Genomic DNA, 72089 nt, shown 5'->3' with positions numbered 1-72089 from the left:
GTGATCTGGTCTAGTTCTGAACGTCACCGGAGTCACCGGAGGACGTTATCATAACGTCATCATGACGTCATTTGGCTTGCAGGGATATAAACACATTGTAACTTCAGCCTCCATTTTAAACATGATAGATTCATCGGGGGGATGAATCTATCATGGGCATGGCTTCAAAAATGAAAGAAGTCAAAAAGTAAAAAACATGTCCCCCTCACGTATTAGGAGGGCAGTATGACTCACCAGAACCAAGGACGTGTTTTTTCAATGAATCTAACATAGTTAAAATGGAGTTTGAAGTTACAATGGATTTGTATTGGAAGGTCTGATAAAATGGACATTAAATATCTAAATATTGAATCGAGCAACTTAAAAAACTGTCTGGGGTGCTCCCAAAAGCCTCAGTAGACGATAAAATTACCCTTTTTTATTATTATTATTTTTAAGTGCAATATCCCTTTAAACTTGAAAATGTTTGCCTAAATTGCATGCCCAAATAGGAGACACCAGGTTCACAGTGGTTTAAAGTCTGTGTTTTATAAATATTGAACCAATGAAAGGTATATATCAAGTTAAGAACTACATTGGATCAATTCAACATAGGCCTACGTTATTTTTTCCATTTCCTGAAAAGTAATGGTTTTAGACATACAAGGTTTACACCTGGCAGCGATATGAATTGTACGATTCCAAGTCATTGCTCCTTTTGTGTATCAATATGTGCTGTATCCAGGCTACCAATGGCCAAACAATTATGTTCGGAGGAAGTAGGGATATTGGAATTTGAAATATAATGTCAAGAGTTCTGACCTTTGTGATCACCACGCAGTTAATTTAATGTGTTAATTCGATTCTGAGAGTACAAATGGAACCAAATGGACCCGTAAGTGTGCACACTCAAAGTTAAATTAACACTGAGGATTGTACTGTGTAAGTCAATATTTTCCAAACTTGAAGCTTAAAGACGGGTTGCCCCCCCCCCCCCCCCCCAAAAAGACATGATCATCAGGTATTGTGATTATAATAGGAAGATTTTTTTCAAAAATGTGTACAGGAAGTGTTAGAATTATGTCTTCATGTGGCCACACGCACCAGTTCATTAAGTATGCCTGGTTTTCTCCACCCACCTGAAGTTAACCATGCCCACAGCTATTGTCGTATGATAATAAAGGGAGGGGATGATTTTATTGTGTCAGAAAAGCAGTGCATTTCGATTGGGCCTTTTGAATCAGAGGCTTTCAGGAAGAAGCTTTCAGGAAGAAACCAAAAATACACAGGGTCTATTAGAGTAATGTTAACTCCATAGACACATACAAAACAGAAGAAAAGTACAAAACTATGGCACCACTTCTTTGAGGATTGAAATCAGACCACAATGAATAAGTTGTAAATACAGATGTCTCCCTATTATGTGGATGATGTGATGTCTTACGAACACAAATGTTTAAGAGTATAGGCCAAATCAGTCGATGTCTATATCACAGTGTCCTGCCAAATATGTAAATGTAATGTCTTTGAGTGCTGTCAAATGCCTTTATGACAACTCTTTCCTTTGGGCTGGTGGCTTCCAAATAACTTGACATTTTGCCTTTGCATGGTGCCACAGATTGATTACAGGTCTTTGAAGCCATAGTACCCAGGGACATTGTTGTGTCACGAGGGGAAATTATGCCAGAAATCTTACATAATTACAGCAGTTCCTTTGAATCAAAGCTGCAGTAAAAATCCTGCATAAGCATTGTGTCCTCTGGACTGGCCTTGACAGAGTTTAGCTGTATGTGTACTGTACGTGTGTGTGTGTGTGTGTGTGTGTGTGTGTGTGTGTGTGTGTGTGTGTGTGTGTGTGTGTGTGTGTGTGTGTGTGTGTGTGTGTGTGTGTGCGCGCGCATGCGTGTGTTCATGCATTTGTGTGTGCACATCTTTGTATGTGAACACCTTGAATCACTTGTTTGTACATAAATCCAACTACAGTATGACACGGTGTGTGTGTGTGTGTGTGTGTGTGTGTGTGTGTGTGTGTGTGTGTGTGTGCCTCTCTTCTACCAGGGTGTAACACTTTTTTGTCTTTTATTAAAGATTCCATGTAAACGTGTGTCGATATTTATTTGCATTTCTTTTGAACCACTTAAATCCACGCCAGCCAAGAAAGAATAGATCAGCTGAATTAATTTACACATGGTGGTTTAACGAAACTATGACTTGTAGAGCAACCGTTTGAGTAATTACAGCAAAGGTCATTATGATGATGTACAGTGTAGTAGCCTACAGTGCCAGTGGTGGTACTGTTTTTTGAGGATCTGTAGGCTACTTGAGTACTGACTGATTATGTGTTATTGTCTCTGCCAGGCCGGACAGCCAAAGGCCGAAGACTATATTTTTGCCCCTGTCCGTCCGTGTGTCCGTCCGTTCATACAGCCTTCTGTTTGTGAACAGATTATCTCTGGCACTGGACCGATTGGGGTGAAACTTTGCATGCATGCTTCCTGGAGGCCTGTTATAGTTCTACCAGGAGGCCAATTTTTGCACAAAAAAAAGGTTATATTACCCCTACAGATTTTGACCAAACCTCAAGCAATTTGGTACTCATTAACCTCTGTAGTCATGATATTAAGACATATATTTCTTCCAATGTTTGCAGAGGCCCATTTTGAACGAAATACCACAAATCATAAACAAAGTGTCCAAAGTCTCTACACCAGAATGTTGCATGCAGTACTCAATATCAACAATGTTACCAACAAGTATCTGTAAGTTGGAAGTCTAGAGAGAGTCTGAGTGCCATGAAACTTTGCACACACAGTGTCAGTCCCACTAGGCAAAGGAAGAAATATCATATATATGAACAATGTGGCTTCAAATCAGCCAAATCGTTCCTTGAAGGTGGTCCAAATGAACCATTACAGGTGTGTAACTCTGAGAGTTGTGGGGGTCCTTGAAAATAAAATGTACGAGAAACGCTGTACTGGCCGACTCCTAATGTGCCATAAAAATCAGAGAACTTGGAGACTGACATTCAGTAATTGAGTCCTGTGAACAAAATAAGAACACCATAATGTTATGCAAAAACTAAATGTAATAAGTCTTGCCACAGACATAATTATTTGTCAGGGTATGGACATATTGATGACCCCTGCCCTTGAGCGATAAAAATCAACATTCTTTCGGCCCCTGGATGTCTTGGATCCATAGCCTAATGAAGGTCATAAGACGCTCCATGACATGACATTTTGAAAACCCTATAGGGTAGCCTAGAACACTGGTTCCCAAACACTGGGTTCAGGACCCATCTGTGGGTCACAGACCAATTTTTATGGGTCACCGCTTGAGTAAAAAAAAGGTTTTTTCAAAAAATGTTCTCCTCCCCAGAAATCATTTTATTTTTAGAAATAAAAAAACATTGTGAATTTTATGAATTTTCAAAGATAGAAACAAAGACATCTAAGAGATGCCATAAATAAAGTAATTATTAAGAAGTAGTGAAAATAGCCGATCTACAAGCTCTCAACGCGGCGCGAAGCGTTGTGAGCTTGTCGATCTGCTATTTTCACTAGCTTGGGTCGTGGGCAAATGTGTAATTTCCGTTTTTGGTCACGGTCTAAAAGGTTTGCGAACAACTGCACTGGCCTAGAAGAGTGAATTTCCCTCGTTCACTCACTAACTCCAGTCCACATTGAAAACACTGATGAGATTGGCCGCCGGGTCAATGATCCCTCTGGTGCCAAAAAAGTGTTTTATTGTGACCGTTAGGTCGCAGTTACTATCAAAACCTCCACCGCCTGTCTGTCCGTCAGTCTGTCTGTCTGTCACGTCACACTTTTGCCCTACTCATATCTCCGCCATCGTTGCCCCTATCCATGTGAAGTTTTCCACACACAATTATTGTCTGCCAATCCACAACCTCCACCCTTTCAGGGACCCCCACAGCTCCAGGGACCCCCAGGGACCCCCGCCAAAAAGCAAAAAAACGACCAAATGACGCCCCCAAATCGTCTGCTCACCGCGTTGCTCTGACACAGACAAAGAGACGTACGTCTACACACATCTCATCAACATGGATCTCCTCTTTTCTCACATGCCCCTCTTCTACCGCCACCATGAGGCCGGTTCTTGCAAAACACATTTACGGACACAGCTCCTACAATTTGTGCCCTAAAATCACGCAAATCGGTACACGGTATGTCTACACTCATGTCTTCAACATGGATCTGTCCCATATACGGTCGCCTATCTCCCGATTAGGGAGTCTTACTGGTATTTAATTATCTTTTTAATGGCTGGTTGGGGTAAGTATTAGATGTTATGAAACATGGGAAATTACAGTAAAATGCACAGCCATTTCCTCACTTTCATTTGAGTGACCAAGCTGTCTACCATATTATCTAAATAACGTATTTAGCATCTGCAAGCAAACTGCATACGCCTATCTAAATGGCATTTAACAAAAAACAAAGTGTCCGGGTGTTATATAATGCCTGTACACAGTACTATCATCCTCACAGTCTCTCTCAACACTTCTCATTGTTATTCCACACTGTAGAGATAGCAGAACACGTGGAAACTGGAGACATCTAGTGACGACTGGCTGTTAATAATTTAGATGAAGAGCTTATAGATACTTGTGCAGCTGAGAATGGAAACTTTTCACGCCTATGAAATTATGTCCCAGTGTGCCTCTGATACACAGGGGAATGTCCTGTCCTAAGTAACCGCAAACATTCTCTAAAAATGGGGTACAGAGTCCTTTGTAAGACACTTGAAGAGATAGAGAACAGATGGAATATCAACATGTTTCTTCAGTTCACCCCCAGAGTGTAGGCTGCTCAACCTCACTGTAGATGTGCAGCATTTGACCTCAAAAGCATCGAGTTGTAAAAAAGGGAATTTAATGAAAAAGAATTGGTTCAGCATTAAAGATATTAATTATTTTAAAAATGTATATTTGACGCCAGATGGCACCTATAATGCGCCTTACATTCACCCATTCACACACATTCATACACCGATGACGGAGGAAACCATGCAAGGCACCAACCTGCTCACCGGGAGCAACTAGGGGTTCAGAGTCTTGCTCAAGGACTCTTCGACACCAACTCTGGGGGAGCCCGGGATCGAACTGGGAACCCTCTGTTCCTAAAAAGTACTATAACATGCTTTATGCATTTGATGTCGACACCCACAGATGGTTCAAGCCAGAGGTTTCTGGAACTGTTCCAGAGGAGAGGTCTCACTATTCAGCCTGTGTCTGTGTCTTCACAATCCTATAACAAGGACTCCAACCAGCAAAACTAACCAAAATCTTAGATTTTGGTCTTCTCCAAGCTAGAAGAGTGGTGGCACTATGTTGGAAAAGCGTTGATGCCTAGCTTGCATAACGTTTTAAGACTAGGACTTCAGTCTAACATGAACAGGTTTTCAGATCTGTTGAATTCTCCAAAGAAGATGATATGATCTCCCACAATACAACAGCACATACTATACATTCCACACGGTCCTTTACCTATGGGCTCAATATTATGCTTAACATAATACAAAAAATACAAAAAATTATAATAATAATGGTAATAATAATAATAATAATAATATCAAATAACATTGTTTACATCATTTTCTTTCCCATTAGTTTTTTCTTTTTTTTTCTTCCTTTTCTCTTCAACCACATATTGTTCTTGTGAATATGAACATCATCCCTAAGTGTTTGTTTCCGTAGCATTCATATATATTTCCCAAAGCTGGTCATACACGTTCTGTATTCCCCTAACTACATAAGTTAGTCTCTCCAGTCCAATAGAGTTCATGAGTTCTCGATGCCAGAGCAGTATGAACTCACACCCAACATTATGTGGGAACTGGCAGCCATGACTGAAAACAGCACAGCAACACAGGTTCCAAGAAGGGGTACAGTCTAATGTGGATATTAGACTATTAGACTTGGTCACTTGATGTGACCAATCAGTGCCATCAGACCTATGATGACCAGTCACTCAATACAGTGTGTGTCTGGATGCTGAAGACATGTTTACAATTCCAGAGCCAGATTGAAGAGTTGCATCAATGAGGGCTCAGAAACAACACGTCTGTGGGACTAGACTAGAGAATTTTTGGCCATCTGGCCAGTGATTTATATCGGACCAGTTACCCATATATGGAGATTAGGGATGTCCGATATTATCGGCCGATATTGCATTTTTTATTTTATTTAACAGGACTTAAATCTCAAGGAAAGATGTATTAACATTGATATTTTGTTAAAACTGTTGTGTAATAATAGTTCATGTACACTCCTGAAGCACCTCTCTAACCTAACGCGGACAGTTTAGTGTAGGCAGATGGGCGGGCGCTGCGAGTCTCTCCGCAAGTCTCCAGCCAATAGCATGTGTTCTCCTCCCCCAATCCCCTCTGCTCCTCTGCTCAGCGCATAGAACGCTGCTGCGTCATGACGTCAACACATTTGGTGCGATGCTCTCTGCACTCTGATTGGTTATGAAATTTTACACTTCCTACAACAGTGATCATAACACGATCGCCCAGGCTTCTTTTTCTTCCGATCGCCAAAAGAAGTCTGGGTTTCCGAGGCTACTGAAGCACTGGTTCAAGCCAATTCCAGCAGGGGGCAGTGGACAACAGAGACCATGACAGACAACAAAGACCATACAGGAAACAAAGAACAGCACACATATAAAAAGCTAGATACCTCCTCCGCCGCTGCAGTTCATTGGCGCGACTGGTAAAACAGGACCCCCGGAAGTGCGGAACTGGAACTGTTCTGATTGGCCCCCCGAGCGTCCCATTCTGTGACGCCCAAGGAAGCGGCCTTCAGAATTCTGGAAGCTTGCCAGTCCTCTTTTACCAAAGCCCCAAGCCGGAGGAGGCGTCTACCTTTATATAAAGAACAGTCCATCAGAAATGCTAAACACAAAGCATGATGGGATAGATGGCTTTGCAGGAGAACAGAATAATTAGTATCTCTGAATGTGTGGAATTAAAATGGTGATTTCTCTGCTTACGGTTTTTAACTTGACTTCAGATCTATGAGCTGTTGTTTCAAAACTATTCATTTTCAATTTAATTAAACAATATCTCATTCTTTTGATGTGATTTTCTGCTTTCATATGAAATGAAAATAATAATAATAATAATAATAACCTAAAAAATATATGTATTAGTGTGGTTGCCCGAAGGGCAACACACTGTAGTTCTGGGGAAACTTTATTTTCACTAGATAAACTCACTAGATAAACATTTACGCTGCCATTGGAAATTGATGGAAACCAAATAAACAAAAAAAAAAAAAACATTTGAGGAGTGGTGCTAGCTCAAGTATTGGTTGAGCTTCACATGACAGTTAACTTGCTGCAGAAAATATAGTCAAGGCAACGACACTTGCAATTTCCAATTGCATTTTTTCTAGTTGGATATTATATTGATACTAATATTGATTGATACTAAAATAATAATATTTTATATTAATAGATATGTGATGTTACCTGACAATTAGTTTACTTTTGGTGAAAAAGCCAGCATATATCGATATCGGTTAATATCGGTATCGGAAATTAAGAGTTGGACAATATTGGTTAATATCATTATTGGAAATTAAGAGTTGGAGAATATCGGTTATCAGTAAAAAAGTCAATATCGGACATCCACAATGGAGATCCATGTACTGTCTGTATCTGTCTGTGTATAACTCCATATACAGTACTTGGATCTCCATATATGGCTGTAAGAGCCCAAACATGCTTACTCAGTTATTCGTTATGTGAAACAGACATCTGAAATCATACCCTTTTATGCCCATACATGGAGATTGTTCTGTCCTCACTAAACGTTGTCCTCATGGACGTATGTTTGGTTAGACAGGCAGCTAAACAACCTCCTAGTCGAGCTCCAAAGAACAGGCGGGTGTGTTGGATTTAGTAGCTTTACTGGAGTAATTGTGAAACTGTGAACAAAATGACAGAAAAATGCACAATGAGAATGATGCTTACAGTATTAAGAAAATGAAATTCCACTGCACACATCCCTACACAAAAGCACAGAAACATAGTAAAACGCCTACTACATGACAAAACAGAGGCATATGGTAGCTGCCACAGACATAACTTTTGCCTACATGTCCATCACTTTACAGTGTCTGCATTCAAAGTACAAAACAATGAAATAAAAATAAACGATAACTTGGGGTAACATGTTCAGTAAGCATAGCCAGCTAGCATTTAGCATAGTTAACATGAGTAGTTAGCAATTATTATGACCAAACAAACATTACATTTCAAACAAGTAATGAAAATCCAGTATGGAGCTAACAGATACACACTTTATGCTAATGAACAAAGGAACTTGCAGATGATGCCAAGTGTAAGACAGCCAACAGTGACATACAACTGCTGCCTCTGGCAAGGTCATGAGAAGAATGAGTTGCACTTCCTGATTGTGGAGCTTTCAAAATAAAATGCATGTGTACAAATAAAGGGAAATACACAGAACAACCACTAGGGGTGTCACAAGTAATACAAACACTAGCAGTTACATGACAGAGATCCCTGTCTGTAGAACCAGCCACACAGATATGGGCTGTCTTGGTAATCTGTCTTGGCCATGTATGGATTCTGTTAGTGTGGTATGTGGCCGATGTGGCCTCCATATATGGGCATTCCCATATGAAGTCCTGTTAGATATGGGCTTAACATTGATGACATCAGGGAACTCCATATATGAGCATAAAAGGATCACCTGTGATGTCACAGTGATATGTCAGTATATAAGGGCCATCAAAGGGGCTGTCTATGCCCGTAGCATAGCATATGCCGGATGATATAGATGCATAGATGGGCATAAACAGGCATATGTCCGAAGGGATCCAATGGGAAAACCCTTGAAAAAACACAGATTGACGTCATCAATCAGGTGATGACGTCATCATGAGGTCATAATCGGGCATATGTCCGATAAGCTTGAGGATTGGTGGATTGATGAGCTTCACATGACACTTTGACCAGACTATAAGTGGGCCAATTTCCATGATTGGTCAGGTTTCACTTCACTATGAAACTGGCGAAGCGGGCACAAACCTATTGTAGTGTGGTTGCCCAACAGGGCAACACACTGTAGTCCTGGGGAAATTTTATTCTAGATACACTTTTTTTGTGAGTGGGTTTTTACATTATAGAGTAAGTCCATTGAGTTCATTAGGGGAGTGGTGCAAGCTTGAGGATTGGTCAAGCACATGACAATAAACAGGCAACCACACTTGCAATTCCCAATTGCATCTTTCTAGTTTTAGTAAATTGTCGATGACCCATGGCTCCATAGCTAATACAGCCCTGCGGACAGACACGTACAAACCCAGGCTTTGCAGACTGAACATCTAGGTGTAATCAACTTTGCTTTCTTGCGATGGCTTATTTTTGACAAACTGCAAAGGAAGCTGCACAACTTGGCATGGTTATGGATTTATGACATCAGAGATATGGTCAGACTATAAAAGGAGTATGTATGACATCAGAGCTATCTTCAGACTACAAAGGTCTGAGTCCCAAGATACAAGTGCAATAGAAGACAGATTGAGTGAGAGGAGAGAGAGAGGCTGAGATATCAAGACCGTTATCACCTTTATCATTTATCATCTACACAGCCCATCGCAGGTCATGCATAGCAGAGAAGTCGAACAAGTGAAGGTCTTCGGTTGTACCGAATGTACATATGCCTTCAATTCTCAGGCCTACCTTGATAACCACATAAAGAGGAGCCACAATAACCTCTACACCGAAAGGCTCAGGGACTCTTTTGCCAGTCAAAAACAACGAGAAGGAAGCATTGGCGATGAACCTCCACTTCTGCAAGGCGAAAGGTTCCAAACCTCCCAGACGAGTTTCTCAGCAGCCAGCCATCAGATCAAGAGCCCTGTAACCAGCCAGAAACATGGAAAAAAACAACAAGAAGGAAGCGTTGGCGATAAACTTCCGCTTCTACAAGGCAAAAGGTCCCAAACCTCCCAGACTGAGAGTTTCTCAGCAGCCAGCCATCACAAGAGTCCTGTATCCAACCAAAAACATGGAAAACCAGACGTATCAAGACAAATCAAGGTCTCAGGATCAAATGAAGATAAACAGATCTCAGCAGCCAGCCAACAAATCAAGAGCCCTGTATGCAGCAAGAAACATGGAGAAACAGACAAATCAAAACTCCACATTCATCAACCACTGACCAACGCTTTGACGCGACTAGAAGTAAAGGCGCACGAGCTGACTCCAAAAGGAAAGAAAACCCACGTCTGTAAGCAGTGTAACAAGAGTTTCCATCGGTTAGGTAAACATCGTTTCAAGCAATTACACAACATGAGCGGAAACCAGCGCCTCGTCCGCGGGGACAAATCCTTCCACTGTACACAGCCCTGTGAGAGTTTCGACCAGCCCGATGAGAGTTTCGACCAGCCCGGTGAGAGTTTCGACCAGCCCAGTGAGAGTTTCGACCAGCCTGGTGAGAGTTTCGACCAGCCCGGTGAGAGTTTCGACCAGCCCGGTGAGAGTTTCGATCAGCCCGCTGATCCGAAGCCTCGCGAGCGTGTTCCCATTGGCGAAAACCCTTTCATGAGCAAACAGTGTGTTGAGAGTTCCAATCAGTTGAGTAACCTGAGGACACGTGATGACCGTGTGCACAGTGGAGAGAAATTGTATCGTTGTCAACAGTGTAACGAGGGTTTCAATTACTTACACAAATGTGTAAGTACAGGGGGAATTCTTCCCCCTGTACATCCCTTAACCCCCAATGACAACCCCCAATCCAGGGCCGGTGATATCTCTAGACCTTATTCAAGCACGTGCTCTAAACCCGGGGGGAAAAGAAAATGGCAAGATGAGGAGGAGGAGGGGAGCAGAGCTTTGGGGGCCTCTGGCTCTGAACGAGAGCCATGCGCTAGTACGGGGAAGGCGGTGCATAGTAAAATACAAGGCAAAACACAAGCCACGGTACAAGTTGAAGGCGGTGAAGCTGTGAGAAAGTGTGACAAGGCACAGTTGAAAAAGAGGAGCGCTCCGGTGAAGGAACAGGTCAGCCACGAGCCACTGCCAGAGAATGACGCTAGCAGATGTGAGCAGCCTCTGACACGGTCCGGAGTAGAAATTCAACAGCGTGCTGAAGAGATCAAATGGAATGGTGAGGAAGAGGCATGTGTGACCCAGCCGGGAACAGGAATTGAGCGGCCTGATCAAGTAGATATCGAATGGGATGATGAGGACGAGAAATGTGTGGTGCTTATTAGAGTGGGGAGCGTGACATATCAGCCTGTGACGAAAGAATCGCCAATGCCACCGTCTCCATCCCCTCACTGTGCACCAATAGAATCTTCACTCCCTCCTTCCCCTATTGGCTGAGCTGTCCTTTCTGCAGATTCCCGAATGCTGGACCCCGTTTGCCAAATACTAACTGATGGTTGAAGTTGACAATGATGTATGAGATAGTTACAGTACATTAACGACATTGAAGAGATGATACTTTGCAATAACAAATTCTTAAAATGAGGAATGCACCTACCAACCATCTTACTACATATAGCTTGGTTGAATCTCTCTAGGTCGTCTTCAGACGAGCCTTCCATCGTTGCTTCCAGTCATCCCGGTTCTCCATACATCCGGCCAGTTCGTTGGTGCTTTGCGCTCCTGCGTCTTTCTTGAGTACATCCACATATGTTAGTATGGGACGTCATCATGACCGGTGTCCATTTGTTGAATCCTTGATTCTGATTGATCAATCATCTCATTCTGCGATCTGTTATTTCTCTATAGAGAACCAAAGTCGGACATGACTGCTGCCAGAGGGCGCTATAACCCTAGGACACAGGGTTATTCTTGAGCGATGCTAACCAAAAGATGTTTAATATACCAAGATAATGCAACCTGATTGGAGCCACTAGAGTGCGACATGGTACGCAAAGCCTACTAAGTGGGCACCGGTGTCTGACGGCAAATCTCGCAAACGTCCTGTTTACTGGTTCTAGATCCCGCGAGAGTGTGTTGCTGGGACAGAGAAAGGGCGATAATAAAGTTGATTGGTATGATTTTCTGTGGCTCTGAATTTTTTATTTTTATTTAGTATGAATATTTTGGGAATATTATGTGGCTTGTAAAAATCGTAAAAGAATTGAGAGAAATAGTGGATCAGAAGCTGTGTTCACGTAGCTCTCCCATTGGAAATGAATTGACTCCAATCTACGTCCGCCTCCTAAAAAGGTATCCGCCTATGTCACGCAAATACGGGAAGTAAACCGGAATTGTCATGTCTTGCTATTTCCCTCTTGGGTGCTAACTGCTTTAAGTCTGTCTTTTCCTCTTTGTACGTATGTCCCAGACTTTGCTCATTGGCCAAGCTTTGCGGTACGCTTAATGAAATTAATTAATAAAAAGCACTGCACTTTTTTTCATTTTTGAAGCGGTGAAAGCCGCTTCCAAGGAGTGGCTTTGTGTGTCCCACGTCCATATATGGTCATTTCAGTCCAGAATGAACAGGTTTTATCAAAAACAAAATGTGTGTCCCATGTCCATATATGGTCATTTCAGTCCAGAATGAACAGGTTTTATCAAAAACAAAATGTCTGTCACCTCATGTCCATATATGGTCATTTCAGTCCAGAATGAACAGGTTTTATCCGTCCCGTACGTCCAGAATATGTGTGTAATGGATGGTTGTGTTCAACTTCATGTTGAAAAGCATGTATCCATGCACATAAGTCTACATTATAGGTTTAAATTATCAAAGCAGTCTCTATCATTGATGTTAAATATAACTGCCTCAGAATGATTCACCGCTTCACTTCGAACCGAGGTTTGATTTTTAACCTTTATGAACACATTTTGTGAAGAAAGCAATTGGTAAGCATTTATTTCCCAGATTGGTCAAAGATTCGGCTAACTTTCCCTAACTAAAGGAAGGTGGAACAACTCAAGCAGGATACCACCAGTGGCCTCAAGCAGATCAACAACACTGCTCTCAGAGCCGTCTGGGAGAAATGCGAGGCCCTGTGCGAATTAGGGGGATTCATCATGTAAGCAAACCTAGATTTTAGGTCTGTGAAGGAAAGTGATTTGTTAAAAAAAGTGATTCTGCTAACCCTAGCGGCGGCTCTGATGCTCTCCCTGGGAAGCTGTGGTGCTACCCCGTCTTATTGGCAAATTCCCATCTATGAGGTCACTCTATCCATGCCAATCGACCTGACAGACTGGTGAATGCCCAAGTGAGGAAGTGGCATGGAATGCCTTACCAGCATAGGCCTGTATTGCAATGGAACATACAAATGTGCCAAAACAAGTCTGGAAATGACCGCCCTCAGACACCAGGATATAGTAGGGCAAGTCCAACATGGCAGAGGGGGCCTTGGTTTAGAAGCAACAACACCCACATGGCAAAAGGCTACTCCAACCAAACGGCAGCACATGGTAGTGGAGGAGGTGAGGTGCACCACCAGGAGGAAGCAGCAAGCCTGCTGGATAAAGTGGGAGGGCGTGGAGAGAGGGGAAATCTCGCTCTTTCGAACGACTGTCATCTATCTATAAATGCGACAAATCTCTGTCTGTTTGTTTGTTTGTAATCCGCGTATCTCGAGAACCGTTCGTCCCACCGGCTTCAGATTCGGCACGCGCGTTCCCCGCCGCCGCGCGGAGTGCAGTGCCGGGCCTCGACCCGACCCGACTCGCGGTTTTCCGAAACCGGCGCGAAACGTTCGGAATCTCCTTATGCGGAGCTGATTGTTGACATCAGGCTGTTCCGGAGGAAGCGCTGACTCATTGTGACATCACTTCATAAAAGGCTCTGACATCACGTACGCCACATGAGTCAACAAAAAATCTCTGTGAATGTGTATGTATGTATGTAATCCGAGTATCTCTAAACCATTCTTCCCACGTTCTCCATATATGGGCATAAAATGAATGCCCGTATGCGGAACTGATGTCTGACATCAGAGTTTTCCGCAACCGGTACTGTGTGTGCAGAGATCTCCATATATGGGCATAAGGGGACAATGGCAAACAGATGGTCAAAACGGGTCCTATGACAACAGGTATATTGGGGTTTGCATTAAAGGGTGGGGACAAAGGCTAACAGATGGTCAAAACGGGTCCTATGACAACAGGTATATTGGGGTTTGCATTAAAGGGTGGGGCAGGCATAAAATGGACGCAAATAGACAGATATCTCCATATATGGGCATATGGGCATAAAATGGACCCAGAACTATATCTGCAGTGATCTCCATATATGGACATAAAATGGACGCCGACAGACAGACAGATACAGATATCTCCATATATGGGCATAAATGGACACAGGCAAACAGATGGTCAAAACGGGTCCTATGACAACAGGTATAATGGGGTTTGCATTAAAGGGCGGGGCATTCATTCTCTATTTACATCGTTCCCGAGTTGGCCAGGTCGCCGACTAGACGCTGGGCCGCCCGAAGGGCGGCCCAGCTTCTAGTTTCAACAAAGGAGCATCGGGAGGGTTAGCGACTCACCCCACGGAGGTTAGGTTTAGGGTAAGGGTTAGAGTTGGGTGTCGAACAGATGACACGTAGTAACAGCGAGACGCTCCCGTGGAGAGGAGGAAAATCAAGTGGAACTAGAAGCAGTGCTCTTCCGAGCACAGGTCTCCACCAGGCCACACAAATCGGCCTGTTATAGCGCCACCATGAGGCTGATTTAAAAAATGTGGGGCAGAGGTTCTGAATTAGCATCCAGGGAGTGTGTGTGCTCAGTTTGGCAGCGATCGGGCCAACGGCGCCGGAGATTAGCTGGTAACAACCAGGCCACACAAATCGGCCTGTTATAGCGCCACCATGAGGCTGATTTGAAAAATGTGGGGCAGAGGTTCTAGATTGGCATCCAGGGAATGTGTGTGCTCAGTTTGGCAGCGATCGGGCCAACGGTGACTGAGATTAGCTGCACACAAACTGCGAGGACACACGGACACACGGACGGACGCACGGACGGACGGAGGGGAAAACATACTCTCCCTCAGCCTTCGGCTGGTGGAGACAACGAGATGTGGAGCATGAGTCTAATAGTCTAGGTTTCACCATAGGGGCCCTATTCTCGTCCATGCCTTACCCCATATCCTTAAACTTTGCCTTTTTTACTATTTTGAAAAACATTTTAAAATACTTCAAATAGCCGATCTAGAAGCTCACAACGTCTTGGGTAAGGCACAGGCAAAAATAGGGCCCATGATGTCCAGCCCTCTCCAACCAACCTACATCTCCAGTGTACAGCCTGGGCAACCCTCAAACACATCTTGGTGGGTTGCAAGACCAGTCTAACTCAAGGAACTCTACCCCTGAAGCCACTGCAAATACAAGTGAATGTCTGGAATTCAAAATATACTTGAGAAAAGTAAAAAATAATTGGTATCAAAATGTACTTAAAGTACCAAAAGTAGAAGTTGTTAGACAGAATGTCCCATTTCATAGGTTTTCAAATGTATAAAAGGTCTACTTTTCACCACTCAATGGATTGGACAACATCCTCGTCAAACACCAATGTAAGGACAGAGTGACAGAAATCAAAGTGGTCAGGTCAGGCATGTAAAAACTTCCAATTCACTGTGTTTTTTTGTTTAGTTTTTTATTTTTCAAAAGTAACAATAACTCAAATCCTAAATACCTAGCCTTATAGACCCGTTTCTTGTTTACAAACATTGAGAGTAAATGCACAGGTGACTGTATCATATAATCAATTCCCACCAATCCCCAAACCTGTTGTTTTGCGCACGCATCTAGTTCTTATCAGTGTAACGTGGACCAGAAATGTGTCTATATGATCTGGTAGTACCAATTCAGTTTAAGCAATGGGTGACCATGATATGGTCCAAACTTCATGACTAACAAAGATGTCAAATAATTTGGTCAGATTAAGTACGGTATGTGACAGAGAAAAATGAAAGTACTTAACATCTTGTGAAAAAAAAGTGAATGTTTGTTTACAGGAAAGCTGTGTGAATTTTGGAGTCCTATCCTAGCCACACAATATAGTCTTGGCAAGCACAGCATACAACCAGAAAGAATTGCCAAACCACCACTTGTTGACATTGCTATGTTGGTATGTAAAGTAAACATGTTTCAGTGAATGTCCTCTTTCTCAAGAGAAAGAGCCATGAGAATAAACAGGGCCGTTATGTCTGTCCTTAGGGAGTGGAAATGTGTTTACATATCTCTGGCTGGAGAGCAGTGTCCACTGTCCACAGACAGTAATGAATGAACAGAGTCAGAGCGCCTTACGAGCCGATAACCACTAGATGTCAGCAGACTTCCATTTTTCCACATGCTTACTGTAAATTAAAAGATGGAGGCTGGATGATGGCTCAACTAGTTGAAGATTGTTGTTTATACTAAGTCATTATATGTTCAAGCACTGTACAGTAAGTCAATGAATATAATATGCATGAATTTGTCTCTTCTTCAACACCTACCCTTTACAGATGTATTTAAAAGCATTGGCAGTGATTAGCTTTCTCAGTTACTCCACGAATTACTTATTTTTTGACATGTAGAATTGCATTACTATTTGGTTGTGCTCCTGTATACTCTGACAGCACTGCAGCATGAGATTACAGTTCTCCTGCAGAGGATGGCACACATCCCACCCTGTACTCACACAGAACACAAACCGTTTCCCTACTATCCTACAGTATGACTGACTAATACCACTGCATAGTTCAATTTATTTTCCCTTATTTTTATTTTTTTATAATTTTTATCCCACGATTTTGCAACCCATTTTTCACCCAGTGCCAATTGCCTATGTAATCCTGGACTCTGCTCTCCCTCTGCCGCGCCTGGGGAGACAACGGACTGACCTCATGCTTCCTTCAATGCATGAGGAGTCCAAGTTGTTTCTTTTCACCTGACAGGGGGGATTTCCCCAGGATGGACGTAGCGCGTGGAAGGAACACGTTATTCCAACCAGTTCCTTTCCCAGGATTACTGCATGTTTTTGTGAGGGTATCAACCCTAGGAGGTACGGGGAGAACATGCAAACTCCACACAGAAAGGCCCTATCGCCGACCCCACTAGGGTGTGGGCGCTGATGACGCGGAGGGAGAAACACGCCCCCAGCACCCACAGCGTCCCCCGGCGGGAATCGAACCCAGGACCTTCTAGCTGTGAGGCGAAGCGCTAACCACTACGCCACCGTGCCCCCTATTTATTTTCCCTTCTTGTTTCAAAAAAATAATTAATACAATGAAATCAAACTTAAAGCAAGCTTGCAGTATGAGTACTTCTGACTTCAAGATGACAGTATATTTAGAAAATTGCTCAAAAATGTAAAGTTGAAAAATAGATAAACAAAAATTGAAAATAACAAACTGCCTAAAGCACAAATTACCTTAAAACAGGAAAACAGACTTCAGTACTTGATAGGGCAGAGCTCTCTCTCAGAGCATTGTGCCCCTAACTTCTCTAGTGCTAGAGACAAACAAGTGTGACTGCTAATTCAATTTCAGGAGCTTAAATAGTGTGGGGCCTTCCCCTAGTTGGTTCAAACCAACTATCCCTAGTCAAGGAACACTATTGAACTTCACCTTTAAACTCAAGTGACATTATACTGAGAAAAACATTTCACAGTAAAGTATAATAATCTATAAAGGCAAGTAAGCATAAAGGTAAGAATTCATATTTCTAGTAACTTATATACACTCCTGTGTATAAACAATGTAATCATAATTCAAACTTCGCCTCCAAATGGTCTGCTCCAATTACCTGCTCCTCACTATAAATTGAGCCCTGGAGACAGGTGTGACTGACTCTTTCAGCAGAGCAGACAGGAAGTAAGTATGTTACTATACTAATTTATATTTTAACCAGCGATTGTCCTGTGTCATTTGTAAACTGAATGAAAAGGTTAAGAAATGCATGAATTATGTGGACAATTGAAACAAACATTTGAACACACAAGTATGCAAATATTGCATTCAAAATGTTTGTAGCTGACCATGTGGCTGTAACAAAGCAAAGTGGAAATGGCAGTCTGTCTTTACCACAGTGTTGAAGTGGCACCTGATAAGGACCTCAAGGAACTGCAGCCTTTGAGGCTGGCTGGTTCTCCAAGGTTTCCTGATGACCAGAGTACTGAGTCTCCTTCATCAGCCATGTATAGACAGCAGTCCATACAGCACCAATTAATTGGAAAGGACAATGGGTGGCTGAATCCCTGTCGTGCAAAGGGAGGTGAGGGACAGGTCTTAAAGAGGGAGGTGAGGGACAGGTCTTAAAGGGGGAGATGTGTGGTAAAAACAGACTGCTTTTCCCACTTAACTTTATACCTGTTCCATTATATTCACCATAACCATTGAACCAGTACCCTTTTGTTACGACCATGATCAGCACAAACATTTGAATGCTACAATGCTAGCTTGTGCATTCAGATGTTTAACATCCCATCATTGACATATTTCATTCAGTTTACAAATTAGCTGCATATACAATTGGTTGGTTTAAAACATTTATTTATTTAAAGGGATATTCCACTTTCAAAAACTTTTGGTAATTTTATTGTCTAATCAGGCTTTTATGAACACCCTGAACAGATTTTAATTTACTTCATTCAGCATTTAGATATTTGATGTAAATGTTACCAGGCCCTAGCCTGACTGCAAGCGTCAGACTCTATCACACACCACTACCAACAGGGGGTGGTGTTGTGCAGTCTGGTTTATTAACCAGGCTAACCAGGCCCCCCTCCGCCAGGACCTTTCCCCATGAACACCCATTGTAACAAAACTAATATGTGAGCAGGCAGTGTTTTTTCAATAACTTTTTCAAATTATCTTTAATATTTCCCCCCCCCCCCCCCCCCCTGGAGGAGGAGGGCCTGATAACATTGACATCAAATATTTAAATACTGAATGAAGCAAATTAAAAACTGTTCAGGGTGTTCCCAAAAGCCTGATTAGATGATAAAATGACAAGTTATTTTGAAAGTGGAATATCCCTTAACTAACAGATCATCATTGCTAACTAACACACACTTCCTGTTTGGTGTGTTGCAGATCCCTGCTGGACTTCACCTGGTCCAGTTCGGTGCTCTTCAGAGAGAACCGTTCCTTAGCAACCCTCAGCTCTTCATTCGGCTCTGACAGCTAGGCCTCCAGACTGGCCTGAGCGTCCTCCGCCGTCTTCTTGATGTCCTGCAGGACATGAAGTCCATTATGCCGTCCACAGACTCTTCGAACAATCCTGGACAGGAGCCTGGAGGATCTGATGTTGGTCATCTGTCCCAGAAGATTGACAGATGTCTGTGTGGCCTTCAGCAGGTGTCCCACTTGGCACAACCTGCAACTCTCATAGAGCAGCCCTTAGGAGAGCTCAGTTGGGGGGGGACTGGAGGGTGTGCACTTCTTGAAGATCTTCCTTCTGCTTTCTGCTCATGTCTCTCTCCTGGACAAGACGCTCATTGAAGTGGTTCTGCATCTGCTCGATCATCTCGGTGAACTCCAAGGCCACTTCCTGTCTGATCTGAGCCTCTGACTGCAGCTTAATAATAATAATGGATTGCATGTTTATAGTGCTTTTCTAAGCAAGTTACAAACTAAAGCGCTTTACATTCATACATTGGAAAGTGAAGCGGCAAACGGTCAACGCCAGCGTCCTCACTTCCCACGCTTGCACCGACTGACTCATTGGAGGCAATGTGGGCTTCAGTGTCTTGCACAAGGACACTTCGACATGTGGACAGGTGGAGCCAGGATTTGAACCTCCGACCCACGGATCCTTGGCCTTCAGGACGGTCCTCCTGAAGATGAGCCAAGAGCGCCACTTGCCTCTGATAGTGATGTTCACAATGACGTTATGGTCACCATCTTCCTCATCAACATCCAAGGTGTTTACCAGGGTCCTATCCATCATGCTCTGCTCTTCCTCACTCTCACGACATGACATTTTCATATATCATCCCAACCCTTTGACTTGTGTAGGGCGTAGAACTCTGAGCTCGGGTCTTTCTTCAGCTCAACGTCAACGGGCAGACCTCTGTCCACTTCCTGCTACACAGACTCCTTCCGCAGTTCTTCCCCAGCCGTGCGTGGCGGCAGTTGTAACTTTCACGGTCTGTACTCATACTGAAAGTCTAGATCAAGCGGGCTTTTGCCCTTCTGCTCCACGGGAGGTTTCCGTCCTCCCTGAGCCCGCCACAATCGCCTAATACTTTTATAGATTATTATGATTGTGAAATGTTTTCTTGATTTTACACTTAATAATAATAATGATAATGATATTAATGGTAATAGTAGCAGTTGGTTTCCACCAACATGAAAATGGCCACACTAGGGTATTTAACTCGGTCTGTTCTGAGACACAGGAGAGAAGTAAAGTATTCATACTGCATGCTTGCTTTAGGCATTTGTAAGTCTGTTTTTTAATGTCTGACTGTACCTTGTGCTGTTTACATTCTCTGACTAATAAAGTATTCAATCAAAAAAACTCTTAGGTTGTTGACCTTGTTGCCGTAGCAGGCAGCAGCAGTCGACGTGAACGGTCGCATCTTTTCGTTCGCTCCGTCCAGGGACAATGGAAAGGAGGGATACTTTTTCTTCTTTTTTTCCTATTGTTTCTTGTTTGGTTTGCCGACTCGTATCTCAGTTCACCATGGAACGCTCATAATTGTAGCCTATATACGGAGATTTATGTGCGGGATGGAGAGGAATCACGCAGTGTTTTTTTTCCTCCACATTGGATCGGAGCCAAAACATCTCGGCTTCGGTAAACGTTGACCTGGATGTCCCCCTGCCGCCCCCCCCCGTCACCGAGGATGCTGGTGCCCAGTTCGCAGCCGCTAGATCGCCGGAGATGACCGTCGAGCCGGATGCCCCCCCGCTGGTCCCACCACCCCCCAGGGATCGAGATCAGTCGTGGCTGGCGGCATATCTTGGCTTTGAAGCTGTCGGCGCCGCCACACCAACACCCCGTGCGGTCGAAAAGGCATGGATCTCCTCCTGTTTGAGCTCCCAGTCAACAAAGGAACCTGGCCTCCCCCCCACCCCCACCCCCACCGCTCCCCCACTTCAGTCTCAACTACAACCGGACTATGATGACCACCCCCCCCCCCCCCCCACGACAAACTTTCCTGTCTCGGTCGAAGACAAAGAGCCCCCCAGCTCCGACGTTGGCTCGATCACTACAGAGAACATGCACTCTGTTGTTTTTGCGAAACCAGGACTTCATCTAGTCCATTTAAACATCAATAGCTTGAATCCCAAAAAACTGGAGCTAATTAAGGGAATGTTTCATGGCGGTAAGGCAAAGATTTTAACCTTCTCTGAAACTAAACTTGATGACTCGTTTACAGATGCTAGCATTGAAATTGCCAACTACACTGTAATCAGGAATGATAGAAACAGGTGGGGAGGCGGAGTTTGCATGTATGTACATAATGATGTCAATTTTATCCCCCGTCCAGACTTACACCACAGTTCTCTTGAAACTGTATGGATTGAGGTAATCTTTGAACATGCAAAAAACATACTAGTATGCGCTGTCTATAGACCACCTGATCAGAATGATTTCTTTGAGCTGTTTGATGAGAGCTTAGCAAAGGTGGACGGTACTGAGTATCACATTTTGGGCGACTGGAATGTGGACATTTTGCGTAAAGACGCACCCATGTTCAAGTCCTTTGATGGGTTATGCAATCAATACAGCCTCACTCAGCTTGTCACAGTACCCACCAGGGTGACAGAGCACTCTCAAACCCTCATAGATCTCGTCGTAACCACTGACAAGTCCAAAGTCACCGCTAGCGGGGCTATTGTATGCGGTCTTAGTGATCATTATATGATCTACTCTACCCGAAAAATACACAAACCCAAGGCTAGTGGCCACAGAACTGTCGTTGCTAGAAGCCTGAAGAACTACTCCAGTGAGGCTTTTAATCTCAAACTAGCGGGTGTAGACTTTTCCCCAGAGCTGCAGTGTACAGATGTCGAAGAAGCATGGCGCGGTTTTAAAACCAAATTGACCAATGCTCTAGACGACGTGGCCCCCTTGAATACCACCAGGGTTAAAGCCCGCCAAGAGCCATGGTATAACTCAGATATTGCAGAATCAGCTAAACTCAGAGACAAAAAATACGATGAAAAACGAAAGTGCTGCAAAAAGCTCAGGAAAAAATTCAACCCTGGCCTCAAAATCCACGTTGAGCATCTTACTGCTCAATGCAAGAGACTTAGAAACCAGACAACCGCCCTAGTTAGATCCGCCAAAAAAAACTACATCGACGACAAAATCGATGAATACAAAAACAAACCACGAGACCTATGGAAGTTGCTTAACAAGCAATTAGGCTTAAAATCAAAAACCATATGCCACAACATAAACATCAAAACGGACGCCGCTCTCATTTCTGACAAAGGTGAAGTGGCTACCCATCTTAACAAAACCTTTACCACCACAGCCCGTTCACTGGTCAAAAGACTGGTCGCCCCATCTGGGCGGTATGGTGAAGAATTTGTTAATACATTCTACAAAAAACTGGGCGTCAGTAAAGACAGCTTTAAACTTTCCACAGTGACAACTGATGAAGTGTTTAAAAAATTGAGCGCCCTACCTCAACACAAGGCCACTGGCCTTGATAAAATCCCAGCTAGATTTCTCAGAGATTCAGCCGCCACCATTGCTCCAATCATTACCCACATAATTAACCTTTCCATCGAACAGGGTCATGTCCCCAAGGACTTCAAACTAGCAAAAGTAACCCCCCTGCACAAAAAAGGTAGCAAACTAGACCCTGGAAACTACCGCCCCGTTTCCATTCTTAGCTCCATATCCAAAGTCATGGAGAAAATAGTCTACGAACAGATTGCAAGATATCTCGATGAGAATAATCTGATTTACGAGTTCCAATCTGGATTCAGAAAATCCCATTCCACTGACACATGCCTTCTCTATTTGACTGACCAAATCAAACGCGAAGCGGATCAGGGCAAATATAGTGGCATGGTCATGATGGACCTCCAGAAGGCATTTGACACCGTGGATCATGCTATTCTGATTGAGAAACTAAAAGCCATCGGTCTTGACAGCGCAGCAGTGAGCTGGATGCAATCTTACCTGGTGGGGAGGGAACAGGTGGTGGAGATTAACGGTACCCTGTCCCCCCCCCTCCCAGTAAGCTGTGGAGTTCCTCAAGGTAGCATACTGGGACCTCTGTTGTTCCTAATATACGTGAACGACATGGCATCTGCTTGCGACTGCAACCTGTTCCTGTTCGCGGATGACTCGGCTCTCCTAGTCTCGGGCAAGGACCACTTGCAGGTTGAAAAGACACTTAACTCTGAACTGAGTAAGATCTGCACATGGCTTAACGACAACAAATTATCAATTCACCTGGGCAAAACCGAGTCCATCCTCTTTGGATCAAATCATAACCTCAAAAAGGTAGAGAACTTCACAATCAAAGTGGATGACAAGGTCATAACACGAAAAAACGAAATCTCTTACTTAGGATGTATCCTTGAAGCTAATCTTTCCAGCGAAAAGATGACTTCAAAAGTAATACAAAAAATCAACCAACGAACTCGTTTCCTACAGAGGATCGCCCCAATGGTCAACTTCAACACACTGAAGACCATAGCTGGTGCAATAATCCAGCCCCTCTTTGACTATGGAGTCCACGTATGGTATCGTGACGCCCCACAAGCCCTAAAAACTAAACTCCAAACAGCCCAAAATAAACTAATTAGGGTCCTGCTTAACCTTCCCAATCAGACTCACCTCACCGCTACTCACCAGTTAAGAGTGGGGTGGCTCAGAGTAGATGACAGAGTACAGCAACTTGCAATGGGACTGGTGTACAAGATACACTACACCACTATGATACCCAAGTACCTGTCAAAATACTTTATAAACGTTAAGGATGTCCATAATTACAACACCAGAGGCAGTGCCACAGATCACGTTCAACCCAGAGTCAACTCAAAGAAAGGGTCGAACTCGTTCTTCTGCTATACCACAAAAATGTGGAATGCCTTACCGAAGGCCATAAAGGAGTGTGGATCACTAGCATCCTTTAAAATTGCCCTAAAAAACCACTTACAGGCAGCAGCCGTTCACAACTGGTAAAAACCTAGCCCAACCCTACCCTCCCTGCCCCTTCCTTGTATATACTGTACATACTGATTGTTTAGACTTACTGTTACCTGCCCCTTCCTTGTATATATTGTATAGTGGGTGACGTGACGTAGCGTTTTCGCTGTCCTCGGTGTCAAACATGTATAAATAAAAAATATATTTGTCAAAAACCTTCTGAATATTGTGCAGGACATTAAGCTTTATGTGAACTTACTCAAGATTAAAACATTTCATTCCTCATTTCTTCAGAATCTTCAACCAAACATGGTAAATGTCATCTGGTGTGACTGTCCCGACCTTGTTTCTCAAAGTGGGAACTTGAATAAAACTAAGAAAAAGAATTGCTAAAATTCATTTAAAAATGAATTTAGGCAAAAAAAATGTATATTTGTGAGCCTATATCTTTTCAAAGTCCAAGCATAATGTTTTCAGTCATTTCTGATCAAAAAGATTTTGTCCCCCAAACCAAAATCATCTGGTGTGACACTAGTTTGGAAAAATTAAACAGGCAATAATTTGGACACCTACTGGGCTAGAGAGGTCCTTCTTCTGTAAGGCTATTCAGCACTCCCAGCACAACTGCAAGACAGGTGTCTGAGGTGAGTTATGATTTTAACATTTTCATGAAATGCCATCTTGTTGAAACTTTGACAAGTGTGGCACTTCTGGATGTCATCTGGTGTGACACCTTTTTCATTAATAAAGCAAAAGTTATTTGAAACTTTGGTCATAATTACATGTAAATCTAGGTTGTTTTGTTATAGCTAGCATGTTGTTAGCATGCTAATGTGTACCTGGTAGCCTCAAGGTAGTCCTAAATGCAGAAAACGTCATCTGGTGTGACACTTCCTCATCTGGTGTGACATATCTGCTTGTCACGCCAGATGACTTGATTGTCACACCAGATGATATATACTGTATTTTCCTACAGACATAACAATAAATAACAAGTCCCATGTTTCTTTTGTCCATTTAAAACATTTTAACATGTTTAAAACAACGTTTTAAACATTTTTACATAATTTAATTTAGCTTCATTCGGTGATACAGCAAATTCATCAGACAGAGCAGAAACCCCTTCACAGAAACCTAAACCTTATATTGTGGTAACACTTTTCAGTGAGTATAACATACTTGGCAAACTTGAGGACTTGCTAGTAATTACATTTTACTACTAAAAACAATCTACCTGACAAATAAATTACATTTAAATGTCTCCTCCTGAAGGTCTTCTACTCAGGTGCTGGACACAAGTGCATCTATTGGAGAGGCCCAAGCTGAGGATTCAGACACCTCCTCAGATGAATACACACAAGGACAGTTTGTCATAATCAAATATGAGGGAAAGCCATATGTGGGGCAGATTGTTACCATTAATAAGGAGGGGCTAGAGATAAACTGCATGAATCAACTTGGAAAAATGAAAAATGGTTTTGTCTGGCCAAAGGGGCGAGACTGCATTTTCTACAAAGAGCAGGAAGTTGTCTGTGGCATAGCAGAACCGCAACAGGGCAAACGGTTTGCTACCCTCACCAAATGTGACTGGCTGATGTACAATACAGTCTAAATGTCTATACCCTCACCAAATGTGACTGGCTGATGTACAATGCAGTCTAAATGTCTATTCTAATCTAATCTAATACTTTTGTACTTTCACTCACTGGACTGGACAATGAGGTAAGGTAGGACCCGAGACAAACATAGCGAAAATAGCTGATCTACAAGCTCTCAACGCATTGTGCTGCGAGAGCTTGTAGATCAGCTATTTTCGGAGTTGCACAACCCAGCACTCTTTAGCTAGTGGAGATGTGGTGTAACGACATGATTCGTAAATAAATTTGTTCAACTCAAAATGCTGTGTTCAAGTTCAGGAGACTTCGGAAAAAAGTAATACACCTGAATGCTGAGTTGTTTCCAATAATTGGTGTTAATAAAATGTTGCCTTGGCTCCCAGTGTGGCTATGCACCTTATTGTCTCTTTAAGATCCTTCTGCCGTGGGCCGGCAGAAGACTTAGGTGTGCGTAGCATTCCTGTGCACATCCTCATCATCCATCTACTACTACAATTCTTTGTTATCCTATGTTAAGGCCCAACAATACTATCCTGTTCAGAAATATTAAGGCCATGTTATTTAATGTTAAAGCAATTTTACTGTTGCTGTTTTTCCTGGGTAATTGTTTAATCAATCAGTAAAGTTCAGTACTCACTAATAGGTAGGTTAAAACACAGTTTGCTTTGACACATGAAGATATGGTCATCTGGTGTGACACTAAGTCATCTGGTGTGACATTCCAAATAGTGAGAAATCATACCTTTATTAATGATGAAACCGAAAAAATGTGTATGGTTTACATAGAAAATAGTATCAGGAAGAGTCACAAATATTTGTGTAATTTTAAAGAAAGTTTTTGTCAGAATAAAATTAAAATATGTTGAAAGATCGACAACATGGGCCTCACACAGAGTGTTGATTATGAAAAAAATATACAGATTCAATTAATTTTCACAAAACTATAGTGGATCACAGGTTAGTTATGATAAAGGACTTTGATAAAGTGAGTAACTTAAGAAAGGTGTACTCCATTTTCATTTTATGAACAATTATTGTCATGTCACACCAGATGACGGTTTTAGGCACAAGTACAACAAACTGCTCAATAAAGTCTGATTCCAATAAAATATCTAAAAACAAAATGTGTTTCCATAAAGTTGAGAGTGAGTAGAACAAAAGTAAATAATTTTTATGCCTGCTATTTAAAGTTTTTTAAAAAACATGTTTTTTGGGGCGTCACGTCACTGACCCATACTGTACTTACTGATTGTATAGACCTACTGTTTTCTTTTTCTTTCTTTTTTTCTTTACATGTCTACTGCATAGTACTGTGTTCTATTTGTCTGTCATTCAATGTTATATGAGATACTTAAATGGTTTCCTGTTGAAATAAGCTTAGTCTTTTCATGGATCTCCTTTTAGTAGACCTTGTACCAGTGAACTGTACCGTCATGAATCTGTACATTTTCCTATGCAAACTTCTAATAAAGCCTTCAATCAATCAATCAAAACCGTTGGAGTAATCAGCAGGTTGATGCTGTAAGTAGCCACTCAATTTATTGTGGCTGTACAGGGAATAGAGTAGGGGGCCAGTGTTTTGTCGACAAACTGACGAAACATTTTTTTTTTTTTCACTGACAAACTAAACAAAAACTGACTAAAATGAACAAATATATTGACAATTGTCAACAAAAACTAGACAACCATATCAGGGAGGGACTAGTGGAGAAGAGATTCAGTACAACTAAAACAAGTCATTTTATGTTTGGTTGCACTCTGAAAATAGCAGATCTACAAGCTCACAACGCGTCGCTATTTTCAGAGTGCAACCAAAAGTGTAAAATCAGCATTGCGACACCAAGGGCCGCCAAAATACATTTTCGTCAACCAAATCAATTGTGATATTTATAAACAATCCTGTTTTTGATATGTCACTTGAATTAAGGTAACTTGATTGATTGACATCAAGAAGGGCCTGTCAGCTCCCTTCAATGTTTAATTTGTCATTTTAGAAGTATTAAAAAGTTAAATTGTCACTTTAGAAATGTGCAGATACCCTCTATACACTTAAACTTTGTTGGTTTGTTTACTGTTGAGAGAGAAAACAATGTTGCACATTATGTTAAAGTGTTAGTTCAGCTATTTTTGACATAAAGCTGTGTGAAATACCTGCCATTAAAATAGTGGTTACAAATGTATCAATTCATTACCAGAGTCCCATGGTCAGAGTTCTGGTCAGTTTTAGATGAATATAAAGTAGTTCCGGTGATTTGGCAGGGGCTCATGGCCCAATCATTAAAAATAGATGAATCCACAAAACTAGCGTCATTTGTATTGTTGACCTATTTCTACCAAACAGACCAACTTTCGTTCAACTTTGACCCCTCTGTCACATGGTACTATTTTTTGTGTCCAGTATCACTACGCCGCTGCAACGTATTTCCCCAAAACAAGGTGCTTTGCAGTCAGCTGATCAGAACGAAACCTCGCTCTATATGGTAGAAATAGGCCAACAATACAAATGACGCTAGTTTTGTGGATTAATCTATTTTCAATGATTGGGCCACGCCAAATGGCCCCCACCCCATTGGAACTACTTAATATTCATTAGAAACTGACCAGAACACTGACCACGGGACACTGGTAATCAATTAATACATTTTAACCACTGTTTTAATGGCAAGTATTTCACACAGCTTTATGTCAAAAATAGGTGAACTAACACTTTAATAATCTCTCAATAGGCTGGCTAGGCCTGCAAGCATATTTTTAGGGAATGGGAAACAGGTACTCCAAGAGGAGTGTCCTCGATCTATTGTTAATCATATAGCCTATCTATATCTATATAGGCTATACAACAGGGCATTTGCTCTGCTGCTCACTATAACACTGCCGGGAAAACAGAATGACAATTTAAGCATGCAAGCTTTCTGCCCCAGGCATCAGTGGTCGATTGAAACAGGGAGACTATATGGGTTCGGTTATAGCCTATGTGTCAGTTAATTAACACTGCACACCAGCATATGCTCACGCAACATATCTAACAATAAAAATCCGCTAATTAACTGTGATTAAATGTGACATGCAGGGCAGGAATTTCAGGGAGACCATGAAGGCCATGGCCTGTCGTTGCCCCTCAGTTTGGCCTTGTGCCCCTCCAAAAAATGGCATGCCCTGAGGCCACAGTGGCCTTAATGCCCTAGCAGCTGACTGTACCACTTTCTCCTCTGTCTCTGTCTTGTCAATATGTAGACACCAGTGTCTCTTTTTTTGTCATTTAGACACCAATTGTCTTTTGTTGAGTCCCCATTTTTAAACCGATGCAGTGTCTTTGATTTGTGCCGAGCTGAGCATGGATCAGATTGTAAATACCAATCTATTTATTTCACAGCAAAAGGTCTACATATAAAATCCTTAACCCTTAAATTCATTCAATGGACTAAAATCTTGTTTTATTTATGGCCTTACTGCCCTTGGTGCCATCAAAAAATGGACAACACCAAAGGCCAAGTGGCCTTATACTTAAATGGTTTCCTGTGGAAATAAGCTTAGTCTTTTCATGGATCTCCTTTTAGTACCAGTGAACTGTACCGTCATGACATGAAACTGTACCTTTTCCTATGCAAACTTCTAATAAAGTCTTCAATCAATCAATCAATCAATGCACCTAAAATGACGAAATTCCAAGCCTGATGAAGTAGTAGCAAACCCCCCTCCAAAAAGCACAGTGCTTTAGCCTATCAGAGAAAATGTGATGGGGACCTAGATAATAAAAATGCTCCTCGGGAAGTAAGCGACACAGACACTGTTAACAACACAGAGAATAGAACAGACTATAAAACTAGGCCCATAAGGTTGTTCGGGAGGTGTATTTATTTGTTGTTTTCATATAGGCCTAATGAATGGCCTGGACGATCGAAGATGTGCAACCATGACGCAGGTTGGGGGGGCTGACGCACGAAATGGGGCGGGTATTCGCTCCAACTCTCCTCCTCCATTAGTGGTTCGCTGGAAGGGCAGGTCCTAGTGGTGGTGGACACCACCGAGGCAGGGCAGCCTGGTGATGTTGGATCTCACACACGAGGGCGACACAAGCGACGCGAGGCCTCCGTCGTCCAGCTTATCTCATCGTAATCATAGAGGGAGTGACCTGGTTTTCAGCACCGCGAGTCGTTAACAGCTCCTAGTGGAGTGATGGGATTTATGGTTCTTTGAAGTGAGCCGGATCTCTGGGATCCGTTCCTTTCAAAGAGCCGTTGAAAAAACTAGTTACAAGTTACTTTTTAGATTTTGATTATAATTACAAACTAGAAATACTGTTCCTTCGAAACAGTGTGGGCTCGGTTCCAACCCAACAAATAGGATACTTTAAGGTACTGTAAGGTACAGTACCTTACAGTATTGTACTGTACCTTACTATACTGTACTGCACCTTACTGTACTGTACTGTACTGTACTGTACTGTAACTTACTGTACTTTACTGTACTCTACTGTACTGTACTTTACTGTATTCTACTGTAACTTACTGTACTTTACTGTACTCTACTGTACCTTACTGTACTGTACTCTACTGTACCTTACTGTACTGTACTGTACCTTACTGTACTATACTATACTGTACTCTACTGTACCGTACTGTACCTTACTGTACTGTACTCTACTGTACCTTACTATACTGTACTTTACTGTACTCTACTGTACTTTACTGTACTCCACTGTACCTTACTGTACTTTATTCTACTTTACTGTACTTTATTGTACTTTACTGTACTCTACTGTACCTTACTGTACTGTATTGTACTTTACTGTACCTTACTGTACTGTACTCTACTGTACCTTTCTGTACTGTACCTTTCTGTACCTTACTGTACTTTACTGTACTCTACTGAACCTTACTGTACTTTTACTGTACTCTACTGAACCTTACTGTACTGTACATATTATATGTGTTCTAGATCTACATTTTTGATTCTGTGTTTGGGAACCAGCAACTGTCAAATGGACTCCAACTGTAGTGGAGTATATTGAGTGCATATACTGTAGGCTAACAATCCCAGATCACATCTGTCCTCCACTATGTCTATAACCAAGGCGTTCTTCTATGTGGCCACTCCAGACTGAGGAGTGGAGCATGGCTTTTATTGTGTTTGTGGATCTGACTTGGAAATGCATTGGTTTTGATATCTCCCTGACAACCAACAACAACCACTAATATGGCTGACTGTCCCTGCGGGCTCTAGGATATATGGCTATGGGATTTACATCCCATCGCCCGGACTTGATTCTTGATCACAGCTGTGTAATCAGTAGAGTGGAGAGGGACATTTATTTATAGTTTTAACTATAACTATAGTTTTATACATCACACAGCTTAGACATTTGGATCAAATCAGAGAGCAGACCTGTGTGAACGCAATGATATAGATAGCATATCTGAAGTGTGAACACTGCAGCCACAGCGCCTTAACATAAACATGGGTCTATTATCCTTCTCTCCACTCTGGGGACCCATTGGAAATGCATTGGGTGCTTAAAGTTAAACATTTTTATTTTTTTATAATTAAACTACAAAACATTTCAAAAAGAAAAATACACGCACACTTGTCCTCAGTAAGCTGAACACATAAAAATTTGAATGGTGTTGAAAGGTGTAAGCGTTTAGGAGATGAAGCGCGCCAAAGTTTTAGGATACTGACTAGTATAGAAATAAACTAGAAATACTGTTCCTTCGAAACAGTGTGGGCTCGATTCCAACCCAACAAATAGGATACTTTAAGGTACTGTAAGGTACAGTACCTTACAGTATTGTACTGTACCTTACTATACTGTACTGCACCTTACTGTACTGTACTGTACTGTACTGTACTGTACTGTACTGTACTGTACTGTAACTTACTGTACTTTACTGTACTGTACTGTACCTTACTGTACTGTACCTTACTGTACTGTACTTAACTGTACTCTACTGTACCTTACTGTACTATACTGTACTGTACTCTACTATGCCGTACTGTAACTTACTGTACTGTACTCTACTGTACCTTACTATACTGTACTTTACTGTACTCTACTGTACCTTACTGTACTCTACTGTACTTTACTGTACTCTACTGTACCTTACTGTACTGTATTGTACTTTACTGTACTGTACTTTACTGTACACTACTGTATCTTGCTGTACCTTACTGTGCTGTACGTTACTGTACTTAACTGTACTTTACTGTACACTACTGTACTGTACTGTACCTTACAGTACTGTACTTTACTGTACTCTGCTGTACCTTACTGTACTTTACTGTACTCTACTGTAACTTACTGTACCTTACTGTACTGTACTTTACTCTACTCTACTGTACTGTACCTTACTGTACTTTACTGTACTCTACTGTACCTTACTGTACTGTACCTTACTGTACTGTACTTTACTGTACTCTACTGTACCTTACTGTACTATACTGTACTGTACTCTACTGTGCCGTACTGTACCTTACTGTACTGTACTCTACTGTACCTTACTATACTGTACTTTACTGTACTCTACTGTACCTTACTGTACTCTACTGTACTTTACTGTACTCTACTGTACCTTACTGTACTGTATTGTACTTTACTGTACCTTACTGTACTGTACTCTACTGTACCTTTCTGTACTGTACCTTTCTGTACCTTACTGTACTTTACTGTACTCTACTGAACCTTACTGTACTTTTACTGTACTCTACTGAACCTTACTGTACTGTACATATTCTATGTGTTCTAGATCTACATTTTTGATTCTGTGTTTGGGAACCAGCAACTGTCAAATGGACTCCAACTGTAGTGGAGTATATTGAGTGCATATACTGTAGGCTAACAATCCCAGATCACATCTGTCCTCCACTATGTCTATAACCAAGGCGTTCTTCTATGTGGCCACTCCAGACTGAGGAGTGGAGCATGGCTTTTATTGTGTTTGTGGATCTGACTTGGAAATTTTTGATATCTCCCTGACAACCAACAACAACCACTAATATGGCTGACTGTCCCTGCGGGCTCTAGGATATATGGCTATGGGATTTACATCCCATCGCCCGGACTTGATTCTTGATCACAGCTGTGTAATCAGTAGAGTGGAGAGGGACATTTATTTATAGTTTTAACTATAACTATAGTTTTATACATCACACAGCTTAGATATTTGGATCAAATCAGAGAGCAGACCTGTGTGAACGCATTGATATAAATAGCATATCTGAAGTGTGAATATTGCAGCCACAGCGCCTTAATATAAACATGGGTCCCTTTCCTCACTAAACCCATTGGAAATGCATTGGGTGCTTAAAGTTAAACATTTTTATTTTTTTATAATTATACTACAAAACATTTCAAAAAGAAAAATACACGCACACTTGTCCTCAGTAAGCTGAACACATAAAAATTTGAATGGTGTTGAAAGGTGTAAGCGTTTAAGAGATGAAGCGCGCCAAAGTTTTGAGGATACTGACTAGTATAGAAATAAATAATGAAGATAACATACGTGTGCTCGCCTTCCAGGCGAGCCCACAATAATGAAGATAACATACGTGTGCTCGCCTTTAGGCGAGCCCACAATAACTTCAACCCTATATACATTTATTTCTGACATACATAGGTACATACCTGCCAGTTGCAACGCATTGTGAGCTTGTAGATCTGCTATTTTCAAATGATTTTTCTACATTTTATTCATTGGAAAACCTGTGACACAGGACATTCTGCATAATGAGTGCGTTCTACTATTGGTAGTCTACTTTGTACTTTAAGTAGCCTACATTTTTGATTGATTGATTGAAGACTTTATTAGAGGTTTGCATAGGAAAAGGTACAGTTTCATGACGGTACAGTTCACTGGTACAAGGTCTACTAAAAGGAGATCCATGAAAAGACTAAGCTTATTTCCACAGGAAACCATTTAAGTATCTCATATAACATTGAATGACAGACGAATAGAACACAGTAGACCTACTATGCAGTAGATATGTAAAGAAAAAAGAAAATGATAGAACAAAAAAAGAAAACAGTAAGTCTAAACAAACAGTAAGTATATACAAAGAAGGGGCAGGGGAGGGTAGGGTTGGGCTAGGTTAGTTTTTTTTTTTTACCAGTTGCGAACGGCTGCTGCCTGTAAGTGGTTTTTCAGGGCAATTTTAAAGGATGCTAGTGATCCACACTCGTTTATGGCCTTCGGTAAGGCTTTCCACATTTTGGTGGTATAGCAGAAAAACGAGTTTGACCCTTTATTGGTTTTGACTCTGGGTTGGAAGTGATCTGTAGCGCTGCCTCTGGTGTTGTAATTATGGACATCCTTAATGTTTATAAAGTATTTTGGTACTTGGGTATCATAGTGGTGTAGTGTATCTTGTACACCAGGCCCATTGCAAGTTGCTGTACTCTGTCATCTACTCTGATCCACCCCACTCTTATCTGGTGAGTAGCGGTGAGGTGAGTCTGATAGGGAAGGTTAAGCAGGACCCTAATTAGTTTATTTTGGGCTGTTTGAAGTTTAGTTTTAAGAGCTTGTGGGGCGTCACGATACCATACTTGAACTCCGTAGTCAAAGAGGGGCTGGATTATTGCACCAGCTATGGTCTTCAGTGTGTTGAAATTGACCATTGGGGCGATCCTCTGTAGGAAACGAGTTCGTTGGTTGATTTTATATATTACTTTAGAAGTCATCTTTTCGCTGGAAAGATTAGCTTCAAGGATGCATCCTAAGTAAGAGATTTCGTTTTTTCGTGTTATGACCTTGTCACCCACTTTGATTGTGAAGTTATCGACTTTTTTGAGGTTATGATTTGATCCAAAGAGGATGGACTCAGTTTTTCCCAAGTGAATTGATAATTTGTTGTCGTTAAGCCATGTGCAGATCTTGCTTAGTTCAGAGTTAAGTGTCTTTTCAACCTGCAAGTGGTCCTTGCCCGAGACTAGGAGAGCCGAGTCATCCGCGAACAGGAACAGGTTGCAGTCGCAAGCAGATGCCATGTCGTTCACGTATATTAGGAACAACAGAGGCCCCAGTATGCTACCTTGAGGAACACCACAGCTTACTGGGAGGGGGGGGGGACAGGGTACCGTTAATCTCCACCACCTGTTCCCTCCCCACCAGGTAAGATTGCATCCAACTCACTGCTGCGCTGTCAAGACCGATGGCTTTTAGTTTCTCAATCAGAATAGAATGATTTACGGTGTCAAATGCCTTCTGGAGGTCCATCATGACCATGCCGCTATATTTGCCGTCATCCGCTTCGCGTTTGATTTGGTCAGTCAAATAGAGAAGGCATGTGTCAGTGGAATGAGATTTTCTGAATCCAGATTGGAACTCGTAAATCAGATTATTCTCATCGAGATATTTTGCGATCTGTTCGTAGACTATTTTCTCCATGACTTTGGATATGGAGCTAAGAATGGAAACGGGGCGGTAGTTTCCAGGGTCTAGTTTGCTACCTTTTTTATGCAGGGGGGTTACTTTTGCTAGTTTGAAGTCCTGCCGGGGACATGACCCTGTTCGATGGATAGGTTAATTATGTGGGTAATGATTGGATACCAATACTTTTGTACTTTTATACTTTTACTCAAGTAGGCCTATCATTCCAAACTTCTACTTGTGGCAGAGTATTTCCACATTGATTGCAGTATTGATATTTATTTACTTTAAGTAAAGAAATTGAGTAGGTCTACTTTTCCCACCACTGGTCTGTTCATTTAGAAAGGAACGGCTCCCTACTGCGAACCGGATCCAATCAAAGAGCCGTTCAAAAGAAAGATTCGTTCACGAACGTCCCATCTATATCCTAGTGGAGATTTGTCCAGAGCTCCTCCTCCTCCCCGGTCGGCTGCAGGCTGACCAGAGGCGTCAATTGGGTATGGCAAGCTATGGCAGCTGCCAGCTGCCATATCCTGGCTACAGGGGGAAATAATAAAATGTACTGTAATCGTGCCTAATGCTAAGGTATGGCAACATGCCTGGTGTCTTGCAGGCGCGCGAGGGCGCGCGTGCAAGACACCAGTCATGTTGCCATACCTTAGCTTTTTGTGAACTGACGCCGCTGAGGCTGACACAGCGGGCAGCACAGCAGCGGGCGCACTAAACCAGACGCACAGAGCGGAGCTGTCCAAACATTCAGCACTTTGGCCGCGGAGTAGTGGACGCACTGGACGCACTGGACGGCCACAACTACGCTAAGATATAGAGTAACCCCGGGAGATCCTTCCTCTCCTGAACAACTGCAGGCACATTTGAGTGTTTCTATTTCAAGGATGGCGTCAACATGTGCTGGCCTTTGCATCCTCCTCCTCCAGCTTTTAGCTCTGAATGCAATATGCCCGATTTCTGCCTTTCCAACACCTGCCTCCTCATCACTAGACGGTGAGTTGTTCAGCGCTTCTTTTCCCCTTCGGCTCAGGGTTTCTTCTTCTAATCCCTCGCGGAAATCTCGTTAAAATGATCGTATTGACTAACATTCAGTTGATTCTTATTTTCCCGTTATTCTATCAAATCTCGTGATTATTGGTGTTTAAGTTAAAAACGCCCATGAGATGCTTCGTGGGTTGAAATAAGACGGGATGCAGAAGAAAACAAACTGAGATTGTCCACGTCGCTTAAAGGCCGACTGTGTTCTATTTTCGCCGCAGTTTAATCTTTTGTTTGGTAATCCGATTAAGCTATGCCTCTGCATGTGTGTAGCCTAGTCGTGAGTTGTCAGTTTGAAACTTGGCAAAATAAACAACTTCTAAAAAACATTGTCACCATTGTAGCCTATCAAGTTTAATTTCTAATTCAATTTACATTGATTTCAAATTATACAAGATTAGCCTGATATCCAAATTATTATAATAACAGTAGGCCTACATACCATATTTTAAATTGGATGATTGCATGCCATTGGTTTTCTTGCAGATAAATCTGTTCACAACAGACAGTTGACAGAAGAAAGACCACTACAAGAGCAGGTAAACCTTCCCTCATGCATCCAAATCCAATATCCTGTTAAATATGTTATGTTATGGCCACTTGTCAAGCACGCTATATGTGGCTAGATATAAGATAATAATCATCAGAGGTCATGCTTACTGGAAATTCTGAAACGTTTGTCGATTCTCTAGATTGCTGAGGCAGACAGTGTGAAGGCTGCAATACAGTCCGCAGGTAACCAGACCCCCCCCCCCCCCCCCCCCCATCACCAATCAATATTCCCTTTTCACCTATGAGATTCTTATTACAATATGGTCACTGTCGGGCAGAAACCTTGTATGTTTCAAAATGGTATATTCTTTTATTTCATAAATTAAAGCCCTACTTCATCATACAAGAGTGTTGCACAAAAGTAGCGAAAATAGGCGATCTACAAGCGCACAACGCCTTGCACTTTAAATTATTTTAAAATGATAAATACAAAACGAACGGTTTTGGACATACAAGGTTTCCACCCAACAAGTCAACGACGATATAACATACAGTAGATACAGAGATATATCTATAGATTTCATACCATGCATTTTCATTCATTACTTGTTTTATCTCAGTACACGCTTCCTCCTTTTCTTTTTCTTTTTTAACCATTTCCCTTTTGCTTTATTCAGAGTCAAAGGCTGCCACTGTCCCCAAGGACACCGCATCGGAGGCGGACAGCGATGACTTCACTGTGCTCAAGTCCTTGGCCGAGGGTCAGAGGTTGAAGGAGACCAAGGAGAAGCCAGCCAGGGGGGGACAGAGTGAGGAGAAGTACGTCCCGGACGACTCCGATTCCACCAAGAGCCGTCGTCTGGCCGAAGATTACGACTCCACCAAGAATGGGATGGACGATGGCAAGTATCAAGGCCGTGGTGCAGTGTAACATGTATACCAGGGGTCTTCAACAGGGGGTCCGGGACCCCTAGGGGGTCCTCAGAGTTACTACAGGGGGGCCTCCAAATCTTTGTGTGATAAAAGGATTTTTTCTCTTTTTCTATATTAACCACCCCAGCGTCCATATTCTGAGAAACCTTAGCCAAACATTTTCGGCAAAGAGGTTTCGTGTAGAGTGGAAAAAGAGTGAACTAAGTACAGAGTGAAAGGTCAAGTTTATTAAGTATTGACAGTTCAAGTGGTTAAATATCTGGAAACACATTTAGATTAACCCAAAATACACTGATGAATGATGATTGTGCTGTCAAACGATGAAACTAAACTAAATGGTATCTATTTTTCCAAGCTCCAAACCTGGTGCTACTTTGGTGGCTTGCATGTGCTGTTGACCTTTGACACCTTGGTGAGGCTGTTGTGTTTGTCTGTCTGTCAGTCTGTCTGTCTGTCCTCTGGTCTGCCGTTGAGGTCAAATCCTAAGTCTAAGTTTCGTTAATGGCAGTGGCAGGGCGAGGCGTCCAGGCAGACATTTTGTGCAGGGATAGAGACTGAGAGACAAAGAGACAGAGAGAGGGAGAGAGAGAGAGAACGAGAGACTGAGATAGAGACAGAGATAGAGAGAGCCAGACAGAGAGAGAGAGAGGATTATCTTCTTTTCTGCCCCATGACATGATGGTCAATGAAGCCAACACTAAGCTACCACATACGGTAGCTCCATGCAACTTCAGGTTGCTTTTTGGAACAATTCTTACATAATACATGCATATATTAATGCACATATGAGTGTGTATTGTATTTTTATATATATATAGTTATTGTATTTTGTGTTGGTGTTGTTAATTAAGGTCAGTGTCTCATTAGTACATGGAGCCAGTTTATGCTGAGCTGGCTGGACATACAGTAGGTATACTCCCACCATGATGTATCATTTTCCAAGATTGCAGAATCTCCTCCTCATGTTGTGTCTTGAAATGTGTTCATTGGCATGTTAATTGTTACCCTTCGTTCCGATCGGATCTGATCGGTTCGGTTCCAGTTGTAGCACAGCACACATGCCACTGCATGTATGTAACTTGATACAGTATCTGCGCTGATCATCAGCATAATGCAGTGTCTGAGCTGAAGTGACTCATGTTGAAAGTGCTGAGCGTTACAGTTCGCTTTTTCATCTTGTTGGCTCAACTGTGACAAAAAGCACACCTCTTAAGTCAAAATTTGGCCGCAGCATTTGGCACAAACATATGCACGGTATTTTATGGTGAGTGACCGTCTTTACATGCAGAAAGTGATGTGCCATATGGGTAGCTTTGAAGCAAAACAATTCAAACCTACAATTTCGACTCGGTAATAAACATAGAGAAGAGTTTAAGAATTATTAGTGTCAGAGCTGTGTTACACCCACTGAGGTGGGAGTGAGTTGCGGCAGAAATGTCTTTGGCTTGACTAGAGGATATTATCAAACCACAACAACATGGACAACAGCGTGTGGGAGAATAAAAAGTGAGGGATTCAGTGTGCTCAGCTCAGAGCATAGGAGCTTAAACCATTGCATGATCATGTGCCATTATAGTCTTCACATTGTAGTAATGACACAACCTGGTAGGTTAATGCGTCATTTATAGTCATACGAGGCTGTTGCGTGCCCTTAAATAGCAGATCTACAAGCTGTAGATTGTAGTTCTGCCATTTTCGTCTATACAATTAAGTATACTATTCCTTGCCTATTCAAATATATGAGCTCTGAATTACGTGCAGTTTGGGTTATGGGGTGTGCACAGTATATCGTCGTTGTCGGGTGAAAACCTTGTATGTCCAAAACCGTTCGTTTTGCATTTTAAAATGTATTTAAACGAGTGAAAACAGCCGATCTACAAGCACACACCGCCTGTAGATCTGCTGTTTTGACTACTTTTGTGCGACGGCCTTGTACGATGAAGCAGGGCTTTACTTTGCAAAAGAACATACAAATTTGAAACTTAGAGATACAAGTTTTCCACCCGACAACGACGATATGAAGGATTGAATGTAGGAATCTCAGAAGTAATGTTGGAGAACTAGGATGTATCAGTCATCTCCAAATCTGGGCACTGTTTCAGCATGCGGCTGTTACCATGGTGGCGGTATCAGTGTCAGTGAAGTCAGTCATCTCCAAATTTGGGCATTGTTTCTGCATACGACTGTTGCCATGGCGGCGATGCAGTACAGGCGGCGGTATCAGTGATGTTATCTCCACATTTGGGCACTGTTTAGTATCAGTGATGTCAGCATGCGTGTATATCAGACAAGACATCGGACAGACAGACATTCGGTGGTTTATTAGTAGGATTATCAGGCATAAGTTATACATGACTAAGGTTCTTTTTGTGGTCTTCTTATCTCAGATGAGCCAGAGAGCTTCCGGCAGGTGGACGGTACCCCACTGACAGCCGAGGATATTGTCCAGAAGATTGCCAACAAGATCTACGAGGAGGACGACAGAGGGGTGTTCGACAGGATCGTCTCCAAGCTGCTCAAACTGGGACTGGTGGGTTGATACATCCTGTATGCCTGACTGTTCTCCCAGCTGGGATTGTGGCAAATACTCAGTGGTGTAACGTAACTAAGTACATTTACTTAAGTAATCCACTTACGTACAGTTTTTTTGAGGTATTTGTACTTTACTTGAGTATTTCCGATTTTCAGTACTTTTACTTCTACTCTCCACTATATCTCAGATGCAAATATTGTACTTTTCCTCGACTAAAATTATTTTACAACTTTAGTTACCAGTTACTTAGTAGATTTTGATTATTATTACTAAACATACATTAACCACTTCAGCTCAGTATACATTTCGGCCATTTGAAAATAGCAGATCTACAAGCTCACAATGCGTCGCATTTCAAAAGATTTTTATACATTCGAAAACTTGAAATGGGACATTCTGTATAATGAGTACATTTACTTTTGGTACTTTAAGTACATTTTGATGCCAACAATTTTGTACTTTTACTCAAAGTTTGAATTCTGGACTGTTACTTGTAACGGAGCATTTCTACATTGCAGTATTGATACTTTTACTTTTTTCCACCACTTGCAAATACTCACCAATAATAATGCCTACACCTTTCTCTCTGTGCTGCAGATTACAGACAGCCAGGCAGAGACCCTGGAGTACCAGGTAGCTGAAGCCCTGCAGGACCTCATCACTAAGAACGCAAAGAACAACGAAATAGAGGATCTGGAAGGAGATTTACCAGCAACCAAGGGAGAGCGGGATGACCAAAGCACTGACGCTAACATGGTACAATCAAAAAAGGTTAACAAAAAAATCCTTGAACAATAGTGTGTATATAGCAACCACTCTAATACTGGCAACATTGTCTCAATCTACCAGGACATGTCTGAATCGCCCAGGCGTCAATATGACGATGAGGAAGAGCAGGAGGGGGAGGACGAAGATGAGACGGAGGACGACGTAGAGCGGGGCGCGGAGGGAGAGGAGGAGGACGACACGGGGGACAAGACGTGGAGCAGAGACACGGGCGAGGGCAACGAGGTGAACCCAGAGGACGGCCTCCAGGACCTGCAGTACTTCCCCAACTTCTACCGCCTGCTGAAGAGCCTCGACTCTGGTGAGCCTCTTTGAGTTCACCCTGGGCAAGATATGACTTCCGCTTGGTTCTAGCTGTGGCGGAAGTGCTGCGTTTAACGGACGTTACGTCATGTGGTGCGGGTCGGTTTACAAACACAAAGATTGTAGCTCTTAAATAGGTGTAACTTTGTCCGAATCGATGTTTCTGTTTATATATTGTTTATTGCGAGCGCAACCGACGGAGCGGGAGAAGTAGAACAGATTTTTTTCAGCAGGCAACACGTTTGCATGGACACCACACTGTGAAAAAAAGACAACTTCCAGGAAAATTCAGCCCCACCTCCCAGAGCTCTCTCTGCTTCATAGCCAGCTTTTCTCTTCGCAGATAGTAAGCCTGGCTACGCGAGGCTACTTTTAGTTGGGGTGGTGGGTGATATGGCGATACATATCGTTGAGACGATACAATTCTCTCCATGATACGCCTTTTCAGAGATATCGTATATTATATATTGTGATACAATGAGGGAGCCTTGTACAAAAGTCCTGTTGAATTGTTAATACAGAGATTCATTGCAGAATTTTATTTAAACCTGCATGTTGGTCTAAATCAGTAGTTCTCAAACTTTAAAATGTCAAGGTCTCCCCTTAACTCTGACAGTATACAAATGAAACCAAATGGACCCGTAAGGGTGAGGACCACTGGTCTAAATGGTCTGTTACTCCTTTGTCCTTTAGTTTTCGTTGTTGTGCTGTTAAGTAACTTGAACAAAAACCATAAAAACCAACATGAAAAAGAATCATGATAAGATTGTGTATCGTGATACAGCTTGGACAAATATGTCTCCTGTGGCCCCGTAGGTCTAGTTGGCTCAAAGGAGACAGCTGGAGAGAGGTTGTCGTCATGGCAATGATGTTGTGGATGTAAATGTACCATGAGTCACTTATTTCCATCTGTTCACTCATTTGTTGCCTTTTGTTACCCTGCGGTCTCCTCACAGGAGCTACGGATGAAAGGAAAGGCCACTCACCCACTCAAAATCACAAGCACACACCTCACACACACAGACCAATCATTACATAAGCAATAATACAGTTAAGCGCCACAAGATGTCCTGAAACGGGAAAGTGATGGACAAGGCGGAGGCGAAAAACACAATGTGTTCCCTCCGCCTTGTCCATTGTTATTCCTTTTAAGAACTAATTGAAGGTTGTGCTAGCAACGCAGTCACTCCTATTGCAAAGTATTAAAGTTTAATTTTGTAAATGTTTGCAGTAAATTTAGCTTTTAGGTATTCCACTATCTTAACATCAATGTACACAAACCAGTTGACTCTAATGCACATAGGGCAGGCACTCAGTTGACTGCAGAAAGTAAAGCTTTCGTTCAAAAGTGATTTTGACATCAAATACTGTATAAATAACTGGTTAGCTAACGTGTTAATGTTGATGTTGGGGTATTTGTCACATCATCATATTTATTAGGAACAGTGGATGCTAATAATACAGTGCCTGGTGGGGAGCACCGGAGCAGTTAGGGGTTAAGGGTCTTGCTCAGGAACACTGTGACTAAGATGATTGTTTTGTTCTTGTTTTGTAGTTTTTGGAGCTGTGTGAAGCACAGGCTCCCTATACGTGGCCGTGTGGGTCTGTCTGTCTGTGTGTGTGTGTGTGTGTCTGTATGTAGCCTGAACTTCCTAAACTTCGGCACGCTACTAGTCCCACAGTTTTGCCACCACACACTCGCGCCATATGTCAAATTGACCGGCTTACTCGGGAATCGTGGGCTAGTAACTTGCTAAGAGAAAGGTTCAATAGTTTAATTGATATTAATTTATTAGTGAATTAATTTTCCCCATTGACTTATAATGGGAATCGCAAAAACTCACATTCAATTATTTGTCTCTCGCAAACCATAGGGGCTAGAGTTTCAAGACTTGGAGAGGAGGTTCATAATGATTTCAAGGATTAAATAAAAAATAATTGTGTCATTTGGCCGCATGGTGGCGCCATAACACCCCACTTTACGTTTTGGCCTGTAACTCTTGAACCGTAGGTCGGAAAATTAAAAATATTTTTTCCCTGGATTCCTTGGGTCATGACGCATCTCCCCATATAGGCCACGCCCATTTGCGCCATGATAGATTTTCCGCCATCTTGAATTTTCTCCAAAACACACTTTTTGCTCCTTTTCCTACACATTTTCTTCAAATGTCACAAAAATCGGTACACATGATCCACACACACACACACACACACACACACACACACACACACACACACACACACACAGCTCCACTTCACACGGGTGTGATTTTTTTTATTGGCAATATCATGTAATGCTTTTTATTGTTTACTGTTGTTTTACGTTACCTGCCACATAACTCACAAAGCTGGGGCTCTGGTTTGGTTTTCATCGATTAGATTTATTGAATACTGTAGCTACTTTTCTGACAGCCAATTATTCACCCGGACCATGGTAGACTGTGGTATGAATGCAGATGAACCCATTAAGACCTGAGGCCCATTCTACCAATGCATTCTAAACCAGTAGTTCTCACCCCTTCAGGATTTTTAGGAAATGGTCAGAAATAGCAGATATATATCTGTAATGTAGCCTATGCCAGCCATTCAGTCATGTTATAATAATATTTTGATCACTAATCTCCATCATCCTCACACACTCCTCTCCATCGCCAACATCCACAAATGTTACGCAAAGTTATAATGGCGTAACAACAAATGTGACCAAATATATCCATTAAAACCGTGAAAGCACCTGTATCATTCATTTTTGCCATTATTTAATACTTAAAGGGATATTTCACTTTCAAAAAAACTTTGGTCATTTTATCGTCTAATCAGGCTTTATTTTCACCCTGGACAGATTTTCAGTTGCTTGATTCAGTATTTAGATATTTAATATTCATTTCATCAGACACGCCCGCTTCCCTTACGAACCCATTGTAACTTCAAACTCCATTTTAACCATGATAGATTCATTGAAAACTCCCGTTCTTTTTTTCTGGTGACTCATACTACGCTCCTAATACGTGAGTGGCAGTGGTTTTTCAATAAGCTTTTTCATTGGGAGGGCATCAGGATTCACCAGAAAAAAGAACAGGTGTTTTCAATGAATCTGTCATGGTTAAAATGGAGTTTGAAGTTACAATGGGTTCGTATAGGAAGGGGCGTGTCTGATAAAATGAATATGAAATATCTACATACTGAATCAAGAAACTTCAAATCTGTCCAGGGTGTTCACAAAAGCCTAATTAATGAAAGGGAAATATCCCTTTAAGCTATTCAAAAATCATGAAAAATTGGGCAAATATATTTGAAATATATACGGTATATATATACAGTATATATTTTAACTCATATTACTTAGCTTCTCGAGGTCCCTGGAACAAAATATTTTGAGGTGGGGGAGGGGTCCACACTCCACAGCCAAATACATATAATTTGGATGGTCCAATTGACATGAAAATGTTTGAGAACCACTGAGATAGTGACATAAATAATGTTTTCCAGACTGAACAGCCTCAGCTCTTAAACGCTTACTGGGACACCAGTTATAATTCTAACTGGTTCCCTGTGGTTTGCTGTTGCAGATCAAGATGCCCAGGAGAGGGAGACGCTGATAACCATCATGAAGACCCTGATTGACTTTGTGAAGATGATGGTGAAATATGGCACCATCACACCAGAGGAAGGAGTCTCCTATTTGGGTGAGACTATAAACAGCAGCACTGTTTGTTTGCTTGTTTGTTTGTTTATAGAAAGATGGAATCATTCTAGATCAGGGGTCTTCAACGTTTTCAGGCCAAGGACCCCTTAGCTGAGAGAGACATGAAGCAGGGACCCCCTCTACATATTGTATAAATGGGTGATACAGATTTTAATTTATTTCATAGATTCATAGACTTAGACTGTCATCAGCCGGTTAGATTTGTGTTAATGTGTATTTTTTTTCCTTAAAATCTTTGACCACTTAAATCATCGTTACTTACTAAACTTGACCTTTCACTTTTTTTACCTTTAAACCGCACCTATTTGCCGGAAATAGCAGATCTACAAGCTCTCAACGCCTCGCGTTGCGAGGTGTTGAGAGCTTGTAGATCGGCTATTTTTGGCTAAAGTTCTCCTCAGAATTGGGATGGTTCAAGTTGTTAATTTTAAAAGAATTATCCTATCACACAAAGATTTGGCGGCCACCCTGTAGTTACTCTGAGGACCCCCTAGGGGTCCCGGACCCCCTGTTGAAGACCTCTGCTATAGATCAAAGCATTACAGATAAACAAGATGGCAAATCTGCGAGCTGATCATGTGCTACTATGTTTAATAAAGGATTGTGCATTATTGGCAGATGAAAGGGAGGATCTGTTCAGTTTGTTCAGCTTTTATCCCACCAGAAGCCCTTTTGATTGAGCATTTCAGTTTGTGCATGTATACTGTACTTTATCGTCACTGTCGGGCAGAAACCTCTTATCTCCAAGTTTCAAATGTGTTCATTTTTTTTCATCGTACAAGGCCGTCCCACAAAAGTAGTGAAAACAGCAGATCTACTTGTAGAGCGGCTGTTTTCACTAGTTTAAATCATTTTTAAAATGATAAATACAAACAGTTTTGGATATACAAGGTTTCCACCCGACGACGACGTTATGTTTATTGTGTGCATGCGCGTCTATCTGTCTGTGTCTCTGTGCATGTGCATGCAGCCAAGCCGTCGTCTTTTATCTGCCAGCTCAGTGGAGTGTGAAGCCTGTTCAGACTGATTAGCGTCAGGGACAGCAACGCCGTAACCAGGCTTTTTTTATGACTTATCTTTCTCTTCGGTGACTGATTGAAAGGACAGTCCTCTGCAAAGGACAGACAGATGTCACCTATCTCGCTCTGAGTGGTGATGACCCCCCCGGACCACACATCTCTGTCCCTCCAAATTACCCTTTCTCTTTCTGATATTTGAGACTTAAGATTGACACAATCTAATCTGGCTGCTTTACAAGTGTGCGTGTGTGCGTGCACGTGTGTGATTGACCCCTCTGGGTTCAAGTCACACTTTTACTTTACCGGAACTGTGTTGTGACAAAGCATATCATTATCTGTAAGAGGAGTATTCAATAGTCATTGAAATGACCCTGCCAGACCAACAAGCAGCTGCGCTGGCAGCTGCTCAAATGTCCACATCATCCACCTGACACAGACAGAGCTGTTTGCCTGCAGATGCAGGCAAACAGCAGCATGGCTTTATGCAATACAGGGGGTTCCTTGACGACCATTAAGGATGCATAGGTTGCGTAGAGATGCTAGGATGGAATTGCACACGTCACCTAGCAACGTGTCATTGGCTCCCCCAGCCATTTTAGTAGGTGTCGTCCCACACACACACACACACAATGTCAATCAAAGCTAATCTGCCTCCGAAAGATAAAGGCCACGAGCCCACAGGGAGAAGAAGACAGGGTAGAAAGAGAACTGGGGGATGGGAGGGAAGCAGTGGGGGCAGGAAGAAGCTGTTGTGATAAATGGTTTCCACTGTGCAACAGGTGGGCTGCTAGCCTGCAAGCAGCCAGGGGGATGGAGAGCTGCAGCTAACGTGGGCAGCAGAGAACAGAAAGTAGAGACGTGGACAGGGAGATAATTAGGGAAAATGAAGAGCCTAAAGGTATAGATGAGTAATTAGTTTAGAGCAGGGGTCTTCAACGTTTTCAGGCCAAGGACCCCTTGGCTGAGAAAGAAATGAAGCAGGGACCCCCACTACATATCGTATAAAATTGTGTTGCAATGTTCATCGATTTCTTATACAGCTTAGGTTGGATTAATGTATATTTTCATACATTTAACCACTTGAACTGTCAATAGGCCTACCTACTCTGCTCTTCTTTTCCCTCTACACCAATCCTCTGTGCCAAAAAATAGCCGATCTACACGCTCGGCCGCGGCCGAGCTTCTAGTCATCATAATGCAACTCCCATTCTTTGACAAAAAACACATTATCATGATAATTACTATGAGTCATAGAAACAGCAGAGGATTTTCAAATGGTCATACATTTAGGTCTAAAGTAAGCATTATTTTGTCCCATTTCCTCACCTACAGAGAACCTGGATGCCATGATCGCCATGCAGACCAAGAACAAGCTGGGCAAATCTCTTGGCACTCCTGATGTCACTAGAACCTCTGGTAAAAAGACACGATAACACACATAAGAAGTGGAAGAGTGAGCAGTAGCTCCAAATAATGAAAATACAGGACATGGAGTGAGATTTTGAGCGCCGGAGCAATTTCCCCCCATTAAACCACAAGCAACTAACAACACAGTCAAATGACCTGTTTCTGTGAAATGCCCATTTAATTGTCCGTTAAAGTTTAATTTGATTTAATGATCAATGTTGGTGCATTGTTTCTATAGTGACCAGGCTATGAGAGCCAGACCATGCCAACAGCTTGTGTTTTCCTAAAGGCAACAAGCCAGCATACCCATTCACTTCCTAAACGGCAGTCAACTTAATTGTGTTGTGTAAATAGGCTAATTTAAGAGTTCATTCAAATGCGGGACAATGTATTCTTGCTGCAGGACGCGGTACAAAAGGTTAAACTGCAAGATTGTCCTGCATGATTTGGGACATCTGGTCACCATCTCACAGACACTTACTCAAAAAGACTGAATGTTTTACTCATGTTGCCAATAAAGCTCCTTTGAATCGAATTGTTATCCCCGTTTTTCTTTGTTGTATAGGGAAGAACTTTGATGAGGATGACAACACCAAAGCTGAGGCAGCTAAGATGCAGAAAGAGTATGAGAACCTAAAAGACTCAACAAAGGAGGAAGAGCCACCAACTGAGACCAGTCAGTACCTTATGCATTCTCAGCTGTCCACCGGGTCACCAGTATAAAGATCCAGAAATGGATCCGTTCGTTGAGTCACAGACCATATAACATGATTAGCTCACAGTTAAATATGGAGTGTTTTTTTTTACAACAAGGGTTCATATTTTAGATTGTAATTAGAGAAAAGAAGAGATGAGTGTTAAAATGTTTTCATTTACTGCTTTCTATTGTTTTAGCGATTTTAGTATTCTGATTTCAGTGGGTGGGGACATGCGTACAATTGTCTAAATATGTATTTTTAGACACAATAAGCCGTCAATTTCTATATTACTATTTACACCAGCCCCCATAAGTCACACCTGCCCATGAAAGATTGTGGTGCATCTTGGGAATAGGCTTATTGTGTCTAAAAAGAGACAATTAGCCTCTTGCATGCATGCCGGCATGCATGCAAATCAAAATAGTTAAAATCACTAAAACGATAGAAATAAGTAAATGCAAACATTTTAACACTCATCTTTTCTTTTCTCTAATGACTATCTTGTCCTTTAACACACTGGATTTTTTCCCCTTTTTTTCACTATTATGTGCCTGACTGACAATGTGACTCAATGATTTTCTTTATGTTGCCATTGTTTTGTGATTAACATTTAAATACATGAAGAATCTTCAGATATAGCGTGTAGCATAGTACAGCCATAATGTTGACTCCACTTCAAATGAAGAGTCTGGAATAAAATAGTTCCAGCTGGAAGTGTTGAGGTCGCATACAGCTCAGATCTGTGACAGTTATGTCCCTGTTCTGTGCTGAACTAGGTCAGTCCAATAACTCACAGAGAAAAGCCTACAACAGTTGACCTCATATCGGCTCAGACACACACACACACACACACACACACACACACACACACACACACACACACACACACACACAGTAAACACATACTGTAGACAGCTGTATATTTACCATCTGAACATGAATTTCCACAGGAAATTAAAGTCAATACTAGTGAGTAGATACTGAGATCAGTGCGGCTATCAGTGTGTTAACAGCATGCCGTGAGGAAGGGCAATAATTCCCCTGATTAAAAAGCATGTTCCATACATGATTATCAGCAAGATCACTGAAGCTTAGACAAACAACAATCTAATCCAGAATGGTTATTAATGTCATCTTTTATCTCAAACCATGTGCCTCGTGCTTTATGGGTTTATAGATTTATTAAGGGGGGACGCGCGCAGGCCCAGGGCCAACTCAGAATGTGCATAATGTGTACTAGAGTGCTATCAAATCATAGTGAAACTATGACCTTTGTAGGTAATTTATATCCATTGTTAGCGTAATGGAAAAAGGGCCGTGCGTGTATTGATTTGAGAATAATTCAGTGATGTACAGGAAGTAATGAATTAGCCTTGACCAACCCACTATTGCACTTTGGTGCAACCCTGTGTATTGCAGGAAATATAGTATACGTTATTGTGTATCTTATTGTATTTTATTACCCGGCTTGTTAAAATGCTTGATTCTGATTGGTCAGTTGCTGAAATCAGAGGTCTGTTATTTCTGGATAGCAGACCGCTCCGCTCTATAACAGACCGCTGCCTAATCAAAGACTCAGAGCACCTGCTGCAGTCAAACTGCGCAGCCTACGCTGCATGAATTTAGTGCCGTATCCAACATGTCAGCCATGTAAAAAAACACACAGCGACATTTAGAACTAAACGTTGATCTCAAGAATGTTTTTAAAATTATTTTAAGCGAGAAATAGACGACCTAGTATCAGAAAATGGATTCTATCTAATCAGCACTTCCTTGTTTTCCAAGGCGACCGTGTCGCACTGGGAGGACGCCCAGCGCAACACTTGTGGAACACTTCCAGCCGTCTCTAAACAAGGAAATACTTCGTTTTGTTTTTAGTTTTGAGTCAAAATTATTAATTTTATTTAGTAGCCGGGTAATAAGCGGGATAAATACTGCCTCGGGAGTTATCAGTCCGTCGGGATGTTATATATGGACAACCCCCGCGGAGCCAGTATTTATCCCTTACATAATCTACTCATGTTCTGTATTTTCTAACCTACTAATATATAAAATCATTTCCAATTCCAGATCTACCTGGCAAGTCAGAGTCATATCTGGAGGCTATCAGGAAGAACATTGAGTGGTTGAAGAAACATAGCAAAGAAGAGGGCAAAGATGGTGAGACACCCAAACTAATACTGTACAATGATTATGACATATTAACCTTACTGTACAATGATATGTGACACACCCAACCTAATACTGTACAATGATGACACACCCAAACTAATACTGTACAATGAGATATGACACACCAAACCATACTGACATATAAGACAACCAGTGTTACTGTACAGTGACATATGAGACACACAATCGTACTGTACAATGGAATATGAGACACCCAACCTAATACTGTACAATGAGATATGAGAAAATGCTAATAGCACACAAGATTAGGTTACACACATCACTGCATGTGTCCACGCTTTACAAGGCTAAGACTTATTAGACTTGTGATCCAATTTTCATTATAGTCAGCTACCCTCCAACACCACAAACCAATTACATTTCTAGAATTTCAGCTACAGAAAAGCTTAAAAATTGAAACATGCACTATCACTCATGCTAGCATCTCCTGCAAACAGGTCACAGATAGGTCTAAGGCGACACACAGAAGAATAATATTAAAGCCTCTTTTGTTCGTCCCAATTTGCAATTAAAATGAGCATGGCGAGGGAACAGAGATAGATGCTTTATGCTCTGGTCTCATGAATATGGATGAGCTTTTAATGAGCTTTAATGACCCTGTTCTAATTACATTGATATGGCTGCATTCTTCAGAGACAAAAGCCTATTCATGTCTTCCCTCCTACCTGAAAGTGCATGTGTGTGTGTGTGTGTGTGTGTGTGTGTGTGTGTGTGTGTGTGTGTGTGTGCGTGCGTGCGTGTGCGTGCGTGCGTGCGTGCGTGTGACGTTGCAAAGTGTGTGGGCTGACTAAAGTTAAGTGTTTGTGTGTGCAGAGAAGAGCAGAATTTGAAATCTAGATAAGGTTGCTGTTTGTGCTCTGATGAAAAAGCCTGAATAGTCAAAAACATGAATATTGTCAAAGAAAAAGATGGGTTACAGGCAAAAAAAGGGTAACAAGTGCCCAACTTAAGGGATGTCCTCCTGTCCCAATACAACCCGCATCATTAGCATGCTAGTGGGTGCAGCGGGTGTCTGGAAGAACAGGGGCCTCCCTGCCTGACTGTCAGTGGTGCGGGGCAACACACACACACACACACACGCGCACACACGCACGCACACACACACACGCACGCACGCACGCACGCACGCACGCACGCACGCACGCACGCACACACACACACACACACACACACACACACACACACACACACACACACACACACACGCACACACATAGAGCTGTCACGATTACACATTTGAGTTCAATTTAAGTCACTCAAATAGTTGCAATTAATGATTTAATTTAATGTAATAATCCATTTTATTCATATTATGAATTAATACATATTATGAATACAAATTGAATTTCCGTTTGCCTTTTAGGCTTTGTAATAAAAAATGACACAGGGACAAATAACTTAAATATAGAAATACATGATTTACATATTCAATAACCAGTAAGACTCCCTAATCGGGAGATAAGCGACCGTCAGGTCGCATGTAAAAATCGGCCTGATGGTGCGCGTGATTTTAGGGCAAAATATGTAGGAGCAGTGTCCAAAAATGTGTTTTGCAAGAAACGGCCAGATGGTGGCGCTAGAAGAGGGCCATGTGAGAAATGAGGGGTGGAGGTTGTGGGTTGGCAGCCAAGGACTGTGTGTGCAAAGCTGCGTGATTTTAGGGCAAAATTTGTAGGAGCAGTGTCCAAAGATGTGTTTTGCAAGAATCAGCCTCATGGTGGCGCTAGAAGAGGGCCATGTGAGAAATGAGGGGTGCAAAGTTTGGCATGGATCGGGGCAACGGTGGCAGAGATATGAGTAGGACAAAAGGCTGAGAAGACAGACAGTGATGTTTTTTTTATTCTAGGAAGACATATTTGTTGCCCTCAAATGTATTTTGGACACGTAACAACTGCCTCTTAAGCTATCAAAATGTGTCTGTTTTTTACAATGCTGTATGTGTGCTATTACAGACACTGATGATGTCTGGATCTATATAGAGGCGGTTACAGTTCTACTGTACCACAGAGTGCATTAAATAGCGTACTTCTCTCACTCTCCCTGGCGAAATAAATGCAGGTTAACAAGGTCAACAAATCCCCTTCCATCTAATAACAGTGTCATAGAAACAGAGTGGGCAATACGCAGTTATCGTGTTTACTCTGACTGTAATAGTCCTCCATTAAGACAATCTGTGCATGTGTATGTGTGTGTGTGTGTGTGTGTGTGTGTGTGTGTGTGTGTGTGTGTGTGTGTGTGTGTGTGTGCGTGCGTGCGTGCGTGCGTGCGTGTGCGTGCACATGAGTGTGCGCATTATACACATTCACCCTACATAGGGTACCCAGCAGAACAGATGGCAATGATGCCTGGGTTGTCTCAGCTTATTGAGTCACCATAGTACAACAGTAAATTATGCTGAATGCATTGTGATTGTGGTGTCTTCACATTTTGAAGCTACACAGTTAACTGTTAAAAGCTAGAAACAAAATCACTGTATAGAATATTTTCAATTCAAGTGTCTATACAGACTGGTGCATAATGAAGTTATGAAATAGTGTCCATATAAGTTATAACAAGGTATGTGTTGATTATAAGAGGAAGGTGGTGGGTATTTCCTGAATGTTAAGGAATAATCCATGATGGTGTGTGGTGAAAAATAATACATTTTCATTGTCTGTACAAACACTTGAATTGAAAGTACCCCATACAGTGATTGTGTGTATAGCATATAGTAATTTACTTTGTAGCTTCAAGAGTGGGGATCAAGTAGTCAAATTTTTCTTTATACCAAACGATGATTGCAGTCAGTGTTATTTTTTACTGTTGGCCCCTACACAAACTGGAGAAATAACAAGCTTCTCTTCTTGGCTGTCCTCTGCATTTGTATTCCTCACATCTGTGTGTTTAAGTAGTCATGTGTTTGTGATGCATAACACAATGGATGAGGCTGTGTTCATAATGGAACAAAAGAAAGCACTTCCTCATTACACCTTTGTCTCAAATGACTGCAATTAGGCGATAACATATATCTAGTACATCTGCATGACCGTTTCACATTGCAACATTGCATTGAAAGCTTCATAGCTAAATCCTCAGTGTTAGTTCAAGTCTGAGGGTGTAAACCTGGGCACATTAATAGGCATTATCAGAGGTTTTGAGGGTCTATCTCTTCCTGGAACTAGATGCTTGAAACGTCACCTTCAGTAATACATAAAGTTATCCATGGGAGCTTGATCCAGTGTACCGACAACAATTTCCTCTACAGCACTTCTGTACAGCACTTTGTAAACGTTTTCAGAGTTACATCCTTGAGTCTTAACTGGATAACCACTTCGCTTGACAGGCCATCTTGTTGGTCTAACATCAGGTGGTTTCAACCTGTGGGTCGGGACCCCCAGGGGGGTCCCCAAATTATTTTGGGGGGTCCCCAGATGATTAACTTAATGTGCAACATTGTTTTCTCACTCAACAGTAAACAATCCAACATAACATTTGTGCAGAGGGCATATTATGCACATTTCTAAAGTGACAATTTAGGACTTTTTAATACATCTAGAGACAAGAATTGTGAAAATAGCCGATCTACATGCTCAGGCGTTGTGAGCATGTAGATCTGCTATTTTCACAATAGAACCGTGTTATACAAAAAACAAATTTTACTGGAGGTCCCCAGTTCAGAATCAGATATGATTATTTTGGGGGTTCTCGGCCAGAAAAGGTTGAGAACCACTGATGTACAGCACTACCGCAGAAAGGATGACACTCATTTTACATTTGACCTTAATCCGTCCCTGGTACTCGTTCTAGTTTTACCAGATTATGACTTGTTTGGGTGTCTCTTCTCAAAGCTTAAAGACTCTCAGATGTCATTTAAAAGCTTTTACTGTATGTGATGAGCTTCGGTGGTCAGAAACGCATGTGAGCCTGTAAATGAACACATGTAAATGAACACACGTGTCACTTCGTGCCAAGCTGCGAGCGTATTAATTTTCTATTTTTTTTTTTGTAAAGATATTTTTATTTAGACTGAAAAATCTTGAAAGTGTTTGAGAAATGTGTTTGAGAAATGTTGAATTGTTTTGAACTACAGTAGAAACAGTGTTCTTCCGAGCACAGGTCTCTGCCAGGTCAGGCGTCCTGGTGGTGCTATATCAGGCCAATGTGAAAAGGGTGACATTAGTTTGACCTAGTGGGAATATGTGTGGCAAATTTCAAGGTAATCTCAAACTGCGTTCATGATTTGAGGCATGTTGTTAAAAAACTGAGCAATTCTGCAAACCTTGGAAGGCAATATTAGCCAATTAGGATGGAATATGAAATATCGACCATATGTTTATGGTCTTGATCACAATATAGAGATACTGTGTAGTGATTTGCGTGATTGTTGGAGAAAATCTGATGGAGTAAGATCAAATCAAATGAATAGAAAATCCTAGTTTTTAGGCTAGCCAACTGCTTCTCTGATAGATTATGTTGTTTCCAGGGTAAAGGTCGTTGCACACTACTGCGCGTTTTTCGGGACGAATATCGGAGTGAATTTCGGAGCGCGTAAATAAAAAAATCAACCTCACGTTATGTCAATCACGTTTGCACACTGCCGCCCGTTTCCTATTTATTTTCGGATCAGCGTTGATTTTTTTCAGATTTTCGCAAATGTCGCCACTGGGTCCTTTGCTCTCTCTCTCTCTCTCCTCTCTCTTTCCTTGGCCTGAAAAATGCTTTAGAGGATTTTGGATTTCCAAAACGCAACGAAAAAACGCAGTGCAGTGTGTAACCAGCTTAGGCCTAGAATTATTGGATGCTTTAACCAGTGAAAAATAGCAGATATACAAGCTCACAGCTGCGAGCTTGTAGATCTGCTATTTTTGAAAAAGTCGTGAAAATGTGTGCAAATCTTTGAATATATGGAACTAAATATTTTGAGATGCAGGTCCGTGGCCAAATACATATCATTTTGGGGGTCCTTCACATGAAAAGGTTTGAGAACCACTGACATAGTAGTCTCTCAAGAACAGACTAACTGAGCTCCAGTTAAGTGAAAAGGACCTTTTCTTTGACGATGGCTGGCCAGATTGCTGACATAGAAACATAGGTTTTTCCAAAAAATCTTAGAAGGATTCAAAAGACACTTATAGAATCGGGTCAAATTCTAATTTTCACGATTTTTCAAAAAATAGCAGATCTACAAGCTCGCAGCGCGGCACTCGGTGCCGCGCTGTGAGCTTGTATATCTGCTTTTTTTCAATAGTTAAAGCATAAAATAATAATACACAATAATGTGTACCCGTTCTGAATGGGTTAAGAGTTACAAACAGGAAGGTTCGCAACGTTCAGGACAGTGATGTTCACGTTATTGCCTTCAACTATCTTAACAGTCCAAGATTATGACCCATGTTTCCGTCCTGTGTGTGGCCCTCCAGATTATGACCTGTCCAAACTGAGGGACTTCATGGACCAGCAGGTGGACTCGTACATCGAGAAGGGCATCATCGGCAAGGACGAGGGCGAGACCATCAAGAGGATCTATGGCAGCCTGTGACCCAAACAGAGCCACAACCCAACCCACCGTTGGCCCCTCACACACTACTGAATCTGGAGCCGCGCTGCAAGAGCATCTTAAATATCCACTTTTCAAGTCCAATAGCATGGCCTAGCACAGTGGTTCTCAAACTGTTGGTCGGGACCCCCGGGGGGGTATTTTACATGGGTAACTTAATGTGCAACATTGTTTTCTCTCTCAACAGTAAACAAACCAACATAAAGTTTAAGTGTATAGAGGGTATCTGCACATTTCTAAAGTGACAATTTAAGGACTTTTTAACACCTCTAAAATGACAAATTAAACATCGGCCAAATTGTCAAATATTAGAGGCAGAAATTGTGAAAATAGCAGTTGCGAGGCATTGTGAGCATGTAGATCTGCTATTTTCACAATAGAACCTCATACAAAATGTAATGCCTCAACGCTTGTCAGGGTGGGGTGGGGGGTCCCCAGTTAGAATATGATTATTTTGGGGGCCGCGGCCTGAAAAGGCAGAGAACCACTGGTCTAGCGGTGGATGCAATTTTGTCCTATACAGCGAAGTATTTACTGCTTATTTAAAATTCAACCATTAAGGGGAACATTGTATATGACATTCCCCATATATCTATATATATAAAGGAGGAATGTAATAATATCTATGCTATCAATTAAAAACAAAATCTAATTATTAATTACAGCCAAATGAATTAATCAATGATTCTTGCACACCAGGATGGTTGGATACTTTTTTTCAAAATCAAACATGTATTTTATCTAACCTACTTACAGTATGCAGTACATACCACTAAATGACAGTATGTTCTATCTTACAGAGGGAAGGAATAATAAATTATTTATGGATCAGGGTTCGTTTTGTAAAATAAACACCATTTTCTTAACCACTTAAGCTCTATAATTATTTCTACTGTTAATAGTGAACGTGTCGCATCGCAATGCGCCGTGGCGCGTTGTGAGCTTGCAGTTATTTTTGCATTTCTTTTCACTTTAAAAAGTGAAAGTGACACATTTTGGAACACCAGGGATAATGGTTAACATCCTTTTTTAGGAAATTGTGTTATTATCAAACATATCAGACAGTCTGCATTTCCCGGAAGGAAATCTATGTAATTCAGTCTGACCACAATCAGGGATGAAAAATATCCCAACCAGCAATAAAATCAATGGACAGAGGGGTGGATATCAAAAGGCATGGGACTCCCCCCACCCCCACCCCAGCAAATCGAACCTTTCTAAGACTTTCTGTAAGGCTTTCTCTTCAACTGTGGTTAGCAAGACCTTTTTGCAACCAAGTACACTTAATCTATGTAATCTGTTTTACACTACGTTTCCTTTCCAGCGTATATGTGAGATTAATCCTTAATGTATCCTTGCTTTTGACTCAACCAAAAACAGATTTTATCAGCACCATCTTCATGCCCTGTCTAAGCGCTCTTCTCTCTCTGCTTCAGTTTGTCTGGTGCCCACTAGAGGGCAAACTCTGTCTTTCCTTCTGCATGTCTCAGCATATGAAATATTTACATTTCTTTAGAGACACAAAATGAAGTATTTTTAAATGTAAATATTTGTGATTTTTTCGTATAATGTAAAAGCAATTAAAACATTGCCTTTCTTTACCCGTGTCGGTGTCGTGGTGGGGGGGAGGGACGGACAGACAACATGCAAATTAGCACAAAGAAATCCAAACAAAATCTAGGACTTTCTACATGTCATGTTTAAATAGGTATTTATTATTTATTTATTCTCCCACAGAAAACAAAAAAAAACAAGGTGAAAACAAAGCACAACAAAACAGCCATTTCAGATACAAGTATTCCACGCACAAATATGGTACATTCACACTTATAAAGAAGAGAAGTCCCTTCTGTTCCTAAAGTAAAGCTTCTATTGGGTAAACAAAAGGTTAAAAGGCTTGGTTTGGTTGTGGTTGGGGAGCGTTCATACAGAGAGGAAACACTGATTGTAGGAACAACTCAATGTGTGTGTCTTTCCATCGGTAGTCAGTCAGGGCATTTACGTCACCAGAAGCTGTTAGCAACGATATCAAGCTAACCATCCTGATATCAAGTAGGGCTGTCACGATTATGACATTTTACATGACGATTAATTGTCACTCAAATAACTGCTATTAACGATTTAATTGTGTTTTTGTCGTTGACAGTAACATTTCTGTTTAGCTTTTAGGCTTCGAAGTTGCACATGGCAATTATGACACATACCTTAAATATACAAAGAAATGACTGACATATTTGACAACTTTATACTTAAAAAAACACATTGATAGCGGAAATAGCCGATCTACAAGCTCACTCACAACGTTGTGAGCTTGTAGATCTGCCATTTCCACTACTTTTTTAAAGTGTTTGAAACTATTAACATTTCTCAACATGGAAACGATTATGACAATTATGCAAAATAATTGCGATTACCTCAAATAATTGCGATTAGACGATTATTTAATAATTGTGACAGCCCTAATATCAAGCTTAACATGCTGTGTGTGTGTGTGTGTGTGTGTGTGTGTGTGTCAGAACGGCTGAGAATCATAATGGTGGATGGTAACATGAGCATCGATATAGGATATACATTTTTTTCTCCCTCGTGTCTCCCATGAATTGTACGAATAAAACAATAATGACATTTACAATATCCATTATAGTAACAGAGCCATATTATCAATACATAACAAAAGGCAAAGATGAGACTGTGTGGATATGGAGGGTGTGTGTGTGTGTGTGTGTGTGTGTGTGTGTGTGTGTGTGAGTGTGAGAGAGAAAGAGAGGACTGTAGGTAAACAATCTTGTTCAGGGCATCTCCTGGTATGCAGACATGGGGGCTGTGTAGTCCTCCTCATTGTCCCTGCAAACAAATACACCTTTAGTAAATTACATTTGTATAAATTGTAGCATTTGTTTGTTACCTTAATCCTTTGATAATACTAGTCCCCTGGGAATAGCGTGAATCAAAACACCATCCCAGTTCCAACAATGGACCAAGGGCGGAGCGCTTGTTTTCGGTGGAGATGACGGAGGCGCGCCATCTCAGGCGACCATGAGCCACGTTGAGACACCGCCGAGCGAGCGGTAGAGAGCGAGTCGCCGTGTCGAGCGTTGCGACGGTCACATGAGCCGACTCACCGCCGTTACCGAGTTGTGCCGACTTTCGGCACCTCCGCGCGGTCCAGGGAACACAACGGAGGGCTCCCTACCTCCGGTTCAGCCAATCACAAGCTTCCACTGCTGAAGAGGGATGGTGTTTTGATACACGCCTGGGAATAGGGCTCAAGTCTCTCTTTCTTACGCTCACTCCTTTCAATTAATTGGCCACTGTGCCTGGTGCTTAGTTGAGAACATGTGAATAATGAATGAGGCACTCGCTGTGCAGACAGCTCATCTGGCCTCATACAGGTATCTCAAAACATAATGTCAGTATTCAGACTTGTTGAAAGGTTTATTTCGATTGCCTCTACAGACCAGGAAATGTTTAATTATGTACTGTTAGGGGGAGACATTTCAGCATCTGATGAGACATGGCAATGACGAGAGCTCGACACTGAAACGTGTAGGCTTCTATGCACACGTGTGTGCACGTGTTCTTTCTTTCTAGTCTCTAGGGCTCTTATCTTATTTCTTAGTTCTTATTGGCTAGTTCAGGAGAATCAGTCAAACACTGGATGGTAAGAAATGAAAATAAAAACAGGTAAAGTATGAAAAGGAAATAAGGAAGTGACCATGAAGATGAGAAGTAGCATTGTAGGAAATGCACTTTAAATAGAAAATAAACAGGAGAGAAGATGCAGACAGTAAAGTGACTGACATCGGTAACAAGAATGTAACACTACCAACTAGTACATGATTGATCTGGCACATATTTGACAACGGTGCATCTTAATGAATGCATGTGCAGAAACCACTTTCAGTACATCCCAGAGCTTCATAAGTGCTTATTTAATATTAATATATTAAGCTCATAGGTCTGCCCTGCCTGTAGTACAGCTCATAGAAAGGATATGTTTGGTTAAACTGACATATGTGGTCTGTTTGCTCTCAGGCGGTGTGTAAACTTTGGAGAGTGGCTTTTGTTTGAGTAAATGTACTCTTCCAACAATGGCCAGTTGGCCAGTCTTTGACCTGTCCTGGTTGCAGAGAAGACGGCTCGACACACTCAAGACTAAGCATGACTTCAACTGGTAAAATAAAACATCCGAAGCGAAGCCTCACAGAAAGATTGCTCTGCCTCTGACAAACATATTGCAGTCTTTGTGAAGCCTAAGCCAAAAGTTACTAGTACATCAAGGTGTTGTCAGTGACTGTAGGGCTGTACCTAATGTATACTGTGCACTGGTGCCAAATGTATACTGTGCACTGGTGCCTAATGTATACTGTGCACTGGTGAGGTGTCATGTCATAGTTCCGACCTCCCATTCTTCATTGCTCCATTGCTCTGACATCACCCTCTGGCTTCACTGTGATGTCACACTAACAGAATCCCTTTTATGCCCATATGTGGAGTTCCTTGATGTCATCAATATTAAGCCCATATCTAACAGGACTTCATATGGGAATGCCCATATATGGCGGCCACATACCACACTAACAGAATCCATATATGGCCAAGACAGCCCATATCTGTGTGGCTGGTTCTACACACAGGGATCTCCATGTATGGGCATAAAAGGGTATGATGTCAGAGGTCATAGACATCATAGGACTTTCACATAACGAATAACTGAGTAAGCATCTTTGGGCTCTCACAGCATATCTCCATATACATGGATCTCCATATATATGCGTAACAGGGGTCTCCATATATGGGTTAGGGTTAGGGTTATACATCACTGGCTTGTCGCCCTACTTCAGTATAATTTAACTCAATGCCTCAAAGTAAATACCTTTCTATATGGCAAAACAGTATTACTTTTTTATTTATTTACTTATTATTTCAATGTTATCATAATCAGTTGTCAAAATGCTGTGGTATAGTAAATTCTCTAGTGATTGAATGGAATTGATTCTCTGATCTTACAGCAACGTGTAATTCTGAGTAATTGGGAGTAAACTGATAAGATACACATACCAATTCCTCACGGTTCTACTTATTCATTGACACTGTAACAGATCACACTGGAAACCATTGGTAGCTCACGTGACTGTGTGTTACTAAAAGGGTAATGAAACAGTATCCTAGGCTGCCATGATGGAGACTGGTTTAACAGATACCCTAGTAGTCTGCTCAGGGAAAGCCTGCATCCATTTTGACTACACCAGGCAGTGAGCCAGGGATCCCCCCCACCATACAAGATGCGTCTTGTTAAAATGTTTCAAAAGTATTCAAAATCTTTACAAAGATGTTTTGAAAATAGCAGATCTACCAAGCATTGCGGCGTGTTGTGATCTTGTAGATCGGGTAGTAAGAGGGCTAGTTAGATTAATTGAATACATAGGACCACAATGGAATGGCAATATTGTACCTCCTCTATCCTTTTTGCAAACTGTTAATAAAGTATTTAATCAATATTAATCAATATGAATTGTTGGAAACAAAAGACCTCTGTCTGTAAAAGAAGATGTGACTCAACATTGTGACTCGACCCCAATTAAACTTCTGTTATTGACAATAGTGCATGGCATGCATGCCAGGCAACTAAGCTAACGACAGAGCGCATGTGAGCACGTTATCTGTCTCAACATGCAATGTCAGGGGAACGTGTGTGCCAGATACAGACTGCTGCAATACGCCAAATCACATTCTAAATAAAGAGAGTGTAGAAGTTGCCCTGTAAACCAACTAACAAAGCATCCAATTTTATACTCTCAGAATTGAATTAATACTGAGGATTTTACAGTTTAGCAAACTATTACATCATTTTGGCATCTGGGTGACTGTCATTTAACAACAGATTTGCATCGCCTTCCGCCCCTACATTTCCTTCTCATTTTTCTAACCTCTAAGATTCCCCTCACCTTCTTCTTCCACCAAAGGTCAATGAATGAGTACACACGATGGGCACGATCACGTATCAAGCTTGGAATAACACTGCCTATATAGCGGCATTTCCTCCCGCTCCTTTGAACTTTGACACTTGAGCTTCTTCGAAAAGCGTCTTCGAAACGCAGCTTCCTGTTTTTTTCCCTTAACATGGGAGTGGATGGGGTTTATGCTGCTTGACGCTGACTGTCTGCCCGGCCCCGTACCCATACTGGCCTGGTCCTAAAGTTGACCTTGAGAGGTCATGAGTTTGACAATAACATTGCCGCAAATTCCAGTGTCAATTCTAATGCGTCTTAAGAGAAAAGGCAGAACCGCAGGACTCAGGAGGTTTACAGAAAGAGTAAAGACTGTCTGCATTGACAGCATCATCTCCTTTAGGCCTCTGACACACACATTCTTCTGTGAAACGCACACACACACACAAAACTCTGACAGTGCGGCACACACACTATAAGGCGTGCAGACTATGACTCAGCATTTGTGAGGGTGGCAGCTTATAGTCCTGGGCCCACTGAAACCTGGGCTCAAGGGCAATCTAATAGGTGTAAAACTGACATATTAGGGGTGCACCAATAACCAAAAACACAAGTACGAGTGGTTTGTTTTTGAGTACACACCAATGCCAAGTACAAGCATTTTCAATAAAATGTATATTGTTATCTTTTCTTTTTTTTATGCAACAATTAAATTTTTTGCTAATATATACTGATCAGAATGTAGCCCTATTTGAAGTAGTATAAGGTAGTAATATAAAGTTGTTTAACAACTACATCACTCCAGGTAATGGGATCAAGAAACACAGAGCCATTGCTTGGGGTTTTGGGAATGATGTCAGTTGTAAAATAAGGCTTCGCAAGTTGTTTTTACAGGAGATAAGCGGCAAAACGCTTCATAGTGCACCTTTAAGATACTCCAAAATCACTAACATTTAGACAAAGGAACTGGATAGCGGGCAGGTTGCAATAATCGCAATACCGGTTGTGTAAAGCATAACGTGGTGTCAAGTTCATAACTGCGATTATATCGCAATTATTTTTTATAACTAAAGATATTATTTAAAAAAAGCTTCTAGCTTAAGTAGATGACAAGAGTTCACACCAGAACTATGACGACAGTTATCATTATAGTGCTTGGTGTGAACTTACCTTAAGGCCAGTCCACACCAATGCAACTAGTAGCCACTCCTTGCAACACAACTGTTGCATGCAACTACTGTACTTGCAACCATTAAACCCAATGACATTTGCAAGGAGTTGCATTGGTGCGGTCTAGGGCTGGGTGCAATAGCATGGTTGTGTAATACATACTGCAGTGCTTTTTTATCATCCAAAACAACTTTTGTGGGGAAATACCGCCATACCGTCAGTAAACAGTAAATATGCAACGATTAATTGATTAATTGTTTAAATAATCGTCCGATTAATCGATTATGAAAATAATCGTTAGTTGCAGCCCTAGTAAACAGTGACTTATTTACCGCAATAACTAAAAATCCATACCGCCCCATCCCTACACATTAAAGAAAGAAAAGGGGTTCTTGCCAGCGGTGAGCTCCACCAATACAGTGGAGTATTTTACCCTGGCATCTCTGGCGTGTCCCAGGCCAATTTTCTGGGTCTCGGTCTCTCGGACCTCCGAGTCAGTCAGCCTCCCCTTACGGTGCCCAAGCCAATTACAGACCAGACTTTAACTTTAAATCAGGAAAGAAAGCCAGGGTGGGCAGAACATTTCTGAGATGTGTGCAGAGCTCACACGGTGTGTATCCCCCAGACCAGGGGTTTTCAGGCCAAGGACCCCTTAGTTGAGAGAGAGATGAAGCAGGGACCCCCACAACATGTTCATAGATTCCATATAGTTTCATTGTTTGACAGCACAATCATCAGTGTATTTTGGATTCGTGTCAATTTGTGTTTTCAGATATTTAACCACTTGAACTGTCATAAACTTCACTTTCACTATGTACTTAGTCTGCTCTTTTCCCCCTCTACACCAAAGCTCTTTGCCAAAGCTCACAACGCCTCGCAGCGTGAGGCGTTGTGAGCTTGTAGATCGGTTATTTTTGAAAAGGAGAAAAGGAGAAAAAAAATGTTTCTATCACTCAAAGATTTGGAGGACCCCCTGTAGTAACTCTGGGGACTCCCAGTTTAAGACCCCTGGCTCGCTGCCTGCCTCCCTGTGTCTGAGTGTAGACACAGGCCCAGCGTGGTTCAGCACCTCACCTTACTTCCTCCTCTCTATGCTTGCGCGCTGCCTGCGTCGACTGTTTGATTTGCAAGTCCAGTCTTTGTAAGAAGTCTTTGGCCGACAGCTCCTCTGACTTGGGCAGCGTCGATCTGAAGGTTTCCTCGGGGGGCGGCGAGGGAGCCGGCGAGGGTTCCTCCGTGTCCTGCGTCACACAGGGCACGTCCGAGTCTGACAGGGAGGCGGTCTCCCCTTCCCCGTCGGGGGACTCCAGAGAGAGTCCGTTAAATATGAAGCGTTTCTCCGACACTACCGGGATGTTGATGAAGTTCCTCAGGAAGATGCAGTCGTTGCTGAACATCTTGTTGGCCCTCTTGATGTGCTCCATCTGCAACAGTGGGGGGAAATGAACCGTCAGTGGCTACAACCAAGCATGATTCATTTTGCACAATGAAGGAGAATCTCTAGACAAGCCAAACCTTATTCACATCACACATCATTCACCATGTTGTAGTTGTTGCACCAAAGTCAGATAAACAGTTAATGAATGCTTGTGTTAGATTGGACTGTTGGACAACATCCATCAATTACAAAGTTATAATGCACAATATCTCAGGCTAAATGTTCAATCACTGCTAATACTGTATGTTTAAGCTAACATAATTTACAATACTAATGCAAAACCAAGCCACTATGCATATTACAGAATTACCATTACATATTACAGAATTACCATTACTAGTATGGGGTTATGTTAGCTAGCAGTAGCAAGTGAAGACATGTCATGTGAGACTACAAGGGCACATTCCGTTGTGGAAAATGTTCACTGTTGCAGCCAATAAGTCAGTCCAAGAGGCTGACTCACTAAAGAGCTGTGTAGTGTGTTCCAACACAAACTGCAGGCCTACAACGTATTTGTGTTGTTAACGAGGGGAATGCTTGCTTGTCTAAGCAGGTTCCCCCCAACCCTGAAATAATTGAGGAAATGAAGATGAATGCAAGCTTAAGCACCTGGTTCCTCCTTACTGTAATGAGACAACTGCGTAGACAAATTCTAAGGATACAGTAACAGTTTGGTAATTCAGTGATGCAGCAAGCATCATTGATGATCACAGGCCTGTCTGAAATATGATAGCTACTGGTTACTGGTTCAATACTGCTTCTTTGAGTGCAGAAGGTGAAAGATATTAAGGGCTGTGACTGAGATAGTGAAACTGTGAAGGTGTGATGTGGATGTGGTTTGGTAGGTAGGACTGCCTGCCATAGTCCCCGTTATAATGATGGAGTGACGCACAGTCGCACACAGAGGCAAATAATCACACGTCATATTTCATTAGACAGCCCTATATTTTCATATGGAATTCATATAGCCTAATTCATGAAAACTTCATTGGCCCATCATGCATGATGCCACGTCTTCTTACCGTAACACCATATTTGAGAGCGATCCCTTGCAGGGTATCGCTGTCCGTAACCCGATGCTCGATAAACTTCTCCCCCAGGGAAGCGGCGACGCTGGCGGTGCTGCCGTACGAGCGGATCTTGGTCCGGGCCAGGCTCTGGGACAGCTCGCTCTCCGACTCGGAGCCCGACCTGGACCGCGGGAAGATGGGTCCGATGGGGGGAGTGGGACCGAAGCGTCCTGCTCCTCCATGATCCCGCATCGGCAGGACGGGCGAGAACTCCGCCATCTTCTCTGGAATAAATAATAAAAGAGCGTGATTGCTCTGTTTTTAAAACGCCGACGCCGCAGGGAGGGCTGGTCGCCGCTCGTTCAGGCCGCGGGGAGGTCCTCCCAGGCTGTTGTTTTGTCACGCTGCGCGCCAGCCGGAGCAGTACAATGCGACATGTTTCGGGGTCCCCATGCATGCACTCATGTCTTGTCCTCACATTTTCTCTGTTTGACTCTCATAGATCCGTTACGTTGTTTACGTAAGAACGTAAAGAAGAGCGTCCTGCTCTCTAGCCTGCTCTGCTTCGCGTGACGCAGCACGCCGTCTCCTAGTCCCGCCCCCAGTAGCGTCAGTTCAGCAAAAGCTAAGGTATGGCAACCTGATGGCAACATGACTGCCTGGTGTTGCCATGTGGTCATGTTGCCATATACCTAGGAATTAGGAAACAAGAATGATACATTTGTTTTAAATGCTACATTTCATTTCTTTCCACTGTAGCCAAGGTATGGCATACTTGCCATACCCAATTGACGCCTCTGCCCGCCCCGCCCACACCATGGATGGTTTTCTTTGAACCCCCTTGAACATGATGATGATGATGATGATGATGATGATTTATTTTAAATCAGTGGTTCTCAAACTTTTTTTATGTCAAGGACCCCCAAATTGACACTTACTAGCCCGCGGACCCCCATTTGAAAAGATATGCCTTGCCTAGCTGCGGGACCGGCTCAGCAGTGATTCTCAACCATTTTACAGGTTACTGACCCCCATTTAATGGCATTTCTATCTCTTGGACCCAATTTATAATGTAAAATCAATGTTAATTTAACTAAATTTAACTAGCCATTTGTAGGCTACACTCTCTGAGTTACAGACCCATAAGGGTCTATTTGGTTCATGGTTCCCATCTATGATTTAGCTGGGAACCCCCTGAAACTTCCTCAAGGACCCCTGGGGGTCCCTGGACCCCACTTTGAGAACCATGATGATACCATGATATTAAAGAAATAAGCCCATTTTATTGAGCTTGTTTATGAATAGGCTATAGCTTATTTACATTACCCATAACCTACTATCTAAAATAATAATGTAATCTACTGATCTATCTTTCCAAAGCCCAACTCTTTTATCCATAGTAACACTAGTAGGCTATTAATTAGTAGCCCCTGATTGTATTAACCTTTTCTTATCTGTTTGAATGAATATCTTTCCAAAGTTTTGTGTCATACTTGAGTGAGTTTGTACATATTTGGATAGATACCGGGTATGTACTAGATGTAACTATGATAGATAGATAGATAGATAGATAGATAGATAGATAGATGTAAACTACATTAAATATAACAACTATATAGGCCTATCCATCCTTTGGGGTATTTTTGTCACTGTACATTTGCACATACATGAAATTTGTCCTATGAATTCATCGATCTTAACTAGCCTGCAGTATTATGAGCTATAAATACAGTGCCCAGGGAGCAGTTAGACATTAGGCCTGTGTGTCTTGCACAGGGACAGTTTGACACAAAGGCTGGGCGAGCGGGGGTCTGGGGACCTTCTGATTCCCAGACGGCCACCATTCAGCTTAATTGGGTCCAATGGACACTGTGGGTATGTGGGACTACTATACATGATTTACAGGGTTCATTTTCCAGCTGGGTGATGTTAGGAAGAAGCTATAGTCCGATGTCTGGAGTTTTGGTGTACATGGTTCTCTGACTGCAAGGCCTTCCCTAGCGGAGAAGTTCAGAGATGTGTTGGCCAGGATAACAAGGGGTTGGTGATTATCTTCTCTGCTTGCTTCCTGTCTCTAGTGGTGAAGAGAGCTTGGAATGAATCCAATCCAATCTGATACAACTTTAAAGCATATTATTCTCCAGTCCACCATAGGGGGGGGGGGGGGGGGGGGGTCACAGGAGGGGGGTCATCATGGCATAATATGTATGGGAATGACAATGTAGGGGGGACATACATGAAGTGAGTAGGTCTATCATTGTTATATGATATGTGTGAACTAGTATGTGTGAAATATATGCAATTGTCAATGATCTCATAGATGCATACGAAATTGATAGTCCGTGGGCCAGGACCCCAAATTTGGGCCAACCATCTGGAGGAAATAATTCTCGTAGTGATTTTTGGAAAGGTATCCTGAAGTGCTAGACGATAGCTCCTTTCTGTGTGTCATCATTACTCTATAACTCCATGCTAAAACACACTCTTATTATTGAACTTCTCTCTTTGAAAAATTGTGGACATATGGTACTGTAGCTCAGACTATGTTTTTTCAGAAAAGTTGTTAGAAATTGCAGAAATGTCTAGAAATGTAATTTATTACTGGCAGTGCACATAGTGAGTATTAGTGACTATACGTTACAAGAATTTTATACAGTATGTACAGTAGTCTACAAATACATTCTAAATGTGTGTATTATGAAATTCAATACATTTAATATGAGTTAAGTGAGTCATGCATATAGCATAACATTTATGTTACCATCAATCACCAGGAATTGTTTACAGCCTCCACCTCAACTTGGAGCTACTGTATGTCAATGTGATCAATATGTAGGTATTATACTGATTTCTGATATTCCATACGATTGGCTATTGCCTCCCAACAGTGGCAGTCCTAGGGGCCTATTTGATCAAAACAAAATGCCAGAAATCATGAACACAACATCCGATCAACCCCAAATTTGAAATATATATTGAGGGGCCTCTACGCAACACAGGGTTGAGATTTCAGTTCCTTTATTCTCTTTCTCAGTTCACTGTCGGATGAAAAAGTTCATTTGTGTAACTATTCCAAGTTCCCTTTCATCGCCACCAGGTGCAGTTGTTGCTGGTGAGACAAATAGATACTTAGAATACTGATGACAGCATTTGATGTAGTCTCATATATGGTCCAAATACTATACAGTATATCACCTAAGGCGTTTAATATTATTTGCCTGCAGCAAATGGGCTATTTGCTTTTATTTATTTCCCCCTGCCCTGCACCTGGCCATTATTTGGTTACAGTTCCAATATAGGCTGAAGAAACTACAAATAATAGCACAGGTGTTTAAACGAACCTGGGCTTTTATTTGAACCAGACCCATGCAGGCCTGCCTCAGGTGTCCCGACTCCCGAGGCAGTCTCAGTACCAGGGGCCCAAGGACTCAGGATAGAGCCCTGATATTATATAATATATTACACCAACAATATGTTGCACCTGCTGTAATCTTGTGATACATACTGTATGTCACTAAACTGAAAGTGTGTGTGTGTGTGTGTGTGTGTGTGTGTGTGTGTGTGTGTGTGTGTGTGTGTGTGTGTGTGTGTGTGTGTGTGTGTGCGTGTGTGCGTGTGTGTGTGTGTTGTGTGTGTGTGTGTGTGTGTGTGTCACAGAGATAGTAGGATCAGGGACAGCTGTTCTGTTCACATGGACTGGAAACATTCAGCAGGACCCTGTGACCGCTGGCCATCGGTTGGTCGCACGTGACATCTGGACACCTTAAGGAACAACTTGGGTCTCTATTTGGACAGAGCGCCTGGGTGTGGCACTATGGTACAGTCATGTACAGTCATCATGGTACAGCACGCCACATCATAAATGATAACCGCACAGTACTAAAAGCAACAGAAAATTCATGGGGAATTTTTGTTTGGCAGAGGAGGAAGTGTCTAAATAAAGTCCAATCGTTCACACTGTCAACAGCAGAGGAAAAACACAGCATTATTCTTTATTTAAGATTGAGATAAATGAATGACCTTGTGCTCAGAAAAAGGAATAAGAAGTAGGCCTAGAAACTAAGAGAAACATTTATGTAATGTAGGCCTACTACAGATCAAACTCCAGAGCCAAAGGCTACTGATTATTCCAGGCTCTCATGAGTCATGGTGATGAAAGATCGCAATCACAGCAGAGCTTTAAAGGGCCATAAACAAGCAGAATGATAATGATAATTAACCATTAATTATTACGCAAACTTGTGTTTGATTCATTGTAATTCACCATACTCAGCCATTAGCTCTGACATCGACTGTGATGTCAGGGGAACCAAATCCCTTTTATGCTCATATATGGAGGTCCCTGATGTCCTCAATATTAAGCCCATATGAATATCTATGGGTGGGTACCAGGGGTGGGTCTCCATATATGGGTAGCCTAACTGGTGCGATACATCACTGGCCAGATGGCCAAGACATGGCGCGACCTCGCTTTTCGCCCTTAGGCGTCTTACTGCATGTTGGAAAGCAATGTTTTCATGGTAAAGATTGTATGGTACTGAGTCAGTATGGTGGGAGGCAGTTAGTGTGTGTGTGTGTGTGTGTGTGTGTGTGTGTGTGTGTGCTTTGAAAGCTTGTAGATCGGTTATTTTCGGAAAACTTTCACAAATGTTGGCACAGCTTCTCTTTTTTATATTATATATTATATAGTGGTCCTCGACAGCAGAACTTTACCCTTGTCTTAATTATTGACTTTGTACTGACCTCTATTGGTCACTTTAAAAAGTGAAAGGTAGTTTTCTCAAGCACCAGGTGGTGCTATTTAATCAGTCATAAAACTGTTGGGTTAGTCTGTCTGTCTACAGAAGTAATAGGAAAACCTGTTAGTCTGTCAGATATACATCATTAGTGCTTGTGACTGTCAGAGACACCAAGGCAGGGGATATTAGTCCATAGACAAGAATTGTATACTAGAAACTGTGTTTTTGTAGGCTATAAAGCCAAGGACCAAAAAGTTATTGTCAGGTTCTCTATTCTGCTTTAGTCTCAAGCAGAAACCCAACTTTTATTGTAACCATATAATCAGTTGGCCATTTTATAGATTAGAAGTAGTAGATGATTAGACTAACTGACTGCCATAGCATAGCAATTCATTTGGCCTGTTTCTGTTCTAAAATGTACCAAATAAGGTATGGAACCTTATTTTTTTTTTAAAGCAGTGAGGATCTGGCATATGGCATAGTTTTGATCTCCCCCTTAGATGAGAAGCAGGGATTTGACTGTCAGTTTTACTTAAAAGAGTGGTCTGTTGTAGCTGAAACATCATTAAGACATACTTAGCCAAACCTTGTGAAAGGTTGACATTAAGCCCTGGATGAGCCATTTACTCATTACAGAGTACATTAGCTCATCACATGACTTTGGTGGTTATTTCAAAGGAAAGAAGTATCTCCCACATCACCGCTGATGTAACCGGTGAGATTGAGATTGGAGAATACTCTGTATCAGAAACACACACACACACACACACACACACACACACACACACACACACACACACACACACACACACACACACACACACACACACACACACACACACAGATGTTCTTTTGTTTCTCCTGCAGGTGTAGACTACTTCAATGTTTTCAGTGAGGATGATTTCAACTGGTCAGGGAGTTGAGAGTGGACAACAGCCCTTTTATACTCTGCTCTGTTTGATGTCCTAGAAAACAGACAGAGACCTCACCTGTCATCCCATGCAGGCTTACCTGAATATCAGACACTTTCATCAATCAGTGTGTGTGTGTGTGTGTGTGTGTGTGTGTGTGTGTGTGTGTGTGTGTGTGTGTGTGTGTGTGTGTGTGTGTGTGTGTGTGTGAGGAGTGATTTCATATAGGCATCAGACAATGTTTTATTTTAAATTACTTTCACAAAAGCGCTGATAATGACAGCTGCTCTAGGATGACCCTAGACAGAGCATTCTACATTCTTATCACTCCCCGCTGGTCTGCAGTTTCAGTCACACCACTGGGAATTATCTGACTGTCTTTTGTTTCACTGTTAGTAAACCTGTGTAACAGAGAGCTTGCTCTCCATTCTTTTTCTGAGTTGCACCTTGACATCTATTATTATCAACCCATTTCTGTTTGTTGAAAGGTGAGGTCATAGATTGCAAGGGTGAGTGATGTGATGACTCACAAGACACACTCCGAACACATCTGTTCCACTGAGAGTGAACTCACTTGTTTTAGAACAAAGACCCTGTGTGTGTGTGTGTGTGTGTGTGTGTGTGTGTGTGCGTGCGTGCGTGCGTGCGTGCGTGCGTGTGCGTGAGTGCGTGCGTGTGTGTGTGTAAATAGGTAGAGTTGGGAGGAGATGGAAGGCAGTGTGGTGAGTGAGTTGTGGCATATGTCAAGCCCAAGTTCTATGGTGTTGTTGCATGCTGAAAATAGCAGATCTACAAGACACATTCGAAAATGTGTTTCCTGGATCACACGCTCTATATGGTAACTGTGAGCTTGTAGATCATATTTTGGTGCATGACTAAACGAAGCATGAATAACATCACAAGACTTCAACACTTAATGTTGAGCTGTGTTCACTTTTACTGAGGAGTCATGGCTAATTTTAGTCCCATCTGTGACCTCACCCTTCGCTGTAGTTCAGGAGTCGGTCATTATCATCCAGAACTATGGGTACCAGCCAGGGAAATAGAGTCGTATTGCAAATTTGAAGGCACTGACCTTGGTATGTTCCTGTGGATTGCTGGGACCTAAAGTGCATAAGCACATGTCATGTTTGGTTTTACAGGAAGAAAACATATTTGGATTTTGATGAGAGTAGGCT

At 42.0% G+C, this 72089-nt stretch overlaps 2 protein-coding genes across 2 annotated transcripts; one reads left to right on the top strand and one right to left on the bottom strand.

The window, feature by feature from the left end:
• Window positions 1–35932: 35932 nt before the first annotated feature.
• scg3 (secretogranin III) lies at window positions 35933–55674 on the top strand (the record flags this gene model as incomplete). Its single annotated transcript, XM_080730251.1, has 12 exons — window positions 35933–36041; window positions 36573–36625; window positions 36779–36821; window positions 37256–37495; window positions 39899–40041; window positions 40642–40800; window positions 40894–41131; window positions 44703–44819; window positions 47191–47274; window positions 47831–47941; window positions 50034–50123; window positions 55556–55674. The coding sequence occupies 12 exons, from the start codon at window positions 35933–35935 to the stop codon at window positions 55672–55674; spliced, it is 1506 nt and encodes a 501-aa protein (XP_080586377.1).
• A 1779-nt stretch (window positions 55675–57453) lies between these two features.
• Window positions 57454–65749, bottom strand: lysmd2 (LysM, putative peptidoglycan-binding, domain containing 2). The gene is made up of 3 exons (XM_080729910.1): window positions 65274–65749; window positions 63888–64237; window positions 57454–58536 (listed from the first exon to the last, which is right to left on the bottom strand). Exons 1-3 carry the CDS (start codon window positions 65538–65540, stop codon window positions 58482–58484), a joined length of 672 nt encoding a protein of 223 aa, XP_080586036.1. The 5' UTR covers window positions 65541–65749; the 3' UTR covers window positions 57454–58481.
• Between the last annotated feature and the right edge of the window lie 6340 nt (window positions 65750–72089).

This window comes from Nannobrachium achirus (genome assembly GCF_963921795.1).
Source record: "Nannobrachium achirus genome assembly, chromosome: 7".
In the NCBI taxonomy this organism is placed as follows: domain Eukaryota; kingdom Metazoa; phylum Chordata; class Actinopteri; order Myctophiformes; family Myctophidae; genus Nannobrachium; species Nannobrachium achirus.
Note: the sequence above shows the minus strand (reverse complement) of the source record. Positions and strands in the feature narration are given on the sequence as shown.

Coding starts and splice junctions, on each gene's coding strand:
- lysmd2 (XM_080729910.1), bottom strand. CDS start 65,540: ATGGCGGAGTTCTCGCCCGTCCTGCCGATGCGGGATCATGGAGGAGCA. Junction 64,238..65,273: donor CTCTCAAATATGGTGTTACG/GTAAGAAGACGT, acceptor CCACTGTTGCAG/ATGGAGCACATCAAGAGGGC. Junction 58,537..63,887: donor CATAGAGAGGAGGAAGTAAG/GTGAGGTGCTGA, acceptor ATTTGTTTGCAG/GGACAATGAGGAGGACTACA.